We start from the raw sequence: 72,089 nt of genomic DNA, 5'->3' as shown, positions 1-72,089 counted from the left end.
CCTGAAATTCTGGCCGGGGGGGAGGTGCTCCGTCCCTCCACCTCTGAATCCTGGCCGGCCGGGCCCGCAAATGGAGGCGGCCATAGCCGCCGCTGTTTGTGTCCCTGCAGTCAGCCATGATAGGCTACATAAATGTTTATGTAGCCTATCATGGCTGAGTAAAAAAAAAAAAAAAACAGTGCGTATGCAAATGGCGGCTTATTTTGGGACGTCTAGTCCATGTAAACATTTACTTAGACTACGGCAAAAATAAGGGGAACACAAATAGGGTAGATGCTACGCTATTTGTGTTCCCCTTATTTTCGCCGTAGTCTATGTAAATGTTTACGTAGACTAAGAAGGCAAAAATGGGCGCCGCCATTTGTGTACGCGCATTTTTTTTTCTTTTAAATCAGCCGTGATAGGCTACGTAAACATTTCTGTAGCCTATCATGGTATTTTTTAAAAATCTAGCCATGATAGGCTACGTAAATCTTTACGTAGCCTATCACATTTTTTTTTTTTTACTGGAAATGGCAGTGGCGGCAGCCGGTCAGAAGACCGGCTGCTGCCGTCGCACCGCCACCGGAGCCGCCGCTGCCAGGAAGATTCGCCCAAGGTAAGTCCCGTCCCAGGGGGGGCGGGGGAGCAGACCGTTTCACCACCGATTTTGGGGGGCCGAATGTGCTGGCATTCGGCCTCCCTGAGATTCGTGGTGAAATTCTCTGACATCCCTACCCTCAAAGATACGTTAAGGGAAAGCATAGATGCCACATGAGGAATATGAAACAAGGATGGGGGAGAGAGCAAAACTAATCACAAAAAGTATGGCTGAAAGAGGGCCAGACTTCAGAATTCCATGCCACAATATGTAATAGTGGACTCTAGCATTAAAAAAAAGGATTAGATACATTCATGGATGTTAGGTCTATCAATACCTTGTGATCTTAGAGGCAAATGCAGAACTCTCTGCAGTAATATCAAGAAAGCTGGTTTGACCTGGATGGTAGAAAGGCTCCATCAGTAGGGATGTACGAAAGTCACTTACCTGGTCTCGCAGCTTGCTTCGTGGTGGGGGGGAGGCACTTCCCTTCTCCCCCCAAAAATCAGGCCGTGGGGGGGAGGCATCCCGCCTCGCCCGGCCGAAATTCAGGCCGGGGGGAGGCTTCCTGCCTCGCCCGGCCGAAATTCAGGCCGGGGAGAAGCGCCCCGTCTCCCCGGCCGCGAACTTCAAAAAAAAAAAAAAAAGTCCCGTGATAGGCTACGTAATGATTTACGCAGCCTGTCATGGCTAGATTTTCAAAGTCAGCCATGATAGGCTACGTAAATCATCACGTAGCCTATCACGGGTGACTTTGAAAAAAAAAAAAAGCGCGTACGCAAATGGCGGCAGCCCATGGGCACTGCCATTAGCGTTCCTTAGTTTGACACATCTAGTCTACATAAAGATTTACGTAGACTACGGCGAAAATAAGGGCAACGCAGCGTTCCCCGCCCCCGCCCCCGGACGAAAGCCCGCCGAACCGCCGCCGGGACCCGCCGCTGGGAGGGACATTCGGAGGAGGTAAGTCCCATCCCGGGGTGGGGTGGGGGAGTGGCGGAGAATTTCACTGCCGATTTTGGGGGGGCCGAATGTGTTGGCACTCAGCCCCCCGAAGTTTCGGGGAGAAATTTCATTTTTTTTTTTTTTTACTTTTCTGTTGAAGTTTGCGGCCGGGGAGACAGGGCGCTTCTCCCCGGCCTAAATTTTGGCCGGGGGCGAGGCAGGAAGCCTCCCCCCCAGCCTGAATTTCAGCCGGGTGATGTGGGAAGACACCTCCCGCTCGCATGAACTTCGGGGGGAGAAGCGAAGCACCTCCCCCCCGCCGCGAAAAAAGCTGCGGGAGAAGGTAAGTCCCTTTCGTACATCCCTAGGGTTATTCAACAATGGACCATTGTTTTGTACTAAACCACCTGGTATATATATATATATATATATATATATATATAATAAAAAATAAAACTGTACGTGGCATTCATTGATTTCAAACAGCCTTTGATTCAATTAATAGGAACAGGTTATGGCCAAAACTGGCAGACTTAAATTTAGATCGACATCTCTTGATTCTATTACAACTATTGCATGAGAACTCAAACATTCAGGTGAGATTTTCTACTGCTCGTCACGTGACAGATAATATCATAGCAACCCAAGGAGTCAAACGGGTGTGTCCTGGCCCCTCTTCTTTTTGACCTATTTGTAAATGATATAGCTTTTGATTTGACTGGTGACTCTAATTTTCTAGGAAATTAGGAAACTGAAATTAGGAAAGGAAACTGTCCTTTCTTCTTTATGCTAATGATCTGATTCTCATCTCATCTACCTAGACAGGTTTACAGAGATTACTAGGGATGTCAGAGAATTCTGCCATGGATCTCAGTGAGGCCGAATGCCAGTGCATTTGGCCCCCCGAAATCCTTGGCGGAACGAAGCCCCCGCCCCCCCAACCCATGAAAGGCGGCCAAAACGGAGCACTTCCCTGCTGCCGTCCGCACTGACTTGTGAATGGTGGCTGCCCTGCGGCCGCCATTCACTTCCTGATCATAGCCGTGATAGGCTACGTAAATACTTACGTAGCCTATCATGGCTAATGCAGGGAAGCCTTTTGTGTCCCTGCAGAGGCTGTGATAGGCTACCTAAGTATTTACATAGCCTATGACGGCAAGCCAAAAAAAAAAAAAAGCATACGCAAATGGCGGCTGTAGTGGCCGCCATTTGCGTTCCCTATTTTGAGCCGTTTTAGCCTACGTAAATATTTATGTAGGCTATTACAGCAAAAAAAGGGAACACAAATAGCATAGTGGGCCGCAGAGCCACCGCGGAGCAGAGCTGGATGGTTTAGGATTTCGGGGGGTGGTGCAGAGTGCCTCCCCCCCACCACAAATCACCCCCATCGAAAAGGTAAGTGACTTTTGTACATCCCTAGAGATTACTATCAGCATTGGCTGAATATTCCCCCCAAACCTACTATCTATCAATTATGGGAGAACCAAAGTTATGGTCTTTGGACACAGATCCCCATTACATAAATGGAGAATAAACACTCATCCTATTGAGCAAGTATCCTCGTACCATTATCTGGGTGTACTTTTTTCAGTTTCAGGAGGTTGGGATGCCCATTTCAAATCCTTGATATTAAAGACAAACCAACAACTAAAAGGTTTACTGAAGTTCTGGCATACAAGGGGAGGTTACCCAATCCCCCCAATGCTAATTCTGTTGAAATCAAAACTTATCCCTGAGTTTGTATATGGAGGAGAGTCATGGCCTTTGAAGTCTTCCTATAATATGGAAATTTTTCAAAACAAATTGCTGAGAACAATTCTAAGTTTGACAAGGTGTATCCCTGCTTCATTTCTACGATCAGAAACTGGTGTAATACCAGTTAAATTTATCATGGTCATCAGGGCTTTCGATTACTGGCTCAAGACTTTTTTCTCTCCTTCAACTAGATTACCTAAACTGTGCCTTTTAGAACAAATGAGAGTTAACCCATCAAACACAGTATTCTGGTTTCGTAGGGATGTACGAAAGTCACTTACCTTTTCGCAGCTTTGCTTCGTGGTGGGGGGGAAGTGCTTCGCTTCTCCCCCCGAAATTCAGGCCAGGGGGAAAGGCGCCCCGCCTCGCCCAGGTGAAATTTAGGCCGGGGGGGCGCCCCGCCTTGCCCACCAGAAATTCAGGCTGGGGAGACGCGCCCCGTCCCCCCGGCCGCGAACTACGAAAGTTAAAAAAAAAAAAGTGATAGGCTACGTAACGATTTACGCAGCCTATCATGGCTGACTTTGCAGCTCTAGCCGTGATAGGTTACATTAATCGTTACATAGCCTATCACGTTTTTTTTTTTTACTTCAGCTGTAATGGCAGTGGCGGCAGCCGGTTGAAAGACCGGCTGCTGCCCCCGCCCCCACCGAAAGCCCGCCGAACCGCCGCCGGGACGCCGGGACATTCGGCAAAGGTAAGTCCCATCCTGGGGGGGGGGTGGCGGGGGGGTGGAGAATTTCACCACCGATTTCAGGGGGCCGAATGCGTTGGCACTCGGCCCCCCGAAGATTCGGGGAGAAATTCTCCGCCATCCCTAGGTTTCAGAGATTAATTTCTTACATCCATTATTATGGGTTTTCCTTTAAATATTTTACCACTTTGAATGTTGCCCATAGCAAAGAGGTTTTTAAGGAGAGGGTTTATAGTGTTTCTATCCAAACGGATCTCTGTTCAGTGTCCAGTGATAAGACAGCACTTTGGTTTGCAAAGACCAAGCTAAAATTTGAATGTGAACACTATTTGACTTTAATTACAACCCCCCATCTTAGATCCACTCTCACAGGATTGAAGGAGCAATGAAAACAGCAGTTCTAGAAGGGCATTTTAACAAGAGTCCCTATGCCTCGAGACTCTGTCCCTGATGTAGAGGCAGTGGAAGATCCGCCTCATTTCCTTATTTATTCCCAAATCCATTCTAAACATCTGCATCATTTCTTTGAAAAAAAGGAAACATCTGGTCTGATTTAGACAGAATACACTTTTTGTTTACTTCCAAAAGTAAGACTGTCCTATTGGCATTGGCCAATTTTGCTCTCACAGCCCAATCTCATAGAGTTAATTTTATGTCCTCACAGGAAATAGAAATAATAATAATAATAATAAAATGCTTTGCTTGATTTTCTCTATATACGTTTTTATTTTTGTTATTACTCTGCTTGTTGTAACCTTTGGTTGAAACAATAAAAGCTTTTGAATTAATGAAAAAATACCTTGTGATCATGGTGTCTATAAGGTGGCCTCCCCATCCCTTTTCATTGTGTGTCATGTCTTTTTATATTGTAAGCCCATGAGCAGGGACTGCCTTTTTTTCTTATTGATTCTAAGCCACTCTGGGAGCCTTTTTTTGCTGATGAGCAAGATAAAAAATACTTTCAATAAACCAATAATACATAACAATATACATCCTACAGATACAAAGGCAGTTTGCTACTGCATACCAGCTGGTGATAGTAACAACAGGAGAGGGCTATTGCCTTCATGTTCTGCTTATGGGCTCAGAGGCACCTGGCTGGATGCTTTGGCAACAGGATGCTGGACTAGATGGTCCATTGATGTGAATCAGCAGGCCTCTGCTTGCGTTCAGTGGCAGGGGACATGATTGCATGGGGAAGGTTGCAGGTTCTGTCCTCTGCATCACCACCCCAAAAGGATCCCAGAAAGAAGCTTCCAGGAATCCCCTGTCCCGAGATTTTCCCTGAGATTCCAGATTCTCTACCAGTCAAAGTCACTCCATGGGTGAGTGGCTCCATTGTCCAGGGATGTGGTCAGTTGTCTGCTCTGGATGGGGTTACTCATCCCCCTGAAGGAGCAGGTGTGTAGTCTCAAAACTGGGATTGTGTGATGTGCTTTATGTGGGCCTGCCTTATGGTGGGTGTGGAAACACCCTTTGGTGCTGAACAACCAGCTTGGTTGGTAATGGGAGCAGCTTATCACCAGCACATTACACCTATGCTGAGTGAACTGCACTGGCTGCCAAAATGTTGCAGGGCCATGTGTAAGGTTTTGTGATCAGAAGACCAGCTGCCGCAGCTGCCGCCGCCACCGCCACCGAAGCCGCCACTGCCTGGAAGATCCACCCCAGGTAAGTCTCGTCCCAGGGGGGATCCGCGGGGTGGGGGGGGGTGGCAGACCATTCTGCCACAGATTTTGGGGGGCCGAATGCACTGGTATTCAGCATCACCAAGATCCGTGGCGGAATTCTTTGCCATCCCTCGAGGAGGGCAACAGAGATTATCAGGGTAGGGATGATGGAGAATTCTGTCACGGACACAGATTCTTTAGAATGTGGCCTCCCGGAGTCTGTGGCAGAATGGACTACCCCCCCGCTGCCCCCCGAAATCACCCCCGGAACGGACCTACCTGGCAGTGGCGGCAGTGGCGGCAGCTCCGGTGGCTGCGGCTCCAGGTGATCTTCCTGCTGCTGCCAAGCTGTGGCCACAAATGATGGCCGCTACACCGGCCACCATTTGTGTCCCTGCCAAGCTGTGATAGGTTATGTAAGTATCTATGTAGCCTATCACAGCAAAAGGCAGGGACGCAAATGGCAGCCACTACACCATTTGCGCCCCCACTCTTTACCGTAATAGGCTACATAAGTAGCTGCGGAGTGGAGCCAGCCAGGGTGCATTCTGGGGGGGGGAGGGCTGGATCACCTCCCCCCCACCGTGGACTGTCAGCTGGAACGGGGTAAGTATTTCACACACACCCAGATCAGGGGACTGGAAACGAAGCCCTGTGAGGAGATACTGGAAGAACTGGGCATATTTAGCCTTGAGAAGAGAAGACTGAGGGGAGATATGATAGCGCTCTTCAAGTACTGGAAAGGTTGTCACAGAGAGGAAGGGCAGGAGCTCTTCTCAAGCTTCCCAGAATGCAGGACACGGAATAATGGGCTCAAGTTACAGGAAGCTTCCAGCTGTACATTACAAAAAACCTCCTGACTGGTTAGAGCAAGACAACAATGGAACCAATGCTTTGACTTGGATTCCTGCATTGAGCAGGGGGCTGGATTTGATGGTCTTGTAGGTCCTTTCCAATCCTACTATTTGATGATTCTATGATATATGAATTATTCAGTTGTTACATTTTCCAATTGATGTTCACTGGAAAACAGAAACAGCCATAACTTTTTTTTTAGTTTTTATGATACTTACATGACATTTGGAGATCTGGCAGCCCCAATGGAGGTGACTGAACCTGCCAAACTTCAGACACTGTGCCCCAGTAGTTTTTGTGTTAGGCACAGGTAAAATGTGCTATTCTCAGAAATGAAAATGAAAGGTAAAAAAGTGTCAGCCACCCAGGGGATTAGAGAACCTAATCAGAAGATGTTCAAGGTGACATTAAGGAGGTCGCTATCACTAATCTCTGCTGCAGGATTTTTATTTTGAAGGGCAAAAGTACTTTCCTTTTGTCTGTCCTGAATTTCCCACTGATCTGAGGTTCTCATTTAGGGAAGAAAGAAAAGCTAAACATCTCTTGGGCTGCAAACTGCAATACACATTATCTGGAAAAGCCACACTGACTGTACAGTGGGGTTTATTTATTAATTGCACTGTTGCACTTTCTCTACTCCATATGATTTTATAACCTCCCCCCCTTATTTGTGTTTCTTCTAAATAGCCCAAACACTGAAGCCTTTTATAGAGGACTTGTTCCAGCCCCCTGATCATTTTGGCAGCCCTTTTCCCCAGGAAGGGTAAGATGAAGCAAACACTTTTGCTTTTGTTTTATAGGCATAGAGCCTAGCCTGCTCATATTCTCCTTATGGTCATTTGATGTACACAGGGGAAAACAAGCGACAGGCAAACGTCTTGGAAAATCAGCAAAAGCGATGAAGTGTATATGATGTGTATTGTGTAGTGCTTTGCCCCACAATCTATACTGGACTGTGTATTCATGTACTGCTTTGGGCACACACTGTTTGCTTGTCCACAATAATGTGCATGGTGTACTCACACAGCACACACACAAACACAAGACAGAAAGAAAAGCAGATACAAACAGAAAAAAAAAAACTTCATACAAGCTAAGGGTTCCATGGTGTAACCAGGCACTCACCTCCACCTCCCTCTGGAATCTGTCTGGGCCGGCTCTTCTGTGCCATCATTGTGCCAGCAATCCCAAGGAGCCAGCCACCAGGTCCACATTGCTGGTGATACAGCCGGCCACCACTGCCATGCCATATCACTGGGCTAACTCTGGACGCAAAGGGCGTCCACTACGCAATTTGCGGCCATGAAGCTGTTACATTAACCTAAATGCAGCCGTAAATGGGCTGAAGCAGTGCACAGCCCAATTTCTTTTGATGCCCGTTGTGAAATCAGTTTATGAATATATTAATAACTAACTATACAAAAATCCAGAAAGGAACCCATGCCTACAACAGCCATTCTGAGCACATTTCAGTCTGCGTTAGGGATGGCGTTGGTGCCCAATCAGGTCCCGGAGTCCAGTGGACTCCCCGTCACATGCTTCCCAAAGCGCACCTGCTGAGCCCCCTGCCCTGCTTGAGTGCCCCCCCTCCCACTTACAGACCTGCCCACACTAACCCCAGCCACATGAAGAGAACTCTGCGATCAGCATTTTGCAGAAAAAAATGCGAAATTGTGCACATTTGTGCACAATCACAAAAATGTGCACATTTGATCTTGCGTAGAATGATGCCATGAATGGTGGATATAGGTAAGATTACAGGTATAAATGGCCAATGGGCTTGGGGACACATGAGCAGGGCAGGGGCTTGGCAGGCCAGGAAAACCCAAATGCAGGGTGCCCATCCATCAGTGTGCCACTTTCCCAACTTTCCCAATCTCTTGGTTCTGGAGATTCCTACTTTCCAGAATGGAGATCGTTCCTTCTATATATGGGGCACAATCATGGCAACAGATCGGCTCTCCTTCCTTAATCAGCTTGGCATATCCAGGCCAAATGGATTTCAGTACAACTAGAAAATGGCACGGTCTAACCATCAAAAGAAAGAGAATACAGGAAAATTACTTAATCTGAAAGTTTTATTTCTATCAGTGTAAATTAGGTATGCATTGGTGTAAAAGGGAACCTTTTGTTGGTCCCATACCTGATTTTGGCACCCTGACCCCTAGCCCTTTTTGGATGACTGTCCTTGTCTTGATGGAACAAAGGGAGAGGATGTCTGCAATCTGGTGCTTGAAAGGAAAAAATTCAGCTACAATCCTATGCGTTTTAAGACAAAAAACGTCCTACATCTCATAAGAACATAAGAATATTAGAAAATAATAAGAGCCATATGTGATAGACAACATATGTAAGCTTTTAAATCGCTAAAGTCTTTCTCTTCATAATTTTATGGTGTACTATGTTTTCCTTTAAAAACCCATGTAAACTGTTCAAAACTTGTAGTTCCTTTGTGAGCTACCCCTACATATCTGTCCAGGTAATACAGTGTGATACATTGACCATCAGACTAATCCTTTGTGTGGGGGTGGATCTCATTCCCATTTGGTTCCCCGCAGTTTTCCACACACTATTTGCCTCAGTTCCTCAGAATCTCTTCCTTTAAAAAATCAGTTCAGGCACAGGCATCCATCCCATATTTTCTGCAGTGAAGATTGACTAAAACAATTAATTCAGCTTCTCTGCAATCTCCTTGTTCTCCTTCAGTACTCCTTTCTACTCCATTGTCATCCAACAGTCCAATTGCCTCCCTAGCTGGTCTTCTGCTTCTATTCCAAGAACAATTTATTGTTGGCCTTGATATTATAAGTGATATGCTCTTCAAAAGGCTCTTCAAAATGTATTTGGCATCTCTTACTGTTTGCTTGCATTGGCTTTGTGCAAGCTAGTGCTACCTTTTGATTTCCTCACATGGGCAGACTTCCATTCTCTTTTCTCTACTTGCTTCCTTGACACTGCACATTAACCATGCCGGTGACCTCCTGGACCTGGTGCTACCTTTCCTAACCTGTGGTCAATATTTAACTGAGCTTCTATTATGGTGCTTTTGTGTTGTTGTTGTTGTTGAGTCATTAAGTCATGTCCGACTCTTTGTGACCCCATGGACCGTAGCATGCCAGGCCTTCCTGTCCTCCGCTCTCTCCCAGAGTGTGCTCCAGTTCATATTCATTGCATCAGTGATGCTATCTAGCCATCTCATCCTCTGCTGTCCTTTTTTCCTTTTGCCTTCAATCTTTCCCAGCATCAGGGTCTTTTCCAGGGAATTTTCTCTTCACATTAGGTGGCCAAAATATTTGAGCTTCAGCTTCAGTATCTGTCCTTCCAATGAGCAGTCAGGGTTGATTTCCTTTATGGTTGACTGATTTGACCTCCTTGCAGTCCAGGGGACATATAAGAGTCTTCTCCAGCACCACAGTTCGAAGGCATCGATTCTTCGGCACTCAGCCTTCCTTATAGTCCACCTCTCACAGCCATACGTTGCTACTGGGAAAACCATAGCTTTGATTATACGAATCTTTATCAGCAAAGTGATGTCTCTGCTTCTTACTATGCTGACTAGGTTTGCCATAGCATTCCTCCCAAGGAGCAAGCATCTTTTAATTTCATGGCTACAGTCACTGTGTGTGGTGATCTTGGAGCCCAAGAAAATGAAATCTGTCACTGCTTCCATTTCTTCCCCTTCTATATGCCAGGAAGTGATGGGGCCAGATGCCATGATCTTAGTTTTTTCAATGTTGAGTTTCAAACCAGCTTTTGCACTCTCCACTTTCACCCTCAACAAGAGGATCTTTAGATTTTCTTCGCTTTCTGCCATTAGGGTGGTGTCGTCTGCGTATTTGAGGTTGTTGATAATTCTCCCAGCAATCTTAATTATGACTTGTGATTCATCCAACCTGGCGTTTCTCATGATGTATTCTGCATATAAATTAAATAAGCAGGGTGACAATATACAGTCTTGTACTCCTTTCCCAATTTTGAACCAATCGGTTGTTCCATGTCCGGTTCTTACTGTTGCTTTTTGACCCTCGTACAGGTTTCTCAGGAGACAGGTAAGGTGGTCTGGTACTCCCATCTCTTTCAGAATTTGCCACAGTTTGTTGTGATCCACATAATCCAAGGCTTTAGCACAGTCAATGAAGCATAAATAGACGTTTTTCTGGAATTCTCTTGCTTTCTCCATGATCCAGCGAATGTTGGTGATTTGATCTCTAGTTCCTCTGCCTCTTCGAAACCTTGTACTTGTAGCTTGTACTTCTGGTAGTTCTCGGTTCACATGCTGCTGAAGCCTAGCATGTAGGATTTTGAGCATCACCTTGCTGGCATGTGAAATGAGCGCAATTGTGTGGTAGTTTGAACACTCTTTGGTGTTGCCCTTCTTTGGAATTGGAATGTAAACTGACCTTTTCCAGTCTCGTGGCCACTGTTGAGTGTTCCACATTTGTTGGCATATTGAGTGCAGCACTTTAACAGCATCACCTTTTAGGATTTTAAATAGCTCAGCTGGGATACTGTCATCTCCGCTAGCTTTGTTGTTAGTATTGCTTCCTAAGGCCCACTTGACTTCACTCTCGAGGATGTCCGGCTCAAGTTCAGTGACCACACTACCATGGCTATCAGGGACATTCAGATCTTTCCTGTATAGTTCTTCTGTGTATTCTTTCCACCTCTTCTTAATCTCATCTGCTTCTGTTAGGTCCCTGCCTTCCTTGTCCTTTATCATGCCCATCTTTGCCAAAACGTTCCCTTGAGATCTCCGACTTTCTTGAAGAGATCTCTAGTCTTTCCCATTCTGTTGTTTTCCTCGATTTCTTTGCATTGTTCATTTAAGAAGGCCTTCTTGTCTCTCCTTGCTATTCTCTGGAACTCTGCATTCAGTTGGATATATCTTCCCCTTTCTCCCTTGCTTTTCGCTTCCCTTCTTTCCTCAGCTACTTGTAAAGCCTCATCACACAGCCTCTTTGCTACCTCCAAGCATTTTGAAGGGAGTTAATCCTTGTCATTCCCCTTTTCAACTCCCTTTTCACCAGTTCCTTCATTTTAGAGACTTTGCTTTTTTGAAGTCAAATGTGACTGTGTTGGATGTCCTGAGCAATTCTGCAGTTAAATATGTATACAATCTCATAGTACTGTGGTGACTGTTTGCAATTGATTCAACAACATTTACATCTAGTACTAAGTCCTGGGTGACACCATTTTGGATTACATCCAGAGTTGCCTCCCTTCAGGTCTCTTCCATGACCAACTGTTCTTAAGGCATAGTCTTTAGGGGACTGAGAAATTTAACCTCTTTGTCATGACTGGAACATGCATTTCTCCAGTCAACATGGGGGTAATTGAAGTCACCCATTAATATTACAAAACTTCCTTGTTTGGAGGCCTCCCTGATTTTGTTTTCCATCTCAAGGTCACCCTGAGCATTCTGGTCTGGGGGACAATAGCATGTTCCCAGCACTGGTAGAAAAAAATGTGGGTTCAAGCTTAACATTTTTGATTCTGGCTTTGCTAAGCTGCATTACTGAAATCATCACGCTTGAAAAGGAAAACAGCAAGGGATGAGAAATGCCCTTGACTGAGAAATACTCAAGACTAATAATATTTTAAGAACTAGGAAGCACAAATTGTGGTTAGCAGCTTGGAAATGTTTGTCAGACAGGAGGGCACTTGTGCTGACTTGCAGTTTTCTATCATTCTTGCTTGACCTTTCTGTAGCTGCTGACTCCTCAGTATCACTTCCTTATGAATCAGTTAATCAGTTGACCAATAAGTCCAAGGGGGCAATGATATGATTCATATCTTGTTTGCAAAAGTATATAATCTGTTGCTTGAGAATGAAAGGGAAGGAGCTTCATCCTGCAGCCGGACTGCTGTGGTTGCCGGGGTTTCCTCCCCAACAGCTGTGTAGTCATGATTTATTTTGGCTACATAAATTTTGAAAAGATTGTTCTCCGAAACGTAAGTGTGGATCACTTTTTCTACAACACACTCAATTAGTTTTGGAGACTGTTATTGTCACCCACAGTGCTTCTGTGGAAGAGTCTACCCCTTTTAGGCATTCCAGTCCACTCAGCACTATGGCCTCTTTGACATACAGGGCAAGATCTGCCCCAGTATGCCCTTCCCTGTCCTTCCTGTAGGGTTTATATCCATACATGACCATATTCCACAGGTTCTCTGCATTCCACCTGGTTTCTGTAGTGCCCACTATATCCAGGTTCTCCTTTAAAACCAAGCAGTCCAACTCACCCATTTTGGCTTGGAGGCTTCTAGCATTTGGATAGAAACACCTATACAAGGTGTCCCTTCCCAGATGCCTCTGGTGTGTCCATCTTTTCCTATGGCACTTAGGCCTCTTTGATTAGCTATCATGTCCTACCATATATTCCTGGCCTATGCCCCACCCCCTTCCGCATTTGGGCAATCCAAAACATTTTCATCATCCTCTTGGGATGATTTAACCCAAACCAAATGTTTTGTCACTAGACTCCTCAGGCTCAGAGACCTGGCTCCCTCACAAGCCTTCCTCCTTATACAGATAGGCCCAACTGCTGCTGCAGCAAATCTGATTGGAGGACCACCTTTGAAAAGCAAGGGAGGCTGTGTGTGAACTCCTGATCAGCACTAGCTTCCAATAGCTGGGGATTTATGTCAATTGGTCTCCAGAGAATGGGGATTCCTATTTAGGAAGGAGGATTATTCAGAATAATGAATGGGAGATCTATTAAGGGAGATCCTCTATTGAATGGGTCAATGGAGGGACAGAATACAAAGGGTAGGTGGTTTGGGAAGGATGTGGCTAGCAAGGAATGAGACTTTTTTTCTGTGTCTTTCTTTCTTAACTCCCAGCATCCCAAAGGCAATATGGCTGGCTGAGGCATCCTGGGAGTTGTAGGACTTCTTTCTAAGTGTGCATAGGATTGTGCCCTTAAAGCATCCCTGATCCACCCATTTGCATGTTGTAACAAAAAAATAGAAAAGAATCCTCCAAAAACATTATTTTGGTTGGGGCCCAGGTTCTTTTGTTCCAAGAACAAGTCCCATTACACAGAGAAACAAGTGACTCCAAGATCATGAGTGCAGGACAGTGGAGGCAGCCACACAAGATGATGGCGGTGGTGGATGATGGTGATGATGGTGATGATGGTGATGATATCCATACAGCAACACAGAAAAGCAGTCTTTGGAACCCATCAACAAATTGTGAAAGTGTCCAAATTTCATCTCTTTTAATGAACACAAAGATACATCTGGCCCATTAAAGACTAACACATTCACTCTGGCCTAAGATTTGTGGACACTGTTCACTTCATCAGATGCAGATGGAACCCTTTTCATACCTATTCAGAAGTAACAGTGAGAATGGGGCTGGCTCCTATGTGCTGAATGGGGGTCAGTGCACAGTCAAAACTGGGGGTCAGTGCACAGCTCTGCTCTGCATTGGTTCTCCATCTTTCTCCAGCAGTGGTGACCAATAATTCCTTGTTCTAGGAAGGGACGGGATGGAGGGTGATTTGACATTGGGTGTATTCACTTTAGAAAATTACATTCCAAAAAAAGCGGACTCCTGTCCACAAAAGCATATACCCTAAAAAAAGTCTGTTGGTTCCTTTGGGTGCCACATAACATTTTGTCCTTATTACAAAAAGGAAGTCCCTGAAAGGAAATTTAATTATGAACAAGATTTTATATATATAATCCGTAGACACTGTTGGATTAAAGTTCATAGGGGGTTTTTATAGTCATGGAGTTTACACTAATTCAATGTATGTTTTTCTCATATAATTGAAACATTTACACCGCACACTTCAGTATGATAACTTCCTGGATGGTTTTCAGTAATCCTAAAAATACAAAGTCAGATCCAGCCTAAATCAGTCTAATTAAGATCCCACTGAAATCAATGTGACAAGTTAGCTGTCACTTAAGTGCCATTGATTGCAACGGAATTATGTGAGAATGACTTATCTTGCTTCCGTATTGGGATTTTTATGGGAGGTCCAGATAATGTTGTCTTCACTTTGTAACCACTCCCATGCATCCAAACCTATTGTTCTTGGATTTTTTGTTACTAGAAAAATAGACACTAAGGAAAAACAACAGTCTGAATAGCTGCTGAATGCCTTTGGAGTGTTACTAGGGATGTACGAAAGTCACTTACCATTTCACAACTTGGATTCACGGTGGGGGGGAGGCACTCCATCCCTCCACCGGGAAACCTCCCTGAGCTGGCTCTGCTGCGTGGCAGCTCTGCAGAGTCGCCAGCCAGGGCCATTCGCAGCCGGAGTTCCATAGCGGCCGCCATTTGCGTCCAGCGAAGCTGCCGTGATAGGCTACATATGTATTTATGTAGCCTATCACAGCAAGCCAAAAAAAACACAACAGAGTATGCAAATGGTGGCGGCTATGGTGGCTGCCATTTGCGTTCCCTATTTTTAGCTGTTTTAGCCTACGTAAATATTTACATAGGCTATTACAGTGAAAAAAAGGGGAACACAAATGGTGTAGTGATTAGACAATATGGAATATAGCCTCCCTGACCTGGGCACGTTGGAGCATTTCCCATTAACTGAGGAAAACAAAGAGCTCCTCCACACTGAAAGGGCAGGGTGAGGAGGAATGCCCCACATATTTCCTGGTTGCTTCTTCACAGTTGTTCAGTTTTACCTGAATATTGGAAACTTTTGTGTCAAGCATTTTTTCCTTCACTATCAGTCAGTCAATGTTGCTGAACTGCTCCCTTGCTGACCCATTAAATAGACCTACTCTGCGGAGTGGCACAAACATGTTTTTCTCCAGCTCCCCATGATGCCACACAGAAATTCAACGATGTTGCAGGAGGGATATTTCCCACCTTATAATTATCAAAATGATGGCGATTTATTCAATTTCACACCAAAGCTCATGGGTTTCCCCACCACCACCCAAATATCACCACTGGAAACAATGCAAGAAATCTCAAACCAAGAGCAACACTTTGTAACTCCTCATGTATGAAACAAAAAATCTGGTGCATACATACCCCTGTGCCTCTGAGCGCCTGGGGGGTGACAGTGAGGGAAGGCAGGGGCTACGCCAGTGTGAGATTTTATGTCATCCCCTTCAGATCTGATGCTGTGGCTGGGCCCCATCCCTATTAGCATAGTCTCTGCAGCTGTGCTCTTGAGAGAGGGTCTGGCCTCTACTTAGTAGGCTTTGAGACCAGCGTGTTTGTGTGTGCACGTGAAGGCATGGGACAGAGGGATACCACAGCGGGCATTTCCACCATGCTGCTGCTGCTGCATTTTCTGCTGCCCTGTGTTTCCTGTGGGATGTTGAAAACAAAATGCCCACTGAGTGTTATCAGTGAACAAACAGGCCCCTTCAACTATTACAGGCCAGGAGACTACCTGATTGGAGGGATCACTTCTACACAAAATACTGAATTTGAGCCATACGTCTTCTACAAGCCTCCCTCCAGCAGCTTTCGCCCGTAAGTACTGAGTTGCCTGACTGTGAATTCACGCTCTCCAGCCATCCCTTTTTGTCAGGGACAGTGAGTCTCTCCTTTCTGCTGTCTGTCTCCAGGGAGCCACATCCCTATTGTGGCCAGTTTTGCTTTGGGGAGAAGGCCCTTGGGGAGGATGCTCAGCTGCTCAGGCAACATTGAGGTAGCTGCCTGCAACTGTGGATGCTGCAGCTTGTGCGGCTCATTTTGAATTCTGTAGTCAGGAGCATTGCCAGGATCAAGCAGCCATCACTACCAGCTCTGGACGTTGGGGCTCTGTGGCCGATTGAGTGGAGGGAGCAAGCAACGACCCAGAGAACAGCAGGTGATGGGATCAGCAGCAAAGGGACTGAGCAGAAGCGCTTGAGCCATCCTGGGCCACAGCATCCTTCCTTTTTATTCCTGTGGTCATGAAAGTGCTATGATTAAAATACCATCCGCAAACCCCACACACTCAGCTTCACAGATCTGCTTCCTCATGCTTTGTCATGTGTAATCCAGTCCTCCTTACTTGTGAGTAGATAGCCCTCTCATACTGCTGATTGCATTTGAAGAAAGTTCCCATCAGTGTCACTGGGACTCTAGTTCTAAGAGTTAAATGTAGTGATATGAATTGCATAGAAATGACATTTTAGTAAATGATGAAAGAATTGTTAAAAGTTTTCATAGAATAGAGGATAAAAATCTCATGAGATCCATTTTTTTTTTTTTTGGCAGTATACGAGGTTTGAGGTACTGGTACATCCTTCCCTTCCTGTTTGCCATTCATGAGATCAACCAGAATCCGAGGTTCTTGCCCAATGTCACCCTGGGCTACAACATCTATGAGAACTATTTCAGTGCAAGAATGACTTATGAGGCCATGGTAGAGCTAGTATCTTTTGGGCATCCGAATATTCCAAACTACAGCTGTGGAAGGCAGAATAACCTGTTAGCAGTCCTTGAAGGGGCTGACTCCGAAATCTCCAACAAGATTTCAACCATGCTGGGCATCTACAAAATGCCACAGGTATACAAATGGGGGTGAGAGATGTAGGCTGAATCTACTTCCACTTTGCTGTATCACCAGAGAAGACCAGGAGGTGGCACTAGGCTGGGCATCAGCATGTAAGTCTGGAGACAGACAATATTTATCACAATAATTGAATACTGTATGAGACTGGTTCTACCATCCTTAGAATACACCCTCATCCATTCCCTCCCCCGCCCCCTGATTTCTGCACGTAGGGATGTACGAAACTCACTTACCTTTTCGCGGAATCTTTCACACTGGGGGGGAGGTGCTCCGTCCCTCCCCCCAGAATCCTCGACGGGGCGGAGACAATCCACTCCTCCCCCCAGGAATCCTCGATGGCTGCAGACGGGCTGCTGCGGATGCAAATGGCAGCCACCGTAGCGGCCGCCATTTGCATCCAGCCAGGCAGCTGTGATAGGCTACGGAAGAATTAATGTAGCCTATCATGGCAAGCAAAAAAAAACACCTGCATACACAAATGGCGGCGGCTACAGTGGCCGCCATTTGCATTCCTTTTTTTTCACCATTTTAGCCTACGTAAATATTTACGTAAGATAAAACGGTGAAAAAAACAAGGGGAACGCAAATAGCGTAGTGAGCGCTATTTGCGTTCCGTTATTTTTCACTGTTCTAGCCTACGTAAATATTTGTGTAGCCTATTATGGCAGGAAGAAAAAGGAATACAAATAGCGCCCACTGCACTATTTGTGTTCCACTGGTTTTTTTCACCGTAATACCTTACATACATATTTACGTAAGCTAAAACGGCCAAAAAAAGGGAACGACTATGGCGGCCGCCATAGCTGCCACCATTTGCATGCGCAGGGGTTGTTTTGCTTGCCATGATAGGCTACATAAATACTTACGCAAAAGGCGTCCCTGTGTTAGCTGTGACAGGCTACGTAAGTATTTAAGTATTCAAGTATGCATTGTAAGTACGGCTATGATGAAGAAGAGAATGATGGCTGCAGGTCAGCCGCCATTCGCAAATCAGCGTGGACGGCAGCAGGTAAGTGCTCCATTTCACGCACCTTTCGGGGGTTGGGGGCTCCATCCCACATGCCTTTCATGGATTGGGGGGGCGGGGCCTTCATTCCGCCATGGATTTCGGGGGGCCGAATGCACTGGCATTCAGCCTCACCGAGATCCGTGGCGGAATTCTCAGACATCCCTATCTGCACGTGGGAGTTTGAAACAGCATGAATGGTGCAGTGAATTCTCAGTTGTTGATACTGGGTTGAATCCAAACTAAGTGTGTTTCCAGTTGGAGGCCTCCTAGCAGTAACACTCCAAAGGCATCGTGCAGTGATTCAGACTGATTTTCCTTAACATCTATTTTTCTAGTAACAAAAAATCCCAGAAGGAGAGGTTGGGAGGTATGGGAGTGGTTACAAAGTGAAGACAACATTATCTGGTCCTCCCATGATAATCCCCGTAAGGGAACAAGATAAGTCAAACACATGTAATTCCATTGCAATCAATGGCATTTCTCTCACAGCTTCCTTATCACATTAATTTCAATGGGATCTTAATTAAACAAATTTAGGCTCAATCCAACTTTGTATTTTTAGGATTATTGGAAACTATAGAGGAAGTTGTCATACTGAAGTTGGCGTATAGATTTTTAAATTATTTACGTAAAAGCATATATGGAATGAGTGCAGTCTCCATGACCATAAGAAACCCCTATGAACTGCCATCCAACAGTGTCTCTGGAATGTATATAAAATCTGTCTCGTATCTGAGTTTCCTTTGGACAGCTTCCTTTTTGTAAAAATGACAGTTCTGTGGCATCCAAAAACCTCACAGTTTTATTAGGGTATTTGCTTTTGTGGACAAGAGTCCACCTTTCTTGGAATGTAATTCTTTTTTGTGAATATACCCAATGTAAAATCCCCCCCTGTCCCTTCCTAGAACAAGGAATTACTCGTGACCACAGCTAGGGAAATATGGGGAACCATTGTAGAGCAGAGGTGTGCACTGACCCCCATTCAGCACATAGGAACTGGCCCCTTTCTTTGAGTCGTTACCAAATCTGAGTCAAGGTTCAGATATCTGAGGCTTCGTGCTCCCATTAACAATCATGGGTGGCATCTGTAGGCATAATAGCCCCTTAGGAGGAGTATCGACCTGCCAGATATCAGAAAAAATGGGGGCAGGATTTTTTTGTACTTGAACCATGGCACAGTAGAGTTTTGAGCAGTGCATAGTAAAACCATGAAATTCGCTGCCACAGGAAGTACTAATGGCCACCAGTTTGGATGGCTTTAAAACAGGTTAGACAAATTCCTGGAGGAGAAGGCTATCAATGGCCACTAGTCCCAATGGCTATGTGCTACCTTCAGCACCAGAGCCAGTGAGCCTATGTACACCAGTTGCTGGGGAACATGGGTGGGGGGGTGCAGTTGCACTCGTGTCAGGCATGGGGGTTCCTGGTTGACAGCTGCTTGGCCACTGTGTGAACAGAATGCTGGGCTAGATGGGCCTTGGTCTGATCCAGCAGGGCTCTGGTTCTCTTCTTATTCACTGGCCCCCAGCTTTCTCTGTGCACTGTACCTTATTCAGCACTTTGGAAACTCGCCCATTCTTCATGGATTGATTTAGAGCCAGTTTGCTTTCAGTCATCACCAAACCCAAGTCGAGGTTTGGAAGTCTGAGGTTTCATGCTCAAATTGGCTATCATGGATGATATTTTTAGGCATAATAACCCATAGATTTCAAGAAACTCAATCTGATATTTGGCATTTTATTTCCAATTATTTTTCTCTGATTATGACCAACATCGAAAACTCCCCACATGACACAGCAGCCACACACTGGGTCTACATTTATTTCTTTATCATATTTCTACACTGCCCACAACCATAGCTTTCTGGGCACTTCACAAAACTAAAAAAAATTCATTGGGCTGTTCACCACAACCCCCCTGTCTTTCTCTTTGTCAACCAATGTTAGCTCAGATTCTAGCAGCATATCTGTGTGGTGTTCTGGCAATCTGTGCGTTTCCCTAAGCATCACCAGTTCTATTTGCTCGCTTTATGTGATGTGGGCTCAGAGTTCATGTGTGCCTTTTACATTTCATGGCCAAGTTAGTTCTCTCTGAGCCAGATTAGTTTACAATGTGTGAAATGGGAAGGGATGGCAGAACCAACACTTCTCAGACTTGATGAAATTCTCCCAAATCCACTTCAAAACTTGTTTAGTTTTTGAACTGTTTTTCAGGTCATTCAAATGGGGAGAGTGTGTATTTCTATGTATATTTTTCAAAGAGTGGACTTTCCCCCCATTGATTGAAGTGTGAAAGAGTAAGTAATTATTGAAGACCCCCAATCTCTTCCCCTCTTCACTAGGTCAGTTATGGTTTTGTCAGTCAAGTTCCCAAGGACAGACACAAGTTCCCAGTTTTGTACCGGATGGTCCCCAAACCAGAACCTTCGTACCTGGGGATTGTCAAACTGCTCCTGCATTTCAGATGGACGTGGATCAGTCTGCTGGCTCCAGGCAATGACAGTGGAGAAAAGTTCATGAGCAGCTTCACACCTGTGGTCATCACAAATGGAATTTGTGTTGCCTTCTCAGAAAGCATTCAAGAGTGGAATAGGAAAAGGATTTTTGACATAATTACATGTCTTATAAAAACTCAGGTCAATGTACTTGTTTGTCCAGTGGACTCTCTAATCATATATGCTGTAGTATCAATAATGCAGGAAGTTGAGAAGACCAAAAAATCGACTGTGGGGAAAGTTTGGATTGCAACAGCTCTGCAGGAACTCACCATCAGCTTGATGTACAAAATGGTTGATCTCCCGCAAACCCATGTTGCTTTGTCCTTCTTAATCAAGAAAGGCAGAAGGACACAATATGACAACTTTGAACCATTTGCTATTGCTTTTGGGCATTTTGAGGAGACAGCATTTCATTGTTTATATTCCAGTCATGTGCTGTCAGTGAAAGTCTGGGAAAGATGCAGAGAAAAAGAGAACTGGGAGAGCCTGTCCCAGGAGGTGACTCAAAGAATCCTGTCTCAAGACAGCTACAGTATTTAGACTTCCATCCAGGCTGTGGCATGGGCCTTACATGCTACATACTCATCCAGATTGAATGGAATGCAGGTGGTGGATGGAGAGAAGCAGGCACTTCAAAGGGCACAGTCATGGCAGGTATTCCTCCTTCTCCTTCACACATTAAAAAAAAACAAAACACTGCTTGAGCAAATGGCAGCGGCTTCGGCGGCCACCATTTGTGTTCCCTTTTTTTCGCAGTTTTAGCTTACCTAAATATTTATGTAAGCCATGACGGCGGGAAAAAAGGGGACCACAGCTAGCGTAGTGGGCGCTATTTGCGTTCCTTTATTTTTTGCCATAATAGCCTACATAAATATTTATGTAGGCTAGAACGGTGAAAAATAAAGGAACACAAATAGTGCCCACTGCGCTATTTGTGTTCCCCTTTTTTCTCGCCATCATAGCTTATGTAAATACTTACGTAAGCTAAAACTGAAAAAAAAAGGGAATGCAAATGGCGGCCGCCATAGCTGCCGCCATTTGCGTACGTGGTTTGTTTGTTTTTTTGCCGTGATAGGCTACGTAAGTATTTATGTAGCCTATCACAGTGAAATAAAGGACCGTGATGGCTTAGTGGTTAAGACACTGAACTGCAGACTGGAAGGTCAGCAGGACAGCGGTTCGAGACCCGAGTGCTGCGTGATGGAGTGAGCTCCCGTCTTCAGTCCCAGCTTCTGCCAACCTAGCAGTTCGAAAGCAAGAAATTGCAAGTAGATAAATAGGTACCACCTCGGCGGGAAAGGTAACAGTGTTCCGTGCACCTCGGTGTTCAGTCATGCTGGCCTCATGACCATGGAAGCATCTTTGGACAGCGCTGGCTCTTCGGCTTAGAAACGGGGATGAGCACTGCACCCTAGAGTCGGACACGACTGGTTGGGGACACCTTTTATCATGGTGAAATACAGGGACACAAACAGCAGCAGCTACTGCAGCCACTTTTTGCGTCCCTGCTGCCCAGTGGCCGGATGTCCAGCTGCGGGCGGAGCCAGCCGGTGGCTCCGCAGAATCCCTGTGGAGTGGAGCCGGCCGTTGAGGATTCCTGTGGGGGAGGGATGGAGTGCCTCCCCCCATCGAGGATTCCGGGGGGAAGGATGGAGCACCTCCCCCCCTTCGTGAAAGATTCCGTGAAACGGTAAGTGACTTTCGTACATCCCTAGTGGGGGCAGGGAGGTAGTAGTAGCGTTACGGTGGTCAATCAGATGCCCCAGTCAGACTACCTTCAAGTTTTGAGTGTTTCTTCTTTTGAAACGTGTCCAGAACAAAATGAAGATTCTGTGGGTTTATCACCTACCCAACTACTTAATAATCTGCCACGAAGAGATGGCAGGGGTGGTCTGAGTTTGTGGTATTGGGGTCTCCTACAGAGGCTGCCCTGACTTAGGTCTTCACGGCTGTGTCAGATGATATCACTCTGTTGATCTGCGTATGGAGGTAAGGGACATTGTCTAGTTGTCATGGAGAGATCACTACTTGGATGGATTTGGGGACTTGCAAGAACTGCCCCACTTTACCTTGATTCGCATAGCCACAAGAAAAGATCTACCCACATTTGCTTCATTGTGAATAGAAGTCTCCTAGTAACTGGGAATTCTGCATACAGGCTAAGATATCATATTCCTGCCATAATACCAGAACAGGGCTAGGGGTGTACGAAACCCCCTTACCTGGGCTCCGCGGGAGTCCACAGTTGGGGGGAGGTGATGCGTCCCTCCCCCTGGAATCCTCGCCAGCCGGCTCCGCTCCACAGCGAGTCCGCGGAGCCGCTGTCCGGCTCCGAAGTGCCAACGATACGGCTGCCACACCGTATCGCTGGCTGAAGGGCGGGAAATGACTGTGGATGCAAATGGCGTCCAGGACGCCATTTGCGACCATAAAGGCCTTAGTTTAAGGAAAATGCAGCTGTAAATGGCTGCATTTACCTTAAACTAAGGCCTTAATGGGACAGCCCTGCTTTTACGTGATAGGCTATGCACATATTTGCGTAGCCTATCATGTTAAGTAAAAGCACAGATGCAAATGGCATTCTGCATTTACGGCTGCATTTACCCTAAAGTAAGGCCTTTATGGCTGCAAATGGTGTCCCGGACACCATTTGCAGCAGCAGTTAATCCACCCAGGCTGCAATATGGCAATGGAAGCCGTATCGCTGGCACTCCGGAGCCGGCCAGCAGGGAGGATCTGGCCAGTGAGGATTTCTTCTGGAGGCGGAGGTACTTCTTCTGATCTTCCATGGACTCTGGGGGGATGGATTCTTTTGAATCTAGCCTCACTGGGGTCTGTGGAGGATTTCTCCCCCATCCCTAAATGGGGTTTAGTGGCCTGGAAGAATCAGTGTAGAGTAGAGCTCTGAATAGGCAGACCCAAGATGTACCACAGACTTTCCAGAAATTCCTAAGTGTGTCTGTTGGTGTTTTGTCATTCTAGCTACACCCTGTCCTGAGAAAATTTCATCTTTACAATGCGTCCATGGATGGAGCTTATATGGATGAGCACGGGGAACTGGCATCTGATTTTTATATTGTGAACTTGGTGGTTTTTCCCAACATGTCTACTGCTAGAGTGGAAGTTGGGAGTATAGAGAGACAGGCCTTCTCCGAGATCAAGTTCACCATTGATCAGAATGCCATCATGTGGCCCAAAAGGTTTAACCAGGTAGGAGAAACTCCTCGTTTCTTTTTTAGGCATTTATTTATTTATTTCATTTCTAAAAGTTCTCTCGCAATCCTAATCCTATATCCTATATTTCTAATGCAAAATATATCCCATTGAGTTCAATAAGGCTGGCCAATTAAATTCAGTTGGGCTTACTCCCAGGTCAGTTGGCGTAGGATTCCAACCTTAACGTCTATCGATTTGTTAGCTATTTTACAGAACAACTTAGGAATTTGATTCCCAATCCATTAATTTATATGAAAATAACATACGGAGTATGAGTAGAAAAGGTTTAGCATCATTTTCAGGATCTCTTGGAGGACTGCTGTGAAGGTTGCTAGGCCAATGTTACCCTATCTTTTTTACAAGGCATATTTGAAATGTCGCAAATTCTTGTGGGGGCTGTTACAAAATGGATTCCATGACAGGCTGTGCCCATTCACAAAATGTCTGATCTGGTGGGCCTGGCCATGATAAATTACCCATTTCACAGAAGGCAGCAGAACCTGCAGGGAAGCAGGGGGATGTAGGGAAAGATCCCCCTGCCTCCCATCATGTTTGCCATTGTATAGCTATGTCAGGTTCACCTGTGCACTTGCCGGCCCCGAAATTGCTTTGAGGCATGAGTGTGCTATGTGAAAGGGGTGGCTGTGTCTCTGTATCAGTCTGTGTGAATGAGATGGAGAGAGATTTCTGTATGTATTGATATAAATGTGTTAAAATGTCTTTGTACCCTCCATGTTGCATCTTTTTCCTTTTGTTTTTTTGAACCCTTTATTTAGTGTCTTTTACAATTTTATTTGTTAAATATACCGCCAAATCCTTTATTATTATAAAACACCAGCACCCTACACACTGTGCTTTTCAGGTATGCTTTCCCATACTTAGTCCAAGGTAATCCAGTCCTCCTTACTTGTGAGTAGACAACAACAAGATGGATTTTTGTACTGTGCAACTTCTCACTGTTACTTCTGAATACATATGAACAGGGGTCCATCTGCATCCCATGAAGTGAACAGTGCCTAAAAAACTTAGGCCAAAGTGAATTTGTTAGTCTTGAAGATGGCACATGAAATTTTGAGGTGATAAAAAAGGTGGAATAAGGACACTCTCACAATTTGTTGCTGGCTCTGTCTGGCTCTGAAGATAAGATCATAACCATCTTCTGAGGCTGGCCCCCACTGTTCTGCACTCATGATCTTGAAGTCACTTGATTCTAGGGATGGCGGAGAATTTCTCCACGAATCTTTGGGAGGCCAAGCACCGAGGCATTCGGCCCCCCGAAAGTGTTGGGAAAATTCTCCGCCGGCCCCCCGCCCCTCCCCGGGATGGGACTTACCTTCAGCGAATGTCCCTCTTGGCGGCGGGTCCCGGCGGTGTTTCGGCGGCGTTTCGTCAGGGGCGGGGGCGGCGGCCGATCTCCCGACTGGCTGCTGCTGCCGCCATTGCAAAATAAAAAAGTAAAAAAACAACAACAACACACACACACCCGTGATAGGCTATGTGACGATTTACGTAGCCAATCACGGCTAGATTTCCAAAGTCAGCCGTGATAGGCTACGTAAATCGTCACGTAGCCTATCACGGGTGACTTTCGGGGGGGAAAAAAAGCGCATACGCAAATGGAGGCGGCCCATGGGCGCCGCCATTTGCGTTCCTTATTTTGGCACGTCTAGTCTACGTAAAGATTCACGTAGACTACGGCGAAAAAACGGGCAATGCCATTTGCATACGCGCTTTTTTTTTTTCCAAAGTCACCCGTGATAGGCTACGTGACGATTAACGTAGCCTATCACGGCTGACTTTGGAAATCTAGCTGTGATAGGCTACGTTAATCATTACGTAGCCTATCACGGGTTGTTGTTTTCTTTACTTTTTCTTTCGCGGCCCGGGAGACGGGGCACTTCTCCCCGGCCTGAATTTCAGCCAGGCCAGGTGGGGCGCCTCCCCCCCGGCCTGAATTTCGGCCGGGCGAGGTGGGACGCCTCCCCCCTCTGAACTTTGGGGGGAGAAGCAAAGCGCCTCCCCCCCCATCGCGAAAAAAGCTGCGGGACAAGGTAAGTCCCTTTCGTACATCCCTACTTGATTCTAGGGATGTCAGAGAATTCCGTCACAGATCTCAGTGAGGCCGAATGCCAGTGCATTTGGCCCCCTGAAATCTGTGGCGGAATGTCCTGCCACCCCCCGCACCCCTCGCGGATCCCACCAGGATGAGACTTACCTGGGGCGGATGTTCCGGGCGGCGGCGGCTTCGGCAGTCTTGTCTCTGTAAAAAAAAACAAAAAAAACCCGACATGATAGGCTACGTAAAGACTTACAAAGCCTATCATAACCCGGTTAAAAAAAACAAATGCGTACGCAAATATTTATGTAGGATAAAACGGCGAATCAAAAAGGGACACAAATAGCACCTGCTATGCTATTTGCATTCCCCTTTATTTTCACCGTCATAGTCCATGTAAATATTTACATAGACTAAGATGGCGAAAATTAAGGAACGCAAATGGTGGTGGCTGTAGCCGCCGCCATTTGCATATCTGTTTTTTTTTTTTTACCCAGAGCCCTCCGCAGCTGGAAATCCGGCTGCAGACGGCTCTGGCCTGGGCCTAGCTGGCTGCTTTGCGGAGCCACTGCAGAGCACAGCTGGCTGTCGAGAATTCTGGGGGGAGGGATGGAACGCCTCCCCCCCCACCATGAACATAATCCACAGAAAGTAGGGATGTACGAAAATTCTGCCACGGATCTCAGGGAGGCCGAATGCCAGCGCATTTGGCTCCCCGAAATTGGTGGTGGAATGGCCCGCCCCCCTGCCCCCCCGTGGCGAGACTTACCTTGGGCGGATCTTCCTGGTGGCGGCAGCTCCGCTGGCGGCTCCGCCGGCGGTGAAGCGGCGGTGCGGCAGTGGCAGCTGTGGCAGCCGGTCTTCCGATCGGCTGCCGCTGCCGCCATTTCTAGTTTAAAAAACAAACAAACAAACAAACAAAAAGTGATAGGCTATGTAAAGGTTTATGTAGCCTATCACAGCTAGGTTTTTAAAATAAAACGTGATAGGCTACGTAAATGTTTATGTAGCCTATCACGGCTGACTTAAAAAACCAACAACAATGCGCGTATGCAAATGGCGGCAGCCATGGCCATTGCGTTCCTTATTTTGGCATGTCTTAGTCTACGTAAACGTTTACATAGACTAAGACGGCGAAAATAAGGGGAATGCAAATAGCATAGATTAGAAGGTGGGTGTCTCTAGAGCCAAGAGCTGCTCTTTCAGATAGGGCACACACACACTAAGCTGTTCTGGCAAGGGTTATTTTAAAATGGGTTCCTTTCTGGATTAATATTCTTTTATGAATATATCATGTTTTCATTTTCAGTTTGTATGATTTGCACTTCTGAGGAAGCCTGTTACGAAATAGTATATTTGGGTTCCTGTAAAAATTCAAGGCCACAACTTCCATGGCATAGTTCTACCAGCTGCAAATAATTACTGTTCATCCTTGTAGCATTTAGCCAAGTTCATCTACATCCTGTAATTCTGTTCTTTGTATCATGCTATTATTTTTGTGTTCCTTTTTGTATACACACTGTTTTTGTCCCCTGATATTATGATATTATATAATTTATAATTGTGTGTTCCAGTCGTGTGCACTTAAGCATTCTTTGGTTTTGTTTTGGTTCACATCAATGTACCAGCTAGTCCAGCACACTGTTCCCAAAGTGTCCATCCAGGTGCCTCGAGAAGCCCATATGGAGGACATGAAGACAACACCCCCCTCCTGTTGTTAGTATCATCTCCCCTATCCTATCCTTGTTTCCTCTTCCTCTAGTAGGATCTATGCTTTTAGCCCCCAGCATCTCTTTAGAGCAGGGCTGGGCAGAAGGTAGATCCCAAAATCTTCAGGACTTCATCTCCCAGAAGCTCCTGCTACAATTGCCAATGCAGAGGAAGCAGGGATTTGAATTCCAAAACATCATGGAATCTACTTTCTGTCCATCCCTGTTTTAGAGGATGTAATAAACTACAGACTAAGAGTGATAGAAAATAGGTTGTAGATGCTTTTCAGGACAGACAACCATTTGGATAAGGCTGGATTATCCTGATGCTGCAGCTGGTCTATTTTTCCCCAGATGCAGTCCATTACAACAAGTGTCCAGATGATCAACATTCAAACAAGGACCGAGATCAATGTGTTCCTAAGCTGATCAACTTCCTCTCCTACAAAGGAACATTGGGGATCATCCTCACCTTCTTTTCCCTTTTCTTATCCCTCACCACTGGTCTTCTGTTAGGAATCTTCATTAAATATCGAGAAACTCCAGTGGTCAAAGCCAACAACCGTGCCCTCACCTACATGCTCCTCATCTCCCTTCTGTTTTCCTTCTTGTCCTCCTTCCTATTCATTGGTCAGCCCCAGAAGATGACCTGCCTTCTCCGACAAACTCCCTTTAGTGTCATCTTCTCAGTTGCCATCTCTTGTTTGTTGGCCAAAACTATCATGGTGGTGACAGCGTTTCTAGCCACAAAGCCAGGAAACAGGGTGAGGAAATGGCTGGGAAAGAGTTTGGCAAACTCCATTGTAATTTCTTCCTTTAGTGTTCAAGTTGTCATCTGCATTATCCGGTTGGGAATCTCACCTCCATTTCCGGACTCTGACATAGATTCACAAGCTGGGCAGGTCATCCTGCAATACAATGAAGGGTCTGTCTTCATATTTTATATTACACTTGGCTACATGGGCTTGCTGTCTGCTGTCTGTTTCACCATGGCTTTCCTAGGGCATTCAATGAAGCCAAGTTGATCACCTTCAGCATGTTGGTGTTTTGCAGTGTTTGGGTGTCCTTTGTGCCCACCTACCTGAGCACCAAAGGGAAATACATGGTGGCTGTGCAGGTCTTCTCTATCTTGGCCTCTAGTTCAGGGTTACTGGGTTGCATCTTCATCCCCAAATGCTACATTATTGTATTGAGGCCAGATCTGAATAAAAAGGAGCATCTAATGATGAAACCAAAAAACTGCATATGATGCAAGTCCACTAATATTGTACAGCATGGTGGTAATAAAAACTAATGTCCCTGCCTTGAGAGTGAACTCCATTTGTATGCTTTTCTAACAAATCTCTCTTCCTTCCAAAGGCATCACAACAAAGAAACTAACTGTTTTGACAAACAGCTGACTGGGTGATGCTGAAAGTTGCCCAGCACATCTGGGGGGTGGCAAGATGGGGAAGGCAAATTTAGAGAGCCAGTGTAGTGTAGTGGTGAGAGTGACGGACTGGGAGCCGGGAGATCCGGGTTCTAGTCCCCACTTGGCCATGGAAGCTCACTGGGTGACTTTGGGCCAGTCACAGACTCTCAGCCCAACCTACCTCACAGGGTTGTTGTTGTGAGGATACAACGGTGAGGAGGAGGATAATGTAAGCCGCCTTGAGTTCCTTGCGAGAGGGAGAAAGGCGGGGTATAAATGCAATAAATAAATAAATAAATAGAGTTTGTGTTTTAGAGGATGTGGCCCACATTACCTCCAGCATTAAGGAAGAGTTTGAAAACCCAGAGGCCAATCTATATGAAATGAGAAATGCTTTCATTTTATATCCGGGTTTTCATGAAATGACTTTTGGTCCATCAGGGCCACAGTGGAGTATCTACTGCCTAAAGACCAAGTTTCATGTGTCACACACTTGAACATGCCTTATTTCAGGGTTGGGTGGACTGAGTCCAGCCAGTACAGCTGAACGTCATCGACATGTAACTGCTGCTCCACGAATGAGAAAAGCTTGTTCCCCACCCCTGTCCACACTCTCTGTCTACAGGGAAGTAGAAGTTCCTATAATTTTGCCCCTCTCATTCACCGTTGGGATATTGTGAAAGATTCAAATATACTGCTCTGTGATGAATGGGGAAAACAGGCTGCATACCATAAATGGGTAAAGCACCTACTGTGCTATTCTGAATGATTGAAACCCTGCTTCTGTGATATCACTACTGGGGAAAAAGGCTGTATATTGTAAACAGGTGAAGCAGATACTGTGTTAGACTACATATTGTGAATGGGGGAACACCAACATGGCGATATAGTGAAAGGATGAAACAATGAAAATTCCTGCTGAGTGGGAAAGGCAGCCTGTGTCCAAAAGCACCCTGCTGCAAATATGGGAAAAAGAGAGAACCGGGGGCAGGCGGTGTGGGTAAGGGGCAGACCCACCCCTTGACCATGTCACTGCCATATCACAGAGGCATACCAAGGATTTCATTCGGTGGGCAGGGCATACTACACCTGAGCAGCACAGTAGCTGCTTTTAAAGTATAAAGAGTCACTAAAAGGACTTTCAAAAATGCACCTTTTCCAGAGGGAAGCTGTGGGGTTGCTGCAGATTGGCGACAGTGTCATGTTTCATGAGCAACCATGATGTGCTCCTGCCTTGCACTAAATTATTGATGTAGATCAGCCTCAGGAGCCTTCAAGTCTGCTTGGTGCTGGGCTGGCATTTCTGTGTGCCAGAAACGGGATGCAAGTAGGAATTGGATCACTTGCAGCTTCCTCTCCAGCTCAAAGTCTGATTTGGAAACAGAGGCAGCAGAAAAATCAAAACATAATTGTCCATGCATGTATGAGATGCAAAACCGGCATCCTGAGATCAGCAAGGGACAAGTGCAGTTGAGGCAGGAGTGGGAAGTTTAGCTGTTGGGAAGGTTCCTTACAGAGCTGTTCAGTACTGGAACAGGCCTCTTGGTGGTGTGGTTGGATCTCCTTTGCTTCAGAAGGTGCTTTTGACCCTCTGAAGCAGTCCCGCTTCACTTTGGACCAATTTGGACATCAGCTACCAAACTTTGGATTGGGATCCGAAGCAAGGTTCAGATATCCAAATCACTTGTTCCTGACGTTTTCCCATCAAGTTGCATTGGAAAAAGAAATGGCCATACCTTCTTCAGTTTTCATGATAAGCACATTAAATGTGAGCGCTGGGCAGAAAACAATAGAATGAAATTTCATAGATATAAATGCATAGTTCTGCCCCTAGGAAAAAGAAACCAAAGGCACAGTTACAAGATGGGCGATACTTGGCTCAACAATACTACAAGCGAGAAGGATCTTGGAATTGCTGTAGATCCCAAGCTGAATATGAGCCAACAATGTGATGTGGATGCAAAAAAGGCCAATGCTATTTTGGCTACATTAACAGAAGTATAGCTTCCAAATCCCGGGAAGTACTAGTTCCCCTCTACTCAGCACTGGTTAGGCCTCATCTGGAGTACTGTGTCCAGTTCTGGGTACCACACTTGAAGAAGGATGCAGAACAACTGGAGAGGGTTCAGAGGAGAGCAATGAAGATGATCAGGGGACTGGAAACAAAGCCCTATGAGGAGAGACTGAAAGAACTGAGCAGGTTCAGCCTTGTGAAGAGAAGACCGTGGGTAGAATGGATAGTGTTCTTCAAATACTTGAAAGGCTGTCACAGAGAGGAAGGCCAGCATCACTTCTCGTGCAGGACCCTGAAGAATGGACTCAAGTTACAGGAAGCCAGATTCCGGCTGAACATCAAGAAAAAACTTCCTGACTGTTAGAGCAATACAACAATGGAACTAATGACCTAGTTAGGCAGTGGGCTCTCCCACAGTGGAGACATTCAAGATGAGGCTGTACAGCCATCTGTCAGGGATTCTCTGACTTGGATTTCTGCATTGACCTGGGGGTTGGACTTGGTTGTCTTATAGGCCCCCTCCAACCGTATTCTCTTTTATGATTTTAATTATGAACTCCCCAGAGAGCATCAGCTATTGGGCAGTATAGAAATAAATAAACAAACAAACAAACAAACGATACCTTCAACACTGTCTACTGTGAAATTAAACATTTTCCTAATTTTAATTTAAAAATTTACACAGATTCTAAAAATAGATCAATCTAAATTTGCAATCCTAAGGCATGCTGCTCAAGAGACAGAGCCTTCTGTCTATCCTATGACCATCTCTTCCTCCTTTTCTTCACATTTTCTGCTGGATGAGTCTCTTGGCACATCCAGCTGACTTAGAGCTTCTTCACACAGGGCTTTTATCATGTGATCAATCTTGGTCACTGATGGAAGTTTGGAGGTCCCTTGAATGGCATCGTCAACATCCAGGGCCCTTTCCATGTTTTATTACCTTTATCCCACTTTTAAAAAGTTCAGCGATAATAGAAGAGCAACAGCAAGCTGAGGCAGAAGAGGAAAATGGTGAGGTGAGGAAAAATGCAGTAGACGATACTCCTTGGAAAAGGGTGACAGGAGCAGAAGAACTAGAAGCCACTCTGCACCAGTGGAAGCAGTGGAGCTACGGAATCATTTCCAGGTACTTGAGGATGAGAGTGGGGACAGCATACAGAGAAAAAATTACAGGGGACCCTGCCTAAGAGAGAGCAAGAGGCTGAAGGTCAGTCAAGCAGAGGAAATGAAATCAAGGCCTACAAAAACAAGAAGAGAAGAGTATTTGTAGTGGTAGACGCCTTGCTGCGTGGGATTGAAACCTAAGTATGTCGCAAGGACCCACAGTCCTGCCAAATATGCTATCTCCCGGGAGGATGGATTAGAGATGTGACTGAAGGGTTGCCTGCACTCATCAAGCCCACTGACAGGTATCCCTTTCTTCTCATCCATGTGGGAACAAATGATACCGCCAAGAGTAGCTACAAAGAAATCGCGTAAGACTTCGAAGGTTTGGGAAGGAAACTCAAGAACTTTGGGGCCCACATAGTTTTCTCATCCATCCTTCCAGTAGTTAGAAGAGGGAAAGAAAGGGAAAGAAAAATACTCAGGTGAACGACTGGCTACGAAGGTGGTGCCAATGAGAGATTTGGATTCTGGATCCATGGGCTATACTTCCTGGAAGATGGACTGTTGGCAAGAGGTGGTGGCATGTCACAAAGGCTGGGAGGAATGTGTTTGGCCATAGCATGAAGAATTTTATCAGGAGGGCTTAAAACTGAATCCTATGGGGCAGGGAGACATATGGTTGAGCGTAATAATGGACGAGGCTCATGCAACGCAATGGAGAGAACAGCTCTAATACTTCCAATTATAGTCTTCACAAACATGTAGGAAGAAAGCCAGACTATGAAGCACATGGTCTTTAATGTCTATATACTAATGCTGAGAGAATGGAAACAAACAGAACAAAGATGAACTCTTAATATGGGAGGGAAATTATGACTTGATAGGTGTAACAAGGGATGACGGAGAACTCAGCCACGGACTCAAATGTAGGGATGTACGAAAGTCCCTTACCTTGCCCGAAATTTGATTCGCGGTGTGGGGGAGGCGCTCCGTCCCTTCCCCCCTGAAATTCTGGCTGGGGGGGAGGCGCCCCGTCCCTCCCGCCGCGAATCCTGGCTGGCCGGGAATGCAAATGGCAGCGGCCGTAGCTGCCACCGTTTGCGTCCCTGCAATCAGCCGTGATAGGCTATGAAAATGTTTATGTAGCCTATCACGGCTGAGTAATAACAAAAACAAAAAAACATGCACGCACAGAGATGGCGGTGCCATGGGCGCCGCCATTTGCATTTCTTATCTTGGCACGTCTAGTCTACGTAAACATTTACGTAGACTACGGCGAAAATAAGGGGAACGCAAATAGTGTAGCGTCTATGCTATTTGCATTCCCCTTATTTTCGCCGTAGTCTACGTAAATGTTTATGTAGACTAGATGTGCCAAAATAAGGAACGCAAATGGTGGCGCCCATGGCGCCACTATTTTATTTATTTATTATTTATTAAATGTATTAATCGCCCATCTGACTTGTCACCCAGCCACTCTGGGCGATGTACAACCCACCATAAAACAATTTAAAACAATAAAATTTTACCATAATTTTTTTTTTTAAATACCCTAACCCACCCCAAATGCCTGCCTGAACAACCACATTTTTAATGCACGACGGAAGCTCATTAAAGAGGGGGCATGACGGAGTTCCCTAGGGAGGGAGTTCCACAGAGTGGGGGCCACCACAGAGAAGGCCCTCTCCCTCGTCCCCACCAGTCTAGCTGTCCTGGCTGATGGGACAGAGAGAAGGCCATCTGAGGCTGATCTTGTTAAGCGGCCTGTCTGGTGTTGCTGGAGGCACTCCTTAAGATAGGTTGGGCCGGAACCATATAGGGTTTTAAAGGTCAAAACCAACACCTTGAATTTGGCCCGGAAAACAACTGGTAACCAGTGCAACTCCTTCAGCACTGGAGTGATGTGATCTCGCCGGCGGCTGCCTTTAATCAGGCGAGCCGCCGCGTTCTGTACCAGCTGCAGTTTCCGAACCGTCTTCAAGGGTAACCCCACGTAGAGCACATTACAGTAGTCTAAACGAGAGGAGACCAGGGCATGTACTACTGATGGGAGCAGATGGTCGGGAAGGAAGGGGCGCAGCCGCCGTATCAGATGGAGTTGATACAGCGCTGTCCGGCTCACAGCTGACACCTGAGCCTCCATGGACAGCTGGGAGTCCAAAATGACCCTCAAGCTGCGGATCTGGTCTTTACTATTTGTGTAGGCACGGTTTTGTTTTTTTTTACTCAGCTGTGATAGGCTACATAAACATTTACGTAGGCTATTACGGTATTTTTTTAAAATCTAGCCATGATAGGCTACGTAAATGTTTACGTAGCCTATCACGGTTTTTTTTTTTTTTACTGGAAATGGCAGCGGCGCCACAGCCACCGCTGCCGAACCGCCGCCGAACCACCGCCAGAGCCACCGCCACCAGGGACATTCACACAAGGTAAGTCCCATCCCAGGGGGTCGGGTGGGCAAACGGTTTCGCCACTGATTTCGGGGGGCTGAATGTGCTGGCATTCGGCCTCCCCGAGATTTGTGGCAAAATTCTCTGACATCCCTACAATGAGGCTAGATTGTTTGGAATCCAGCCTCCTGAATCTGCAGCAGAACAGCACCACTAACCTCCCCCTCCTGAGGATTCCCCGCAGACCAGCACTCCCGCTCCGGATCCTTTGCGATACGGTAATGGCAGCTGCCATTACCGTATCGCGAGTGCTGCAGAGCTGGAGTGTGGCTCCATGAAATCCTCCAGATGTGAAGCCGCTGCAGAGGATTCTGGGGGGCAAGAACGGATTGCCTCCTCCCCCCGCAGAACCCCCCTGGAACAGAAGGTAAGGGTTTCGTACATCCCTAGGTGTAACTGAGAATTGATGGGATGACTATTTTGACTGGCATACAGCAACTGAAGGATAAAACTTGTTCAAAAAGAGATGGGGTTGCACAATATGTAAAAAATACATATCTCTCCACAGAAATACAGGAGGATGAGCTTGGTACCCCATGGAGAGCATCTGCGTTAAAGGAAATGGAGCAAAGAATAAAAAGAACATTGTGGTTCGAGTCTACTACAGGCCACCCAATCAAGGAGAAGATGAGGATGAAACTTTTGAAAAGCAAACAGACAATGTTTCAAGGAATCATGATGTAAGTAACATGGGACTTCAATTTCCCCGATATTTGTTGGGAGACAAATTCTGCAAAACATGGCCCCTCCAAGAAATTTCTGACTACCTTCTACAGACAGTAGAGGAAGGAACTAGATGATCGGCTATCCTTGACTTGATCCTAACCAAGAGAGGTGACTTAGTGGATAAAGTAGTAGTTTCAGGAACCCTGGGGGAAAGCGACCACATTATACTTGAGTTCTTGGTTCTAAAGGAAGGAAAAGCTGAGTGTAGCCAAATGCGTATCCCTAATTTTAGGAAAGCCGATTTTAATGAACTCAGAACAATGATAAGTCAGGTCCCATGGAAAGCGACTCTAATGAGAAAAGGAGTCCAAGATGGGTGGGAGTTTTTAAAAAAGGAAATTCTCAAGGCACAATTACAAACAATTCCAACAAGACAAAAAGGTTGAAGACAACAGAAGAAGCCAATGTGGCTTCACAAAAAGCTTAGAGATGACCTGAAAACAAAAAAGGACACATATAGGAAGTGGAAGAAAGACCAAGCTACAAAGGAAGAGTACAGGCAGGTAGCACAGAATTGCAGGGATGGAGTCAGGAAGGCTAAAGCTGAGAACAAGCTGAGGGTTGTGAGGGATGCTACAAGGAACAAAAAGGCTTTCATCAGTTACATGCGTAGTAAAAGACATAGGGAAGAAATGGTGGTTCAACTATCAAATAAGGATGGCAAAATGAGAACAGATGACAAAGAAAAGGCAGAGGTACTCAATTCCTACCTTGGCTCAGTCATCTCCTGAAAGAGGGTCTATGACACACACACACACACACACACCGGCAAAGGCAAAGTACAGGCTGAAAGGGCAGGATTGCAGCTTGAGATCTATAGGCATATGGTCAAGGAATACCTAAATACTTTGAATGACTTCATATCTCCAGGGCCAGAAGAATTGCTTCCTTGAGTAATAAAGGAACTGGCAGAAGAACTCTCAGAACTGCTGTCTATCCTCTTTGAGAAATCATGGAGGATGGGTGAAGTGCCAGATGACTGGAGGAGGGCTAACGTTGTCCCTATCTTCAAAATGGGTAAAAAGGAGGAACCTGGGAACTACAGACCAGTCAGTCTGACATCAATCCCTGGGAAAATTGTGGAGCAGGTTATAGTAGTCCACCTGTAAGCACCTTGAAAACAATGCACTGATTACTCAAAGCCAACAAGGATTTGTCAGACTAATCCTGCCAAACTAATCTGCTCTCATTTTTTGATCAGGAAATCTCCCTTCTGGACTGTGGGAATGCTGTGGACATAATATACCTCAGCTTCAGCAAAGCTTTCGACAAAGTGCCCCATGATATCCTGATGAGCAAACTAGCTCAAAGTGGGCTAGATGAAACAAGGATCCAGTGGATCCACTGTAGGCTACAGAATCAGACTCAAAGAGTGCTTATCAATGGGATCTTCTCAAACTTAGGAGAGTTAAGGAGTGGGGTACCACAGGGTTCAGTCCTGGGCCCAGTGCTCTTCACTATTTTACTAATGACTTGGAGGAGGAGGTGCAAGGAATGCTGATAAAATTTGCAGATGACACAAAATTGGGGGGATGGCTTATACCTTCAAAGACAGAAACAAAATTCAAAGAGATCTTGATACACTGGAGCGCTGGGTAGAAAACAGCAGAATGACATTTAATAGTGATAAATGCCAAGTTCTGCACCTAGGAAAACGAAACCAAATGCACAGTTACAAGATAGGCGATACTTGGCTCAACAATACTACAAGCAAGAAGGATCTTGGAATTGTTGTCAATCACAAGATGAATATGAGCCAACAATGTGATGTGGCTGCAAAAAAAGCAAATGCTATTTTGGGCTGCATTAATAGAAGTATTGCTTCAAAAACCCAGGGAGTACTTGTTCCCCTCTACTCAGCACTGGTTAGGCCTCATCTGGAGTACTGTGTCCAGTTCTGGGCACCGCACTTTAAAAAGGATGCAGACAAGCTGGAGAGGGTTCAGAGGAGGGCAACAAAGATGATCAGGGGACTGGAAACAAAGCCCTATGAAGAGAGACTGAAAGAACTAGGCATGTTTAGCCTTGAGAAGAGAAGACTGACAGGTGATAGGATAGTGCTCTTCAAGTACTTGAAAGGTTGTTGCAGAGAGGAAGGCCAGGATCTCTTCTCCATCATCCCAGGGTGCAGGACATAGAATAATGGGCTCATGTTACAGGAAGGCAGATTCTGGCTGAACATCAGGAAAAACTTCCTGACTATTAGAGCAATACGACAATGGAACCAATGACCTAGGGAGGTAGTTGTCCTGCCCACACTGGAGGCATTCAAGATGAGGCTGGACAGCCATCTGTCAGGGATGCTCTGACTTGGATTCTTGCATTGAGCAGGGAGTTGGACTCAATGGTCTTATAGGCCCCTTCCAACTGTACTCTTATACCATTCTATGATTCTATGATAGCCGAATTATTCAGATGTTACATTTTCCCATTGACTTGCACTGGAAAACAGAAATGACCAAAACATTTTTTAAATTTCTTTTTGATGATAAATACATGACATTTGGAGACCTGGTAGTCCCAGTGGAGGTGACTGAACCTGCCAAACTTCAGACATCATGGCCCAGTAGTTTTTGTGTTAGGCACAGGTGAAATGTGCTGTTCTCAGTAATGAAAACAAAAGGTAAAAAACTGTCAGCCACCCAGGGGATTAGAGACCCTAATTAGAAAATATCCAAGGTGACAGTAAGGAGGTCACTATCATCAATCCCTGGTGCAGGTTACCCTTCATTGGGTAACTTACAGCACTCAGGTGTACCCAATGGTTGGATCAGACAGCTTCTCTGAACCACGAGCCAGTGGGTCAAATGGGTTTTATACAATACATGTTAGCCATGAGGCAGCACAACACTAGCAAGCACCCCTTGCGTTCATTCTCAGCATAGGCTAGAAGTGTTTGGTTCTCAAGCACAGCCACCTGTAAAAAGACTTTGGTTCCCAGGCACATCAGAGAAAAAACCTCTCCTCATTAGCAAGGAATGCGCCAAGAAGGCTGTTGTCTGCCTTTTGACTCATCTGCACATGCTCAGAGGCTTACTAGCATGGGAAATGCACCAATAATGAACTTAAGCAAGCATTATGGATCTCTAGGCCCTTCTAACAAAACAAATGACTTGGCTATGCTCCTGGGGCCAATACATTCCACCCTCAGATGATCAAAGGCCGATAACAGTCTGCCTTGCCACTTGATCACCAGGGGGTTGACATTTACTTAAGTGTATACTTTAAATGCGATAGCCATATAAGCAAGCACCCAGTGCTAAAAAGCTGCCAATAACAGTCAGAATTATTGCAACCACTTGCTTTCACCATCCCCTGATTCTTTGAAACCAGTCTGAAATCGGGTCGAAAAGGGATGTGCCTTCTAGCTGCTGCATTTTCTCACTTTGCTTGTATGTAACAGCCCAGCAGTGGGCTATTAACTCCCCCCGCCCCCGTTTGGGAAGAGAAATCTGTCTTTCTCTTTTTCTGACTTGTTTCAAACTTTCTACATAAAAGTCTCTGTGCCATGCACCAACTTCAACCCTTCACTTGTCTTCTCTGCAAGTTTGGCTGTTTGCCTTCATCTCAACAGAAATTCACTTATTTAAACTTTTTTGCCTTACACTAGTCCCAATGATGCACATTTGGGACAGGCTCTTTTTCACCTTCTAGTCACATTTTCTCATCTTAAAGAACTCTTACATTATTGTGGCTACTCCACCCCCAGGTAATAAGCTCCAGGCATAATCAGCTGCTTCCAGTTCACCCTGGGGGCAACCAGGGCCATGCTTTTTTTGCCACAAATGTTCTTTCTCCTTCTCTCTGTCTTTCTCTACTTGTCTTTGTCTTTGCCCCTCTGCATGTTAACTCTGAAAGCTCTGTCCCAGGTGGCACTAATATTAAATCACTGGGAACCACACTCAGTGTCATTCAGAGTTGCAACTGACAGTAAAGACATTTACAAATATCACACAACATTTAACAAGTCATAAAATACACTCAACGAACTTTCATTGAAATCTAACACCATGACTGGAAAACACTTCTTGCATGGTGAGGCATGATGGAGCAGATTCAGCAATCGTATTGCTCCTTTGGCTGGGCCCATCAAAATTATAGGAAGGGCATACTCACACATGCAAAGAGTTCTAGGACACCACTTTTGCATTGGCAACTCCATGCTGCATGAGTTCTGGCAGAGGGAAGTCCAAGAATCATAGATAAAACTCAGCCTGCTGTATGCTGAGCTGACTACAAGCACACAGACACACAATCCACAGCAATGAGAGTTCAAGGCTATGAAAAGCCTCACAATACTGTCCATGGGAAGTCTCTGACAATTCAAAGTTCCAGTCCATGTGCAGAGTGTCTCTAAAAAGTCTAGACGATGATGGATCCAAACAGAGAAGGCTTCAGGCAATGAAGAGCGGCATGGCTCAGCTTTCTAGCTGTGATGCTTCAACCTGGGCAACCTTTCTCTAAATCTTACTCTGCCTCTGTCATGTTCTCACAGACATCTTCCTCCCTGCTTGCCAAGGCTAGACCAGGGGCAGCTAGGGAGTTGGGTGACTCCCTCTGCTCTGCTCTAAGAACACACAGAGGTAAGCTCACACGGACTCTGACATTCTGAAAACTGAATAGGCCTAAACTGTTTTAGGCTACTTCTAATCAAATCATGGCTATAACTTACAAGGCCTCCCTGCATTACTGAAGCTGGGCCTTGACATTATCTTCGCTCTCATAACACTTCAAACACATTAAAGGAAAGGAGAGATCAGCTATACTCACCCACCTTTCTGCAAAAGTACACTTAAAGTTACAGGGCTCTTAACAACAACAGAACAACAATTGTACTTTTAAACACTTCTTAAACAAGGAGTAAGCTTTTGGGGCTATCAGTCACTTGACAGGCTAGCCAGGGATTCACAACATGGCACACATATACTTAGGGATGTACGAAAGTCACTTACCTTTTCAATGGGGTGATTTGTGGTAGGGGGGAGGCACTCTGCACCTCCCCCCAATATCATAACCCAGCCAGCTCCGCTCCGTGGCAACTCCACAGAGCCGCCAGCCGGGTGCATTCGCAGGCAGTGTGTGGAGCCCGCGGACGCAAATGGCAGCGGCAAAGGTGGCCGCCATTTGCGTTCCTGTTTTTTGGCCATGATAGGCTATGTAAATATTTACATAGCCTATCACGGCAAAAAACAATAACAACCAGGGGTGCAAATGGCATAGCGGCCGCCATTTACGCCCCTGTCTTTGGCCGTGATGGGCTACATAAATATTTATGTAGCCTATCACGGCAAAAAAGGGGAACGCAAATGGTGGCAGCTACGACGGCCATCATTTGCATTCCCTTTTTTTGTTGTGATAGTCTACGTAAATATTTACGTAGCCTATCACGGCCTCCGCAGGGACACAAATGGCATCCCTGTGTTAGCCATGATAGGCTACATAAGTATTTACATAGCCTATCACGGCAAAAATAGGGAAGCGAATGGCGCCAGGTAAGTGTCCCGTTTCGCACGCCTTTCATGGGGTGGTGGGGTGGGTGGCTTCGTTCCGCCATGGAGTTTGGGGGGCTGAATGCACTGGCATTTGACCTCACTGAGATCTGTGGCGGAATTCTCTGACATCCCTACATCCCTACATCCCTCTGACATCCCTACATCCGTACTCTTTATCTTCTCCCTTAACCTGGCACACAGCAACAAAGTGCTGAACAGGGAGGCGGGGGTCACTTCATACTTGCATTCTTTATCCAGCCATTAATCTTCTTTGGGAGGCAGCGGGGTGATTTGCAGGGCTTCAAAGTAAAGCTTCACAATTTGTATTTGTAAATCCCAAGTTCGAAAAAGGACACGATGCGATACAGGGCAGTCAAATCTTTGCTTTGTCAGGGGTGACAAATGACTCAGGTCAGGCTTTTTCACTGGGTCTCAAACAGGAAAACAGTATTAGTTTCCACTTGTAACATCACTTACAGCATCAGCTAGCCAGCTATACAAGCACAGCTACTACAATATCTTCTTTTTCTTCTCAATTAGGTTGGGTCTCCCAGCTTACACAGTTTATTGGCAGCTTGCAAGAGCATGGTAGTAGGGATGTACATAAGTCACTTACCTTTTCGAAGGGTGACATTTGAGGTGGGGGGGAGGCGCTCTGTCCCTCCCCCCAAAATTCCCTCCGGACGGTTCCGCTCCACGGCGAATCCACAGAGCCGTTGGTCGGGGCCGCCCACAGCCAGATGTCCAGCCGCTGGGCAGCCTGCAGGGACGCAAATGGCGGCCACCGTAGCTGCCGCCATTTGCGTCCCTGCATTTTTCCATGATAGGCTACGTAAATATTTACATAGCCTATCACAGCAAAAAAAACCCAACAACAATGAACGCAGTTGGCGGTGGCTATGGCGGCTGCCATTTGTGTTCCTTTTTTTTGCTGTGATAGGCTACGTAAATACTTACGCAGCCTACCACAGCTTCCACAGGGACGCAAATGGTGTCCCTGCATTAGCCGTGATAGGCTACGTAAGTATTTATTTAGCCTATCATGGCTATAGTGATGAAGCGAATGGCGGCTGCGGCCGCGGCCACCATTCGCAAAGCAGCGTGAATGGCACCAGGTAGGTGTCCCATTTCATGTGCCTTTCGTGGGGTGGGGAGTGGGGGGGCTTCATTCAGCCATGGAGTTTGGGGGGCCGAATGCACTGGCATTTGGCCTCACCAAGATCCGTGGCAGAATTCTCTGACATCCCTACATGGTAGTAGCATTTGGCCTGGCCAGGAACATGCTGTCTGGTTTCTCGATCTCTTTGGCGCACACGCTCAGGCAGTCCAACACTGGACACTCAAATCAGTGGGATTTCTTTATTGCAGGGAATCCCATGGCAAAAGCTTAATGGTTACACTCTTCAGAAATCCTATAGCTGATGGTCAGTAGCTACAGGCTCTATGCAACTCTTACACAGTTCAAAGCTAAACACAGTTACCTAGAGAGAGGACTTCAACATGGTCTCTCTGCTTCATTCTGCCTTGAGACTATCCTCTGGCACGCCTCCGACTCTAAGAGTGCTCGAGTCTGTGCTCTGGGGGGCTAATTCTTCACCTTGATTTTATTTGCATCCCCCCTTACACTATTCGCATTCCCCCTTATTTTCGCTGTCTTAGTCTATGTAAATATTTATGTAGACTAAGATGGCCAAAAATAAGGAACGCAAATGGCGGCGGCCATAGCTGCCGCCATTTGCGTACGCGCGTTTTTTGTTGTTTTTTTAAGCCAGATGAGATAGGCTACGTAAGTCTTTACGTAGCCTGTCACGGCTGACTACATGGATGCAAATGGCAGCGGCTACAGCCGCCACCATTTACGTCCCTGCTAGCCAGCAGCTGGATGTCCAGTTGCTGGCAGCTCCACAGAATCCCTGCAGAGCGGAGCTGGCCGGCCAGGATCCCGGGGGGGAGGAGCGGAGCGCCTCCCCTCCAGCGAGGATTCAGGGGGGAGGGTCAGAGCGCCTCCCCCCCAAGTGGAACCCGGCAGAGCCAAGGAATGGGAGTTTCGTACATCCCTAGTCCTGCAACATTTCTCTAATTCACAGTCTCAGACCTTGCTCTTTCCTTATCTTGTCCTTGGGCTGTTCTGCTGTTTCCTCTCTCCATTCTGAATCCTTCTGCCCGACAGCTCCTAAAGCAGTCAGCAATAACCATGCTAGAGGTCCTGCACTCTGCTTCTCTGTAGCTGACCACTTTCCCAGCTGCAGAGTTTTTAATGCAGTTTCCAGGCCCACTGGGGTGCAGTCCTGTTCAACCTCTGGCCATGCAATCGGGCCACTCAGGACCGCCAATTGCTTTGTGGCTGGACCCCACAGCTTCAACCGTGGACAGACCGGGAGTCAGTTTAACATGAACCCCGAGCCACTGGATCCAATGGGTCTTATACTCTACAGGTTAGCAATAAGCAGCATTTCAGCAGCACGAGCCCCTAGCGTTCATTCTGAGCATAGGCTAGAAGTGTTTGGTTCTCAGGCACAGCCACCTGTAAACAGACTTTGCTTCCCAGGCACATCAGAGATAAAGACTCTCCTCATTAGCAAGGAAAGCGCCAAGAAGGCTGTTATCGGCCTTTTGACTCATCTGCACATGCTCAGAGGCTTACTAGCATGGGAATTGCACCAGTAATGATCTTAAGCAAGCATTATGGATCTCTAGGCCCCTCTAACATTATAAATGACTTGGCTACGCTCCTGGGGCCAATACACTACTCCATATAATTTGATAACTTCCTCCCCCACATTTGCCTTTCTTCTAAATTAAATAGCCCAAACCCTGAAGCCATTTATACAGGAGTTGTTCCAGCCCCATGTTCATTTTGGCAGCCCTTTTCCCCAGGAAGGGTAAGATGAAGCAAACATTTTGTTTGTTTGTTTTAAGGGCATATAGCCTAGCCTGATCATATTCTCCTTATGGTCATTTGATGTACACAGGGGAAAACAAGCGACAGGCAAAGTGTCTTGGAAAATCAGCAGAAGTGATGATGCTTCATATGATGTGTATTGTGTAGTGCTTTGCCCCACAGTCTATATTGGACTGTGTATTCGTGTACTGCTTTGGGCACACACTGTTCGCTTGTGCATGGTAATGTGCATGGTGCACTCACACAGCACACACACACACAAAAGACTGAAAGAAAAGCAGATACAGAAAGAAAGAAAAAAAATTACCTACAAGCTAACGGGTGTGGGGAAGGGAAATAACACTAATGCCTAAGGGAAAAGGTTTTTGTTTTGTTTTTTGTTTGTTTGTTTTTGGGTTTTTTGGTATTCCTTGCTCTTTATAAGTATATAGAAAGTTGAATAATGGAAAGGAATAGTAATTGAGAGGGGTGGGGGAGCCAAAGAACAAGCAGTAGGAAGCAATAGGGATGTACAAAAATCACTTACCTTTCGGGGATTATGCTGATGGTGGGGGGGGGAGGCACTCCATCCCTCCCCCCGGAATCCTGGATGGGGGGGAGGTGCTCCGTTCCTCCCCCCCCCGGGAATCCTGGCCAGCCGGCTGTGCTCCGCAGCGATTCTTCGGAGCCGCCGGCCGGCTCCGCCAGCAGCCGTACATCTAGCCGCTGGCTAGCAGGGATGCAAATGGCGGTGGCCGTAGCCACCGCCGTTTGCATCCCTGCAGTCAGCCGTAATAGCCTACGTAAATGTTTACGTAGCCTATTACAGCTGACTGTAAAAAACACACAAAAAAACGCATGTACGCAAATGGCGGTGGCCATGGTCGCCGCCATTTGCGTTCCTTATTTTGGAACGTCTTAGTCTACTTCAAGATTTACGTAGACTAAGATGGCGAAAACTAAGATAGCGAAAACTAACATTTACATAGACTAAGATGGCGAAAATAAGGGGAACGCAAGTAGCGTAGCGGACGCTACGCTATTTCCGTTCCCCTTATTTTCGCCGTCTTAGTCTACCTAAATGTTTACATAGACTAAGGCGTTCCTGCAAAATAAGGAACGCAAAAAACATGTGTTTTTTTAAAACCTAGCCGTGATAGGCTACGTAAATCTTTATGTTGCCTATCACTTTTTTTTTTTTTAACTGGAAATGGCGGGGGTGGCAGCCGGTCGGAAGACCAGCCACTGCAGCCGCCGCTGCCACGCCGCCGCCGGAGCCGCTGCCGCCCGGAAGATCTGCCCAAGGTAAGTCCTGTCCCAGGGGGGCGGGGGGGCTGTTCCACCACCGATTTCGGGGGGCCGAATGCGCTGGCATGCGGCCTCCCCGAGATCCATGGCGGAACTTTCATACATCCCTAGGAAGCAAGGAAACAAACTGCTGGGTTAAAAGTTCACCCCTATTAGCACCGAGAGATGTCCCTTTCCAAGGCTCAGTCCCCTCCACAAATCCTCCTCTGCCTCTACCTTCTCTAGCAAGTTCTTACATTTGCTCAGACAGGCTGTTTGGCTTCAGAATCATCTGAAGTGATCCAGACCATTTTGGATTGCTGTGACCTGCTTCGGACCACTTCGGACCTGCTTCAGATTCAGACCAAAGCAGTCCGAATCACCCCAATCTGCTTTGGAATGCAGGATTTGGACCGAAGCAGTGCACAGCACTATTTCTTTTGATGCCCGTTGTGAAATTAGTTTGTCAATGTATTAATAATTAACTATAAAACAGCCAGAAAGGAACCCATGCCCAATACAACCCTTCTGAGCACATGTCAGTCTGTGTTAGGGATGGCATGGGGGCCCAATCGGGTCCTGGAGCCCAGTGGACTCCCCATGACGTGCTGCCCCAAGCTGCACCTGCTGAGCCCCCTGCCTTGCTTGAGCGCCTCCCCCCGCACAATGACAGACCTACCCGCACTCACCCTAGCCCCATCGAGAGAACTCTGCAATCAGTAAGGCTGAGAACTTCATTCCCTATTCTGGGAGAAAAAGCCTGAATAAGGCCTGAACCAAAGTATCAGGACTGAACCAAAGTCTCCAAGATGGAAAATACGGAGGATATTGTATTAGGCTAGTGGAGAAAAACAGGACATAAGGAAATGAGTAAGAGGTAGAATAAACAATCCTGATAACAGATAAAGAAAGGAAGGAAAGGTTCCTCTTGTGCAAGCACCGGGTCATTGCTGACCCTTAGAGGGATATGCTGGCACACATGATGGGAGGCACAAAGGGAATCAATACTTGAAATGTGTGAAGGAGAAGCAATACCTGTCATGACTGTGTCCTGCTGTGTCCTGAAGAAGTTCCTGCTTCTCTCCACCAACTTCCTGCATTCCATTTGATGGGGATGAGAATGCAGCATTTAAGGCCCATGTCACAGCCTAGATGGAACTATAAATACTATAGTTGTCTTGAGACAGGATTCTTTCAGTCACATCCTGGGACAGGTTCTTCCAGGTCTCTTTTTCTCTGCATCTTTCCCAGACTTTCACAGACAGCACAGGACTGGCATATAAACAATGAAATGCAGTCTCCCCAAACTGCGTGATAGCAATGGCAAATGATTCAAAATTGCCATATGGTGACCTTCTATCATACTTGATTAAGAACGACAAAGAAACATGTGCTGGAGATCAACCATTTTGTACATCAAGCTGACGCTGAGTTCCTGCAGCGCTGTTGCAATCCAAACTTCCCCCACAGTCAATTTTTTGAGCTCCTCAACTTCATGCATTATTAACATGACAGTGTATGTAGGTACGTAAGATTACAGGCATAAATGGCCCATGGGCTTGGGGGCACGTGAGCAGGGCAGGAGCTTGGCAGGCCAGGAAAACCCAAATGCGGGGTGCCCATCCATCCCTAGTCAGTGTGCCAGTTTCCCAAGCAGCATTTCTTGGCTCTGGAGTCTCCTACCTTCCTGAGTGGAGATGGTTCCTTTTGTACATGGGGCACAATCATGGCAACAGATCGGCTCCCCTTCCTTAATTGGCTTGGCATATCCAGGCCTACACTTTTCAGTACATCTAGAAAATGGCAGAAAATGGTCTAACCATCAAAAGAAAGAGAATACAGGAAAATTACTTAGTCTGAAATATTTTTTTTTTTTTGTATCAGTGGAAATCAGGTATGCATTTCTGTAAAACCAAACCTTTTCTTAGTCCCATACCTGATTTTGTCACCCTGACCCTTTCTGGATGGCTGTCCTTGTCATGACAGAACATAGGGAGAAGCTGTCTGCAATCTGATGCTTGAACAGAAAAATTTCAGCCACAATCCTGTGCATTTTAAGACAAAAAAAAATCCTACATCTCATAAGAACACAAGAATATAAGAAAATAAGAAGAGCCATGCTATATGTATCAGACGATGGATCCATCTCATCCAGCATTCTGTCCACACAGTGGCCAACCAGCTGTCAATCAGGAAACCACAAGCAGGACATGAATGCACCAGAGCCCTCCTGCCACATTCCCCAGCACTGCTGGAGATAGCCTCTTCTGCCACTGATACTGGAGGTAGCACATAGCCATCAGAACTTGTAGGCAGCAATAGCCTTCTCCTCCACATTTTGATCTAAGCCCCTTTTCAAGCCATCAAAATTGGTGTCATTCACTACATCATGAGGTAGAAAATTCCATGGGTTAACTACACATGGTGTGAAGAAGTCCTTCCTTTTATCTGTCCTGAATCCCCCACCAATCAGCTTCCTCACATGACCCTGGGTTTTAGTATTTTGAAAGAGGGAGAAAAATGTCTCCCTCTCCACATTCTCCACACCATGCATCATTTTGTACACCTCTATCATGTTCCACCACACCTGCCTTTTTTCCATGCTAAACAATCCGAGCTGTTCTAACCTTCCATCAGAGGGGAGATGCTCCAGCCCCTTGCTCATTTAAGTTGACCTTTTCTGCACTTTTCCCATCTCTAGAATATCTTCTTTAAAGTGAGGTGACCACAGATGTACACAGTATTCTAGGCATGGTCACACTATACATTTGTATAAATAGTAGTATGATATTGGTAGTTTTGTTCACAATTCCTTTCCTAATTATGCCTAACATGGAGTTTGCTTTTTTTACAGCAGCCTTACACTGGGTTGTCATTTTCATTGTGATGTCCACCACAACTCCATGATCTCTTTCTTGGTCAGTCACCACTAGGTCAGATCCCATCAGCTTATACTTGAAGTTGGGATTTTTTGCCCCAATGTGCATCACTTTACACTTGCTTGCATTGAATGACATTTGCAATTTGGATGCCCATTCTCCCAGTTTGGAGAGATCCTTTTGGAGCTACCTTAACTGCTAACTCCTAATTCCAGATCATTTATGAACAAGTTGAAAAGCATTGGTCCCAATACAGATCCCTGTGGGACCCCACTATTTACTTCCCTCTACTGGGAGAATTTACCATTTATTCCTACTCTCTGCTTTCTGTTCTTTAACCAGTTACTGATCCCTAAAGAGAAGGACCTGTCCTCTTATTCCATGACTGCTAAGGTTGCTTAGGAGTCTTTGGTGATGGACTTGCTCCAATGCCTTTTGGAGGTCCAAGTCAACAACGTCTATTGGATCAGCCCATCTACATATTTATTGACACTCTCAAAGAACTCTAAAAGGTTAGTTAGACAGGACTTACCTTTGCAGAAGCTGTGTTGTTTCTTTTTCAGCTGGGCTTGTCCTTCTATATGCTGACTAATTTTATCTTTAATGATCCTTTCAACCAACTTATCCAGAACAGATGATCAACTAACTTGTCTGTAATTTCCTGGATCCCCCCGGACCCCTTGTTTTAAAATTGATGTTACATTGGCCATCTTCCAGTCCTCTGGGATAGAAGCTGATTTTAGGGACATGTTACATATTTTGGTTAGAACATCAGCAATTTCATATTTGAGTTCTTTGAGACCTCTAGAATGGATACCATCTTGGCTCAGTGATTTATTTCCTTTCTATCGCTCAATAAGGCTTATAACTTCATTCCCTATTCTGGGAGAAAAAGCCTGTATAAGTCCCAAACCAAAGTATCAGGCCTGAACCAAAGTCTCCAAGATGGAAAAATACAGAGGATATTGTAAGAAGGTAGTAGAGAAAAACAAGACACAAGGAAATGGGTAAGAGGTGGGATAAACAATCCTGACAACAGATAAAGGGGGCTCCAAATCTTCTCTCATGAGGACAATGGCAGACAAATCCATTCCTTACTGAGATAAGGTACTGCCTGTCAGGTGGGGATGTATGAAATCCCTTACTTCCAGTCTGCCAGGGGTCTGTGGGGGGGGGAGGTGATCCATTCCTCCTCCCAGAATCCTCAACGAGGGGGGGAGGTGATCTGTTCCTTCCCCTTGGAATCCATCCAGGCCGCCTCCGCTTCAAAACCCTGAGGAGCCAGCCACCAACTCCGAGGGGCTGTAGAAAGTTGATATGGCTGGCAGCCATTGCTATGCTGTATCTCTGTGTAAGTCAGTCCCCTGGATGCAAATGGCATAGTGGGCACCATTTCTGGCCGTAAAGCTGGTCAATTAGCCTAAATGCAGCCATTCTTGGCTGCATTTTGGCTAATCGACCAGCTTTACGGCTGCAAATGGCATCTGCTATGCCATTTGCGTCCCTGTTTTTGGCTGTGATAGGCTATGCAAATATTTGCATAGCCTATCACATGAACAGGGATGCAAATGGCATCCAGTATGCGGAACCAAAAGTGACAAGATATCTATCTATCTATCTATCTATCTATCTATCTATCTATCTATCATCTATCTATTTTTTTACATCTCACATCCACATTGTAAATGATGCAAATACTTGCCAGTGAGGGTGCACAATTAGGCACATGAGAACAAAGGGTGGGGAAGGGGAGCATAACCTTTTCCCTCATTGTCATGTTCCGAACAACTCCCCCCCACCACCACTACCTGATACTGCTCTTTGCATTGGGAAGAAAGTTCCCTTTAGTGTCACTGGGAGTTCAGTTCTAAGAGTAAAATGTGGAGATTTCTATTTCCTAGGCAAGAAATGTGATATGTTTTCATAGAATTTTGGATGAAAATCTGAGGACATCTATTTTGTTACAGTATAGGAGGTATAAGGTGCTGGCACATCCTGTCATTCTAGTCTGCCATTCATGAGATAAACCAGAATCCTTGCCTATCCACAATAAATAAATAAACCTCGAGTTAATATTTCTTCCAAAAATCCTAGTAATGATTGGGAGTGACATATTTACCTCATATTTTCTCAGCTTTGCTGAAACACATTTCCTTCAAAATACCATGCCACCTCCTTATCTTTTTTAATTCTATCGTATTGAACTAATTTCACCCTGAGCTGTCTTTTGAGCTCTATGTACTTCTCAAAATACTCCACGTGAAATATTTGTTTCATAAGCTGAGCATTGTAACAATTGTACAGTAAGCAGTTATATTTTCCCCCAACTTTCTTATATGAAGCACCTGCTGGCCTTTCCTGAGTTCAGCTGGGAACACTTTGTTTTTCCCATAACTGGCTCCTAGGTCAGTGAAAACTTCAGTGAAACAGGTCAGCACAAAAGCTTTTTTTAGGTTCAAACTGATACAAACATCATACAGGAAACATTTGTTTCTTTATAAGAGTACAACTTATGTGACAGGTATGCTCATGAAAGAAGAGGAAGAGGAAGAAGGAGGAAGAGGAAGGGGAAGGGGAAGGGGAAGAAGGAGGAGGAGGAGGAGACCAATAACCTTTGTTTTGAATAACTATTTGTTTATTACCCAGGTTGATGCAGGGGTCTCACAAAGATTTCTGGGGCAAATATTTGTCACACTGAGAGCTGTCATTTTAATTCCCACAATGCACATATTGTAGCATTGGGGGGGGGGCATTGTAGGAAACTGAATGAGTGCCTCCAGGACTGAGATCTATTTTTATAAACGGGGGGCAGTGCAGGGGAGACATGAGGGCAGAGTGCTCTCTGCATTGCCCAAACTCTCCAGTACTTGCATTGAGCAGTCATGGAGACATGATAGCACTAATATATGAGGGGAGATGTATGTTGCCACAGACATACAACTGCCCTCATATATTTTATGGATTTATGCATTACATTTTTATTCCACCAAATCGCAAAACCTCCCTCTATATTATTGCCGTTATGTCCCAGTGGTGGCTCAGTGCAGGTCTACCTCTAAGCCCAGCCACAACCACAACCCAAAGGTGCAGAGCTCAGCTGCTTTCAACTTCTCCTTTCCAGAAGACAGTAGAAACATTTATCTTAGTGGTTAGACAAGATGGAATATGGCCTCGCTGACCTGGGCACTTTGGAGCATTTCCCATTAGCTGATTAACGAAGACCTCCTCCACACGGGAAGGGCAGGCTGAGGAGGAATCCCCCCCCCCATTTCCTGGTTCCTTGTTAGCAGTTGTTCAGTTTTACGTGAAAATCACAAACTTTCATGGGTCAAGCATTTTTTTTCTTCACAACCAGTCAGTCGATGTTGCTGAACTGCTTCCTCACTGACCCATGAAATAGACCTACTCTGGGGAATGGCACAAACATGTTATTTTCTAGCTCCCCATGGTGTCACACAGAAATTCAACCATGTTGCAGGAGTAACATTTCCTGCCTTATAATTATCAAAATGATGGTGTTTTATTCTACTGCTCCAAAGCTCAAGGGATTCCCCACACCACCACCCAAATATCACCACTGGAAACAATGTAAGAAATCTCAGATCAGGAGCAACACTTGGTAACTCCTCGTGTATGAATCCTGAAAATCTGGTGCATAAATACCTCCTGTGCCACTGAGCACCTGGGGGGTGAGACTGAGGGAAGGCAGGGGCTACGCCAGTGTGAGGTTTCATATCATCCCCTTCAGATCTGAGGCCGTGGTGGCTGGACTCCATCCCTATTAGCATAGTCTCTGCAGCTGTGCCTTGAGAGAGGCTCTGGCCTCTACTTAGCTGGCTCCAAGACCAGTCACAGGGTGTTTGTGTGTGCATGTGGGGGCAGGAGGCAGAGAGACACTACAGCGGGCATTTCCAGCATGCTGCGGCTGCTGCTGCTGCTGCATTTTCTGTTCCCCCATGTTTCCTGTGGGGTGCTGAAGACAAAATGCCCACTGAGCATTATCAGTGAACAAACAGACCCCTTCAACTATTACAGGCCAGGAGACTACCTGATCGGTGGGATCACTTCTACACAAAATACTGTATTTAAACCATATGTCTTCTTCAAGCCGCCCTTGACCAGCTTTCGCCCGTAAGTACTGAGTTGCCTGACTGTGAATTCACACTCTGCAGCCATCTCGTTTTGGCAGGGACAGTGAGCCTCTCCTTCCTACTGTCTGTCTCCAGAGAGCCACATCCTGACTGTGGCCACTTTTGCTTTGGGGAAAAGGCCCTTGGGGAGGTTTCAGGTAGCTGCCTGCAACTGCAGATGCTGCAGCTTGTGTGGTTCATTTTGGATTCTGCAGTCAGAAGCGTTGCCAGGATCAAGCAGCCACCTCTGGACATTGGGGCTCTGTGGCCCATGTCAGTGGGAGGGGCAAGCCACGACCCAGAGAACAGCAGGTGATGGGATCAGCAGCAGAGGGACCTGGCAGAAGCGCCTGAGCCAACCTGGGCCACAGGATCCTTCCTTTTTATTCCTGTGCTCATGGAGGTGCTGTGATTAAGTGAGTTTGCAGTGTGAGACTACACATGCCCAGACTCTGTATGTGCTTTTTTAAAAAAAAAATCAGTGTTCTGTTGTGAAATTAAACATCATTTCACCCTTTGTCTTTTGAGGGTGGATGTAAAAAACATAGATAATAATCAGATCAACAACAGATATACTGAATGATCAATGCAAAGGAGACTTTTATAACTAAGGGGGATTATAACATCCTAAAACACATTTGTACCCATGGAAGTAGTTCAATTTACAACATTTAATTAAAGACATTCAATCATTAAGAAACATGCCACACTTGTGTTTTCTTTTCCTGCATAGAAATATAATTCGTTAGTTTTGCCATAAGAGTAGGGATGGTGGAAAATTCCGCCATGGATTTCAGTGAGGCCGAATGCACTGGCATTCGGCCCCCCAAAACCCATGGCAAAATGGCCTCCCACCCCCTGCCACGCCACCCCACGGAATCCCCCCAGGACAAAGCTTACCCGGGGCGGATGCGGAGGCAGCAGCGGCTTGTCTCTCAGCCAGCTGCTGTGGCCGCAAATGGTGGCCATCATAGCGGCCGCCATTTGCATCCTGTCAGGCTGCCATGATAGGTTAAGTAAGTATTTACGTAGCCTATCACAGCAAAGAGCAGGGATGCAAACAGCGTCTGCTATGCCATTTGCGCTGCTGCTCTTTCCATGATAGGCTACGTAAGTATTTACATAGCCTATCATGGTAAAGGCAGCCACGCAAATGGCACTATGCCGTTTGTGCCACTGCTCTTTGCCATGATAGATAAATACTTATGTATCCTATCACGGCAGCCTGGCAGGACGCAAATGGCGGTTGCCATTTGCAGCCGCAGCAGCCTGGCCACAGCCGGAACTCCGGCTGTGGATGGCCCTGGCCAGTGGCTCCGTGGAGCCGCCGTAGAGCGGAGCTGGCCAGGGAGGATTCTGGTGGGAGGGATGGAGTGCCTCCACCCCACTGTGGATCCCCCTGTGCGGAGCCAGGTAAGGGATTCGTACATCCCTACATAAGAGTGATTTCCCATATTTTCCCCAAGTCATTATTTCATATTTGAAGCCTTTCCTTGCCTGCAACGTTTAGCCTCAACAGGTGTGCAGTTATATGAGACCATTTTAAAATTTGCATTAATTTTGTAGTATGCTCACCATGAAGAATACTAACGAGTCCAGCTGAACTGAGTATTGAAGTATTTTTCTAATATTTTGCACTTTTTTATACATCAGGAGATAGGTGTTGGTCTTCCAATGAATGGGTGGGAGGATTTTTGAACTAGGGGACATGCCTTCTCTCTTGGCAACTTTCAGAAGGGTATCAGTGTGTTGCAGGCAGCAAAGCCAACAAAGAATTTAGCATAAGCGTCTAATGAAGTGGGGACTTCTTCATGAAAAATTATGCAATAAAATGAGTACCATGCCCCCCAAAATACCCTTCTCAGACACCACACACACACGTGTCGCTTTCTCATGGTTTGTCCTGTGTACTCCAGTCCTCCTTACTTGTGAATAGATAGCCTTCTCATACTCCTGTATGCTTTGGGAAGAAAGTTCCCATCAGTGTCACTGCGAGTCTAGTTCTAAGAGTTAAATGTAGTGATCTGTATCGCATAGAAAGGCCATTTTAGTAAATGATGCAAGAATTGTTAAAAGTTTCCATAGAATAGAGGATAAAAATCTCATGAGATCTATTTTTGTTGCAGTATAGAAGGTTTGAGGTTCTGGTACGTGCTTCCCTTCCTGTTTGCCATTCATGAGACCAACCAGAATCCGAGGCTCTTGCCCAATATCACCCTGGGCTACAACATCTATGAGAACTATTTCAGTGCAAGAATGACTTACGAGGCCATGGTAGACCTAGTATCTTTTGGACAGCCGAATATTCCAAACTTCAGCTGTGGAAGGCAGAATAACCTCTTAGCAGTCCTTGAAGGGACTGACTCTGAAATCTCCAACAAGATGTCAACCATGCTGGGCATCTACAAAATTCCACAGGTATACAAATGGGGGAGAGGGATGTGGGCTGAATCTACTTCCATTTTGCTATCTCCCCAGAGAAGAGCAGGAGGTGGCACTGGGCTGGACATCACCACGTAAGGCTGGAGACAGACAATATTCATCAAAATTTTATTTATTTATTCATTCATTCATTCATTTCATTTCATTTCTATACCACCCAATAGCTGAAGCTCTCTGGGTGGCTCACAAAAATTAAAACCAAAGAGTACACAATAAAGCAATACAAAATATATAAAACATTAAAACCACAGTAAACTATACAACCAGAATAAAACCTAGCAGCAGTTCAGGGATTTAAAATACAGATTTAACACAGCAAAGCTAAAAGTCTAAAGAGCTAAAATGCTAAAATGCCTTGGAAAATAAAAAGGTCTTCACCCAGTGCCGGAAAGAATACAATGTAGGTGAACTTCACTAGCAAGCTCATTCCACAGCCAGGTGCCACAGAAGAAAAAGCCCTCCTTCTATTAGCCACCTTCCTCACTTCCTTTGGCAGGGGTTCACAGAGAAGGGCTGCTGAGGATGGTCTTAAGGTCCAGGCAAGCATATATGGGAGGAGGAAATACTTCTAATAATTGAATACAGTGTGAGAAAGGTTCTACCACCCTTAGAATACACCCTCATCCATCCCCCCCACTGTCATTTCTGCATGGGGGAGTTTAAAACAGTACAGATGGTGCGGTGAGTTCTCCATGTTTGATATTGGGTTGAATCCAAACTAGGGGTGCTTCCAGATATATCTCTCTCTGGATTGTCACCTTGCTGTGGTGAGTGGGCTTGTGTGTTCCAATGAACCCTGTGAGCAAAGCTGTCGGGAGTCATGTACCCCCAGCAGGGCCACCCATGGCGGCAAGGTCAAGGGGGAGGAACTAGACAAAGAACGATCCAAGAATGTCCTCAATGGCAGAACAGGCGGAAGATAATAAGGTGTATGTTACAATGGCTGTGAAGGCGGATGAAGGCTGCAACAGACCAATCGTCATGTTATTCATGCCATTGGATTACAGCCTTTTTCTGTGAAGACTGTGTGTTGATCATTGTGCGCTCATCTCCACAAATGAAACAAATTCATGCACAGGCGTCTTCCAATCCAAACCCCAAATAATCAAAAGTCCCATGGCGATCAGCGAATGGTAACAGGGGCAAGACTGTGAAATCCGGAAGCCCCTAGTCATGGACCAGCACATGGGCAGTGGATACAGATTCAATCGTCCTGACTCAAGGACTGAGGCAGTTGCGTAGTTCGGCAGCTGCATCCATGACTGAGCAGTCCTATTAAGGATCCACTCTGCTCACCCCGTATGGGGAGGGGGCTAGAAATGGTGCCCTAAACATATTCTGCCTCAGCTCTTCCCTGACGGGATTACCCCGTCCAGTGGGGTCACCATTTAGTGGTCGCAAAAGACAAATGAATTTTGGAACATGGAATATACAGACACTGCTTGACAATACAGGTCATGAATGCCCTGAACGTAGGACTGCCATCATTGCAAGGGAGCTGAGACATTTTAACATTGACATAGAAGCACTCCAGGAAACCCGAAGAGCAGGAGAGGGACAACTGAAAGAAGAAAAAGGAGGTTACACCTTCTTCTGGAAAGGACTGCCTGAACAAGAATGACAAATACATGGAGTAGGCTTTGCTATTAAAAATGATCTTATGAAGCTCTTGTCAGAAGTTCCTACTGGCATTAACGAACGACTCTCAACCCTCCAAATAAAACTCATCAAAAACCAGCAGGCAACTATTCTAAGTGCCTATGCACCAACATTAGATGCTGATGAAGACATCAAAGAAAAATTTTACTTCCAACTGGACACCATCTTAACAGAGATACCTAAGGAGGCTAAAATCCTCCTCCTGGGTGATTTCAATGCAAGAGTTGGGCATGATTTTGATTTGTGGCTGGGGACCATTGGGAAAGAAGGAGTCTGCAATAGCAACCAGAATGGAATTCTGACTAAATGTGCAGAGGATAATCTTGTTATTACCAACACACTCTTTCACCAGAAAAATAAATTTAAAACATCATGGAAGCACTCTCAGTAGAAGCACTGGCATCTCCTAGATTATATAATTGTCCTTGCCAGAGATCGCTGCGATGTACTCCTCACCAGAGCCATGACGAGTGCTGATGACTGCTGGACAGACCACCAATTAATTCATTCCATGATGGCCATTAAGATTGTCCCTCAACATAGGCTCCAAGGAAGAAAACTAAGATGTAAAATCAACACCTAAGCCCTTCAAGATCCTATTAAGTGAGCCTGCTTTCAAACAACTCTAAAGGAAACCTACCTATGGAAACCCCTGAAAATGTCAAGGAACACTGGAATAAACTGAAGACCTCCATTATCGCAGCCTGTGAACAAACTATCGGATACCAAACTAAGAAACATCAAGATTGGTTAGATGACAATGATAGGGAGATTGAACATATTATTGATAAGAAAAGAAAAGCCTTCCAAATACGGCAAAAAGACATCAACTGTGCTGCTAAGAAAAAAAAACCTATGCCATTGCAAAGGCTGAGGTCCAAAGAAGAACTAGAGAACTTAAGAACACCTGGTGGATAAAGAAAGCTCAGGAAATCCAGCATTTTGCAGATGCCCATGATGCACGGGGCTTTTTTCATGCCACAAAGGCCATCTACAGACCAATAAATCATGGTACAAACCTGCTACATTCAGTAGATGGTGTCAAACTCCTAAAGGACAAAGAGTCTATTGCACTGCGTTGGAAAAAGCATTACCACAATCTCCTTAACCATAACTCTACTGTGGCTGATGAGGTCTTCTTGCAAATCCCACAAAAACAAACCAGAGATGAGCTTGCAGTATCCCTAGTTTGGAGGAAGTCAGTAAAGCCATCAACCAAATGAAAAATAACAAAGCTAACAGACCCGATGGGATCCCTGATGATGTCTTTAAAGAAGGTGGGCCTGAAGCTACATGACAGCTTCACAAGCTCATCAAAAAAATCTGGATGAGGGAGGAGATCCCAGCAGACTTCAGGGATGCCATAATTATCACTCTCTTCAAAAAGGATGATAGAACAGATTATGGAAACTATCGAGGCATCTCCCTTCTAGATACTGCAGGCAAAATCCTGGCAAGGATCCTCACAAACCACCTTTTACCTATCTCAGAAGACATCCTCCCTGAATCCCAAAATGGCTTCCACCCCTCCAGGAGAACAGTGGATATGATCTTCACCGCACAACAGCTCCAAGAAAAATGCAGGGAGCAAAACCAACCCCTGTACATGGCGTTTATTGATCTGACTAGGGCCTTCAACACTGTAAACTGAACTGCTTTCTGGACCATCCTTTTGAAAACTGGATGCCCTAATAAATTTGTGAACATCTTGTGGCTCCTCCATGACGACATGATGGCAACAATCTTGGATAACAATGGCTCTCAAAGTGATCCATTTAAAGTGGGATCAGGCGTTAAACAGGGATGCGTTATTGCTCCAACTTTATATGCTTTCTTCATTGCTATGATTCTACATCTTGTTGAAGGGAAATGTCCCACTGGTGTAGAAATCATATATCGAACAGATGGAAAACTTTTTAATCTCAGTAGGCTGTAGGGATATACGAAAGTCTTACCTGGCTCCGCAGCGGGCAATCTGTGGTGGGGGAGGCACTCCGTCCCTCCCCCTGGAATCCTCCCTGGCTGGCTTCACTCCGCAGCGGCTCCGCAGAGCCACCAGCCAGGGCCAGCCACAGCTAGAGTTCCTGCCATGGCCAGGCAGCTGCGGCCGCAAATGGTGGCCATCCTAGCGGCCACCATTTGCGTCCTTGCAGTCAGCCGTGATAGGCTATGTAAGTATTTATGTAGCCTATCATGGTAAAGGCAGCCACTCAAATGGCGGCTGCTACGCCATTTGCATTGCTGCCTTTACCATGATAGGCTACATAAATACTTACGTAGCCCATCACGGTAAAGAGCAGGAGTTTGAAATGGCATAACGACCACCATTTGAGTCCCTGCTCTTTGCTGTGATAGGCTACGTAAGAATTTACGTAGCCTATCATGGCTGACTGCAAGGATGCAAATGGCAGCCGCTACGACGGCTGCCATTTGCGGCCTCACCAGCCTGGCAGTGGCCGGGAGACCAGCTGGAACCGCTACCACCACTGCCACTACATCCGTCACCGGAGCCGCCGCTACCGGAGACGCCGCCGCCTCATCCGCCACCAGGTAAGCTCCATGCCGGGGGGATTCCGTGGGGTGGCAGGGGGGGAGGCCGTTCCACCATGGATTCCGGGGGCCGGATTCTAAAGAACCCGACCTCACTGGAGTCCATGGCGAAATTCTCTGACATCCCTAGTAGGCTGAAAGCAAAAAGTAAAGTAATTACAATCTCTGTCATAGAACTTCAATATGCTGATGATAACGTAATCTGAGCACATTCAGAGGAAAATCTCCAAACTATCCTGGACATCTTCGCAGAAGCATATGAAAAGCTCGGCCTCTCGCTTAACATCAAAAAAACCAAAGTGCTTTACCTGAAAGCACAAACCAACCCCTCTGTAGCACCATCAATCCAGCTTAACGGTGTGATGCTGGAAAATGTCAATCACTTTTCTTATTTTGGCAGCCATCTCTCCACAAAAGCCGACACCGACACTGAAATTCAACGTTGCCTGAGCTCTGCGAGTGTAGCTTTCTCCCGAATGAAACATAGAGTGTTCGAGGATCGGGACATTCGCAGGGAGACCAAAATGCTTGTTTACAAAGTCATTGTACTACCGACCTTACTGTATGCCTGTGAAACATGGACCACCTATAAACGCCATCTCCAACTTCTCGAAAGATTCCACCAATGCTGCCTCTGAAAAATTCTGCAAATTACTTGGGAAGACAGACGGACTAATGTCAGCATATTGGAAGAAGCAAAGACCACCAGCATTGAAACAATGATTCTCCAACATCAACTTCGCTGGACTGGCCATGTTGTTCGAATCATCGTCTTCCAAAGCAGCTACTTTATTCCCAACTTATGAATGGAATACTGGTGGACAGCAAAAGAGATTTAAAGATGTTCTCAAAGCTAATATAGAAAAAATATAACATAAGCATTGATAAGTGGGAAGCTCTAACTCATGAGCATTCCAACTTTGAGTCAGCCTATATTAAAGGTGCTATGGACTCTGAAGACGCACAAGTACAGGGTGAAAGGGAGAAACGAGCTCAGCGGAAGGCACGTCAAGCGAATCCTCATCGTGATCACCTTCCACCTGGAAACCTATGTCCTCACTGTGGGAGGGTGTGTGGATCCAGAATTGGCCTTCACAGCCACCTACAGACCCACTGCTAAGACTATCTTACTCAGTCACGAGTGATCGCCATGATGATGCTTCCAGATGGAGGCCTCCTAGCAGTAACACTCCAAAGGCATTCAGCAGCTATTCAGACTGAGTTTTCTTTAGCATCTATTTTTCGAGTAACAAAAAATCCCAGAATAAGAGTTTGGGATGCATGGGAGTGGTTACAGAGTGAAGACAACATTATCTGGACCTCCCATAAAAATCCCTGTAAGGAAGCAATATAAGTCTATTTCACATAATTCTGTTGCAATCAATGGCACCTAAGTCACAGCTTACTTGTCACAGTGACTTCAATGGGATCTTAATTAAACAAATTTAGGCTCAATCCAACTTTACATTTTTAGGATTACTGGAAACTGTCCAGGAAGTTGTCATACCAAAGTATGGTGTATAATTATTTTAACTATATAATTAAAAACATACATGGAATGAGTGCAAACTCTATGACTATAAGAACCCCCTATGACCTTCCATCCAGCAGTGTCTCCAGATTATTTATAAAATCTATCTCATATTTGAATTTCCTTAGGACAGCTTCCTTTCTGTAAAAAGGACAAAGAGTTCCATGGCATCCAAAAGAATTCACAGATTTATTAGGGTATTTGCTTTTCTGGACAAGAGTTCACTTTTTCTTTTTTAATGTAATTCTATTTAGTTTATACATCCAGTGTCAAATCCCCCTCCCTCCTTTCCCTTCCTGGAACAAGGAATTACTGGTAACCACTGCTGGGGAAAGATGGGGAACCAATGTAGAACAGAGGTGGGCACTGACCCCTAGCTTTGACTGTGCACAGACCAACATTCAGTGCATCTGAGCTGGCCCCATTCTGATTTGGAGATGGTCTGCTTTGAGTTGCCAGCAAACCTGAGTTGAGGTTTGGAAATCCAGGGCTTCGTGCTCCCATTAACTATCATCGATGGCACTGGTAGGCATAAAATCCCCTTAGGAGGAGTATCTACTCCTCCTGCTCAATATCAGAAAAAATAGGGACAGTATTTTTTTTTGTCCTTGAACCTAGGGATGGCGGAGAATTCCGCCACGGATTTCAGTGAGGCCGAATGCACTGCCCCCCCCGAAACCCGTGGTGGAATGGCCTCCCACCACCTGCCCCCCCGCGGATTCCCCCCTGGGATGAAGCTTACCTGGTGTGGATGTTCCAGAGGCAGCGGCTCCGGCGGCGGCTCTGGCGGCGGCGGCTGGTCTTTTGACCCGCTGCCACAGCCACCATTTCCATCTGCCCTTTCTCGTGATAGGCTACGTAAGTATTTACATAGCCTATCACAGCAAGCAAAAAACCCCAAACACCCGCGTACGCAAATGGCGGCGGCTATGGCGGCCACCATTTGCGTTCCCTTTTTTCGCAGTTTTAGCCTACATAAATATTTACGTAAGCTATTACGGCGGAAAAAAAAGGAACGCAAATGGCGCCCACTACGTTATTTGCGTTCCCCTTTTTTTCCGCTGTTAATAACTTACATAAATATTTACATAGGCTAAAACTGAGAAAAAAAGGGAACGCAAATGGCGGCCACTGTAGCTGCGGCCATTTGCATACGCGGTTTTTTGCTTTTTCAAAAGGAAGGTTGCCCAGTGGCCAGACTTCTGGCCGTGGGCGGCCCTGGCCGGCGGCTCTGTGGAATCTCCACAGAGCAGAGCCGGACAGAGAAGGATTTTGGGAGGAGGTGCAGAGTGCCTCCCCCCCCCCACCATGAATCGCCTCGTCGAAAAGGTAAGTGACTTGAACCATGGCACAGTAGAGTTTTGAGCAGTGCATAGTTAAACCATGGAAGTCGCTACCACAGGAAGAAGTGATGGCCAGCAGTTTGGATGGCTTTAAAAGGGGTTAGACAGATTCCTGGAGGAAAGGCAATGAATGGCTACTAGTCCTAATGGCTCTGTGCTACCTCCAGCCCTTGGTCTGATCCAGCAGGGTTGTGCTTCTGTTCTCATGCACCAGCCCCAAGCTTTGTCTGTGCACTGACCCTGATTCAGCACTTTGGAAACTCGCCCATTCTGCTTGGGCTGATTTAGAGCCAGTTTGCTTTGAGTCATCACCAAGACCAAGTTGAGGTTTGGAAGTCTGAGGTTTCATGCTCAAATTGACTATCATGGATAATATTAGTTACCCATAGAATTAAAGAAATGCAGTCTGATATTTGCCATTTTGTTTTCACTTCTTTTTCTCTAATTATGACCAACATAGAAATTTTTTTTTGCCCCAGAGCAGCTGCACACTGGCTCAACATTTATTTCTTTATTACATTTTGATACTACCCACTAGCCAAAGCTATCTGGGCAGTACACAAAACTTAAAAACTTTCATTGGGCTGTTCACCACAACCCCACAGTCTCTTTTTTTGTCAACCAATGTAGCTCAGATTCTAGAACCCTATGTGTGTGGTGTTCCGGCCATGTGTGTATTTCATTAAGCATCACCAATTCTATTTGCTCACTTTATGTGATGTGGGCTCAGAGTTTACCTGTGCCTTTTCCATTTCTTGCCCAAATTTCTTTTCTCTGAGCAGGATCAGTTTACCGTCAGTGAAATGGGAAGGGATGGCAGAACCAGCACATTTTGACTTGATTAAATTCTCCCAAATCCACTTCAAAGCTTGTTTTGTTTTTGGGCTGTTTTTCAGCTCATTCAAGTGGGGAAAGTGTGTATGTCTATGTATATTTTTCAAAGAGTGAAAGCTGATTTTTCAAAGAGTGAGAGCTTTCCCCCCATTGACTGAAGTGTCAAAGAGTGAGAGCTTTTTTCAAAGAGTGAGAGCTTTGTATATTTGAGTGAGAGCTTTGTATATTTTTCAAAGAGTGAGAGCTTTCCCCCCATTGACTGAAGTGTGAAGGAGCAAGTGTTTATTGAAGACCCCCAGTCTCTTCCCTTCTTTACTAGGTCAGTTATGGTTTTGTCAGTCAAGTTCCCAAGGACAGACACAAGTTCCCTTTTTTGTACCGAATGGTCCCCAAACCAGAACCTCCATACCTGGGGATTGTCAAACTGCTCCTGCATTTCAGATGGACTTGGATCGGTCTGCTGGCTCCAGACAATGACAATGGAGAAAAGTTCATGAGCAGCTTCACACCTGTGGTCATCAAGAATGGAATCTGTGTTGCCTTCTCAGAAAGCATTCAAGAACTGAATCAGAGAAGGATTTTCGACATAATTTCATGTCTTATAAAAACTCAGGTCAATGTAATTGTTTGTCCTGTGGACTCTGTAATCATATACGCTGTAGTATCAATAATGCAGGAAGTTGAGAAGACCAAAAAATCGACTGTGGGGAAAGTTTGGATTGCAACAGCTCTGCAAGAACTCACCGTCAGCGTGATGTACAAAATGGTTGGTCTCCAGCACACCCATGTTTCTTTGTCCTTCTTAATCAAGAAAAACAGAAGGACACAGTATGGCGATTTTGAAACATTTGCCATTGCTTTCATACGTTTTGGGGAGACCACATTTCATTGTTTATATTCCAGTCATGTGCTGTCTGTGAAAGTCTGGGAAAGATGCAGAGAAAAAGAGAACTGGGAGAACCTGTCCCAGGAGGTCATAGAAAGGATACTGTCTCAAGACACCTACAGTATTTACAGTTCCATCCAGGCTGTAGCATGGGCCTTACATGCTACATACTCATCCAGATCGAATGGAATCAGGATGGTGGGTGGAGAGAAGCAGGCACTTCAAAGGGCACAGTCATGGCAGGTATTCCTTCTCCTTCACACATTTCATTTATTGACTACATTTATACCCCACCTTTCCTCCAAGAAGCTCAAGGTGGCACATATATTCTCTTCCCCATTTTTGTTCTCTGAAAAGTCCTGTAAGTTAGGTGAAGTGGAGAGTTGGTGACTGGTAGGGGTGGACGAAAGTCACTTACCTGTCCTCGAAGCTTTTCGTGGGGGGGGGAGGCTCTTCGTTGCTCCCCCCACGAAGTTCAGGCTGGGGGGGAGGCTTCCCGCCTCGCCCGGCCGAAATTCCCGCTGGGGGGGAGGCTTCCCGCCTTGCCTGGCCGAAATTCAGGCCAGGGAGGAGGCGCCTCGCCTCACCCGGCTGCGAACTAAACAGTTAAAAAAAAAAAAACGCCCCCGTGATAGGCTACGTGACGATTTACGTAGCCTATCACGGCTGACTTTGCAAATCTAGCTGTGATAGGCTACGTTAATCATCACGTAGCCTGCACAGGGGCGTTTTTTTTTTTTTTTTTATTGGAATGGCGGCGGCGGCAGCCGGTCAAAAGATCGGCTGCCGCCTCCGCCCCTGACGAAGACCCGACGAACTGCCGGCCGGACCCGCCGCCGGGAGGGACATTCAGCAAAGGTAAGTCCCGTCCCGGGGGGGGGGCAGGGGGGGCAAAGAATTTCTCCCCGAAACATGTTCGGGGGGCCGAACACGTTGGCGCTCGGCCCCCCGAAGTTTCGGGGAGAAATTCTCCGCCATCCCTAGTGACTGGCCAAAGCAATCTCCTGATTTGGGGATTTGGAACCATGTGGGGGCAGGGAGGTAGTAGTAGAGTTATGGTGGTCGATCAGATGCCCCAGTCAGAATTCCTTCACTGTTGGAGTGTTTGTTCTTTTGAAAACGTGTCCAGAACCAAAGGATTCTGTGGGTTTATGACCTACCCAGCTACTCAATAATCTGCCAACCAGAGGTAACAAGGGTGGTCTCAGTTTGTGTTAATGGGTTCTCCTGCAGAGGATGCCCTGTTGGGAGTGTCTTAGGTCTTCATGGCTGTATCAGATGATATCACTCGGTTGATCTGGGTATGGAGGTAAAGAACATTGTCTATTTGTGAAGGACAGATCACTACCTGGATGGATTTGGGGACTTGCAAGAACTGCCCCACTTTACCTTGATTCGCATAGATGCAAGGAAAGATCTACCCACATTTGCTTGACTGTGAATAGAACTCTCCTAGCAACTGGGAATTCTACATACAGGCTAAGATACCATATTCCTGCCATAATACCAGAACAGGGCTCAGTGGCCTGACAGAATCAGTGTAGAGCTGCAAATGGGCAGACCCAAGATGTAACACAGACTTTCCAGAAATTCCTAAATGTGTATTTTTTTCTATGTCATTCTAGCTACACCCTTCACTGAGAAAATTCCATCTTTACAATGCTTCCATGGATGGAGCTTATATGGATGAATATGGGGAACTGGCATCTGACTTTTACATTGTGAACTGGGTGGTTTTTCCCAACATGTCCACTGCTAGAGTGGAAGTTGGGAGCATAGAGAGACAGGTCTCCTCGGAGATCAAGTTCACCATTGATCAGAATGCCATTGTGTGGCCCAAGAGGTTTAACCAGGTAGGAGAAATTACTCATTTAATTTGATGCCATTTATTTATGTATTACAATTCTATACCTTCCCAGGCAATCCTGTGTATTTCTAATGCAAAATATATCCCATTGACTTCAATAAGGCTTGTGGATTAAATTCAGTTGGGCTTACTCACGGGTCAGTCAGTGTCAGATTGCAGCCTTAACCTCTAACGATTTCTTAGTTATTGTACCTATCACTTTAGGAATATGGTTCCCAATCCATTAATTTATACAAAAATATCATAGGGAGTATGAGTACAAAAGGTTTAGCATCATTTTAAGGAAAACTTGGAGGACTGCTGTGACGTTTGCTAGGCCAATGTTCCCGTCTGATTTACAAGGCAGATTTGAAATGTTGCAATTTCTTGTGGGGGCGGTTACAAAATGGTTTCCATGAGAGGGTGTGCCCATTCACAAAATGGCTGTTCTGGTGGTCATGGGCATCATAAATTACCCATTTCACAGAAGACAGCAGAATGGACAGGGAAGCAGGGCAGTGTTGGGAAAGATCCTCCTGCCTCCCATCATGTGTGCCGTGTACGGTTATGTCTGGGTCACCTGTGCATTTGCCAGCCCCGAATTTGCTTTGAGGGATGGGTGTTCTATATGAAATGGGTGGCTCTGTTTCTGTATGTGTGTGAATGACAGGGAGTGAGATTTCTGCATATATTGATATAAAGGTGTTAAAATGACTTTGTACCCTCCATGTTGGATCTTTTTTTCCCCTTTTTTAAAACTCTTTATTTAGTGTATTTACAATTTTGTTAAATATACCACCAAATCCTTTATTATTATACAACCCCAACACCCCACATGCTCACCTTTGCAGATATGCTTTCCCATACTTAGTCCAAGGTAATCCAGTCCTCCTTACTTGTGAGTAGACAATTATAAGATGGATATTTGTACTGTGCAGCTTCTCACTGTTACTTCTGAATAGGTATGAACAGGGGTCTGTCTGCCTCTGATGAAGTGAACAGTGCCTTCAAATATTAGGCCAAAGTAGGGATGTACGAATGTCACTCACCTTTTACGAAAGTTGATTCGCAGTGGGGGAGAGGCATCCCATCCCTTCCCCCCCGAAATTCTGGAGGGGGGGAAGGCACCCTGTCCCTTCCCCCTGAAATTCTGGCCAGGGGGGAGGCGCCCCATCCCTCCCGCTGCGAATCCTGTCCTGCCAGGACTGCAAATGGCAGCAGCCGTAGCCGCCACCGTTGTGTACCTGCAGTGAGCCGTGATAGGCTACATAAATGTTTACATAGCCTATCATGGCTGAGTTAAAAAACAAAACAAAACCGCTCATATGCAAATGGCGGCACCCATGGGCACCGCCATTTCCATTCCTTATTTTGGCACATCTAGTCTATGTAAACATTCACCTAGACTACAGCGAAAATCAGGGAAACGCAAATAGCATGGACGCTAAGCTATTTGCGTTCCCCTTATTTTCGCCGTAGTCTACGTAAATGTTTACGTAGACTAGACGTGCCAAAATAAGGAACGCAAATGGCGGTGCCCATGGGCGCCGCCATTTGCGTACATGCATTTTTTTTTTTTAACTCGGCCATTATAGGCTACGTAAACATTTACGTAGCCTATCATGGTATTTTTTAAAAATCTAGCCGTGATAGGCTACGTAAATCTTTACGTAGCCTATCACATTTTTGTTTGTGTTTTTGCTTTTTAAACTTGGAAATGGTGGTGGCGGCAGCTGGTCGGAAGACCGGCCGCTGCCGAACCGCCGCTGGAGCCTCCACCACCAGGGAGATTCGCCAAAGGTAAGTCCCGTCCCGGGGGGGCGGGGGGGCAGACAGTTTTGCCACCAATTTCTGGGGGCCAAATGCGCTGGCATTCAGCCTCCCCGAGATTCATGGCAAAATTCTCTGACATCCCTAGGCCAAAGTGAAATTGTTAGTCTTAGGGGTATACGAAACCCCACTCACCTTGTTCCACTGGGGTCCATGGGGGGGAGGCAGTCCAGTACTCCCCACCAGAAACCTCCCCAGCCGGCCATGCTCGGTGGCAAGGTCGCGGAGCTGCGGGCTGGGAGCGACCACAGCCGGACTTCCAGCCGCTGCCGGGCTGCTGCAGCTGCAAATGGTGGCTGTCATAGCGGGCACCATTTGCGTCCTTGCATTAGGCTGTGATAGGCTACGTAAGTATTTACGTAGCCTAGCATGGCAAAAGGTAGGGACGCAAATGGCATAGTGGCCGCCATTTGAGCCCCTGCCTTTTGCCGTGATAGGCTACATAAATACTTACGTAGCCTATCACAGCCTAAGGCATTGACACAAATGGCGGCTGGCATAGTGGCTGCCATTTGCTTCTGCAGAACAGCAGCAGCAGACGCAAGATGACCCAGAGTCACTGCCACCGCCGGAGCCGCCAGGTAGGTCCGTTCCGGGGACATTTCATGGTGTGGAGGTTGGGAGCTCCATTCCACCACAGACTCTGGGAGGCCAGATTCTAAAGAATCTAGCCTCACTGGAGTTCATGGCGGAATTCTCCAACATACCTAGTTAATCTTGAATATACTAGGGATGTCAGAGAATTCCACCACGGATCTTGGGGAGGCCGAATGCCAGCGCATTTGGCCCAGCGAAATCGGTGGCGGAACGGTCTGCCACCCCCCCGCCACCCCCACCCTTGGGCGGTTCGGTTGGGCGGTTCGGTTGGGCGAACCTTTGGCAGTGCGGCGGCGGCAGCGGTGGCGGCCGGTCTTCTGACCGGCTGCCGCCGCTGCCATTTCCAGTTAAAAAAACAAAAAAAACAAAAAAACGTGATAGGCTACGTAAAGATTTACATAGCCTATCATGGCTAGATTTTTTAAAAACACTGTGATAGGCTACGTAAATGTTCACGTAGCCTATCACGGCTGATTTAAAAGAGAAAAAAACGCATGCATGCAAATGGCGGTGCCCATGGGCACCGCCATTTGCTTTCCTTATTTTGGCACATCTTAGTCTACGTAAACATTTACGTAGACTAAGACAGCGAAAATAAGGGGAACGCAAATAGCGTAGACGCTACGTTATTTGTGTTCCCCTTATTTTCGCCGTCTTAGTCTACGTAACTGTTTACGTAGACCACGACGTGCCAAAATAAGGAACGCAAATGGCGGCACCCATAGGCGCCGCCATTTGCTTATGCGTGTGTGTGTTTTTTTATTCAGCCATGATAGGCTACGTAAACATTTACGTAGCCTATCACGCCTGACTGCAGGGACGCAAACGGAGGTGGCTACGGCCGCCGCCATATGTGGGATTCTGCGGAGCCAGCCAGCGGCTCCGCAGAATCCCTGCGGAGCGGAGGCAGCTGGCCAGGATTCGGGGGGAGGGACGGAGCGCCTCCCCCCCACCACGAATGTCACCCTTCAAAAAGGTAAGTGACTTTCATACATCCCTAGAATATGCCAGATGAAACTTTGAGGTGATTAAGAAAAGGTGGAATTCAGACAATCTCAGAAATTTTTGCCGGGTTCCAAAGCCTCATTTTCTGTGTGGCTCTGAAGATATCATCATCATCCATCATCATCTATCATCATCTGTCATCATCATCTTTTGTGGCTGGCCCCCACTGTATTATATTCATGATCTTGAAGTCACTTGATTCTCTGTGCAGTGGCAGTTGCTGTTTGTACAGGAGAATCTGGGCCCCAACCAAATAATATTTTGAGGATTATTTTTATTTTTGTTACTACATGCAACGGGATGGATTAGGGATGCTTTAAGGGCCCAATCCTATGCAGGATTAGACCAAAAAAGGTCCTACAACTCCCAGGATGCTTTGGCCAGCCATGTAGGGTGTGGGATGCTGGGAGTTGAAGGACTTCTTTGTTTCTTAATATATATAGGATTCTGCCTTGAATTGTTCCTTTCAAGCACAAGATTGCAGATATCCTCTCCCATTGTTCCCTCAGCACAAGAACAGCCATAAAAATAACAGCCAGAGGTCCTTAACTAAAAGTCCCCTTTCATAAAAATATATATAACTAATTTTGACCTTTAAATAAAGCTTTCAGACTCAGACATTTTCCTGTATTCTCCTTATCTCCGTGGCTAGACTATCCCTTTTTCTAGATGTACTGAAAGTTGTCTGCCTGGATATGCCAAGTTGATTAAGAAAGGAGAGCCCATCTGTTGCTATGCTTGTATCCCATGTTCAGAAGGAACAATCTCCAGTCAAGAAGGTAGGTGCCTCTAGAGCCAAGAGCTGCTCTTTAGGAATATGGCACACACACACATCACCTTCAGCAAAAAGGAATATTATGCTGCCTCTATCGCATCTGCAGAGTGCTGTCCCAGGAGGCTGTTCCATGTGGTCTAGAACCTGGTCAGTCCAGTTGCTCTGGAACCGCTGGAGCATTCTAAGGCCTCCTGTAAGGCCTTGGCAAGGCACTTTGCGGATAAAAATGATTGGACCAGGAGTGTTATTCTGTGTGCCATGGATACAGTTAGCGAGCAATATAGTAGGGGGGGAGGTGCTCCGTCCCTCCCCCCGGAATCCTGGCCAGCCGGCTGTGCTCCGCAGCGAACCTCTGGAGCCGCCGGCTGTCTCTGCCAGCAGCCGGACATCCAGCTGCTGGCTAGCAGGGACATAAATGGCGGCGGCCATAGCCGCCGCCTTTTGCGTCCCTGCAGTCAGCTGTGATAGCTATCACGGCTGATTTAAAACAAACAAACAAATGTGCGTACGCAAATGGCGGGGCCCATGGTCGCTGCCATTTGTGTCCCTTATTTTGGCATGTCTTAGTCTACGTAAATATTTACATAGACTAAGACGGCAAAAATAAGGGGAATGCAAATAGCATAGCGTCTACGCTATTTGCGTTCCCCTTATTTTCGCCGTCTTTGTCTGTGTAAATGTTTACATAGACTAAGATGTGCTTAGTCTATGTAAACATTTACATACGTATGTAAACATTTACATTTGCATACGTGCTTTTTTTTTTTTTTTAAGTCAGCCGTGATAGGTGTTTTTTTTAAATCTAGCCGTGATAGGCTACATAAATCTTTATGTAGCCTATCACATTTTTTGTTTTTTTTAACCTGGAAATCGCGGCGATGGCAGCCAGTCGGAAGACCGGCCGCCGCCGCCACGCTGCCGCCGGAGCCGCCGCTGGAGCCGCCGCCTCCATGAAGATCCACCCAAGGTAAGTCCCATCCCAGGGGGGCTGAGGGGCGGGCCGTTCCAACACCGATTTCGGGGGGTAAATGCGCTGGCATTCGGTCTCCCTGAGATCCCTGGCGGAACTTTCGTACATTCCTACTGCAGAGAGAGGCTGGGTGAGGGGATCAGGGTGGTGGTGAACTCCTCCCTTGAGGAGGGTGTGATGCCATCAGCTCTGAAGAAGGCAGTGATAAGACCACTTTTTAAAAAGCCTTCCTTGGATCCCCTAGTTTTGAATAACTTTCGCCCAGTTTCGAACCTGCCATTTTTGGGCAAGGTGATTGAGCGGGTAGATCCATTTCAGTTGGGCTTCAGGCCTGGGCATGGGACAGAAATGGCCTTGGTCACCTTAGTGGATTATATGATGAGGGTTTTGGATGTTCGCGAATGCTCCTTCCTTGTTCTCCTCGACTTCTCAGCGGCTTTTGATACCATTGACCATGATATTCTCCTGGACTGCCTGGAGGGGTTGGGCATTGGAGACACCATATTATGGTGGTTCTGGTCTTTTCTCTCTGGCAATTACCAGAGGGTAGTACTGGGAGAGGAAGTGTTGGACCCGTGGCCGCTCACTTGTGGGATGCCACAGGGTTCCGTCCTCTCCCCGATGCTATTTAACATCTATGTGAAGCCACTGGGGGCTATCATCAGGAGGTTTGGGGTGTGGTGTCATCAATATGCGGATGACACGCAGCTCTACCTCTCATTCAAATCTTCATCAAGGTTGGCTATAGGATCCCTGTCCAAATGTCTGGAGATGGTGAAAGATTGGATGGGAAGGAATAAGCAGAAGCTGACCCTGACAAGACCGCGGTACTTTTGGTGGGAGACAAGAGGAGTTTAGTGGATCAACCTGGTGTTGAATGGGGTACAGCTACCCTTGAAAGACCAGGTCCGCATCCTGGGGGTCATTTTAGACTCCTAGCTGTCCATGGAGGCTCAGGTGTCAGCTGTGAGCCAGACAGCACTGTTCCAACTCCATTTGATATGGCGACTATGCCTCTACCTTCCCTGTCACCTGCTCCCATCGGTAGTACATGGCATGGTCTCCTCTTGTCTAGACTACTGTAATGCGCACTATGTGGGGTTGCCCTTGAAGATGGTTTGGAAGCTGCACTTGCTACAGAACGCAGCAGCTCACCTGAAGCAGGCAGCCGCCAGCGTGATCACATCACTCCAGTGCTGAAGGAGTTGCACTGCTTACCAGTAGTTTTCTGGGCCAAAAACAAGGTGTTGGTTTTGACCATTAAATCCCTATATGGTTCTGGCCCAGCCAATCTTAAGGAGTGCCTCCAGCAACACCAGACAGGTCGCTTAACATGATCAGCCTTGGATGGCCTTCTCTCTGTCCCATCAACCAGGACAGCTAGGCTGGTGAGGGAGAAGGAGAGGGCCTTCTCTGTGGTGGCCCCCACTCTGTGGATCTCCCTCCCTAGGGAACTCCGCCATGCCCCCCCTTTAATGAGCTTCTGCCATGCATGAAAAACATGGTTGTTCAGGCAGGCATTTGGGGTGGGTTAGGGTATTTTTAGAAATATGTTGTTTTAAAGTAGAATTTTATTGTTTCAAAACTGTCTTCCTGTACATCGCCCAGGGTGGCCGGGTGACTGGCCAGATGGGCGATTAAGAAATTCAATGAATGAATGAATGAATAAATCTTCTGGCAAGAGTTATTTTAGGTGCAAGTTCCTTTCTGGATTCATATTCTGATATGAATATACCATGTATTCATTTTCAGTTTGTATGATTTTCACTTCTGAAGAAGCCTGTTGTGAAACAGGAGTATATTCAGATTCCTGTAAAAATTCAGGGCCACAACTTCCACGGCATAGTTCTTCCAGCTGCAATTAATTACTGTTCATCCTTGCAGCATTACCCACTTACATCTACTTACATTTGTAATTCTGTTCTTTGTATTGTGCTATTATTTTTGCGTTCCTTT

General features: G+C 46.1%; 1 long non-coding RNA gene across 1 annotated transcript; it reads right to left on the bottom strand.

Moving 5' to 3' along the window:
* Window positions 1-19,728: 19,728 nt before the first annotated feature.
* LOC146355505 (uncharacterized) lies at window positions 19,729-46,928 on the bottom strand. The gene is made up of 6 exons (XR_014787449.1): window positions 46,793-46,928; window positions 46,540-46,671; window positions 45,892-45,950; window positions 25,933-25,977; window positions 25,051-25,144; window positions 19,729-20,535 (listed from the first exon to the last, which is right to left on the bottom strand). It is a non-coding gene; the product is annotated as an uncharacterized LOC146355505 (long non-coding RNA).
* Between the last annotated feature and the right edge of the window lie 25,161 nt (window positions 46,929-72,089).

This window comes from Heloderma suspectum, chromosome 2 (assembly GCF_057233095.1).
Source record: "Heloderma suspectum isolate Gila_16-S chromosome 2, 16-S_ref, whole genome shotgun sequence".
NCBI classification, from domain to species: Eukaryota; Metazoa; Chordata; class Lepidosauria; order Squamata; family Helodermatidae; genus Heloderma; species Heloderma suspectum.
Note: the sequence above shows the minus strand (reverse complement) of the source record. Positions and strands in the feature narration are given on the sequence as shown.